Below are 72,089 nucleotides of genomic sequence, written 5' to 3'. Positions count from 1 at the left end.
CCTCTGTATTAACCCTAATACAATGCCTTTACGGCTGTGCATTTGTGTGTAGTAGTGAAGCCGACCTTATTTATTTCAGTATCCTAAGGGCCTGCCACGGGTGGAGGGGTGGTTACACAAAATGTCAGGAAAAAGAAGTACACATAAACGAAAAGGTACAAGTGTGAATATATATATAGAAGCATGCTGAAATAAATGTGCAAAAGCAGCGAACAAAAGCAGCAGTTAACGAAAAAAAAGCAGGTCCGCACATAGTTGGGAATCGATGCAAGATAAAGCTTTCGTTGTGGCACACCAGCAGGTTGAAAGGAACTGGTGTTGCGTGTGGGCTCGCAATATCCGGTGGTGTCCGTCACGCCAGGTGAAGGTGCTGCCCGTCACGCAAGGTGAAGGTACATCGCTGGGTCGACAGATGGCGCCACCGCCTCGACGGCTGACCTATACATAATCTCTGTTCGCGCGCCGGGGGGGGGGGGGACCGTGGGGAAGGGGAGTAGGGAGGAGCCCGTACGCGCTATGGAAACAGCGGACGCAGAAGGACTAGAATGCCAGCGCTCACTCGCCCGTGAACACGAACAGCTCTGCCGTGTCATCAGATTTCACAAGCGTGGAACTGGCTTACATTTTTTGTTCGTTTTTGTGCTTGGCGCGGTTCCCGATTTCTGAGAACGGCGAGCCATGCGTGCGAGTGCATCGATAAATACAAGACGTAAGGAGACAAGTTCAGCGTGGCGAGGATGCCATATCCATGGTGAAGACGCCACGCAGCTCCAAGCGCTGAGTATGTGATACTGGGGTTTCCAATATGCATTTATAGTCACTACATCCAACGAGTCATTACATACGAGTTGGGACATCCACTAGGCCACGTGATGCCCGAGTCAGAAGACCCAACACGTCAAGAGATCCACCCGAGTCACTAGATCCAATTAATCAATAGATCCAACGAGTCAGTACATCCATCCGAGTCGCTACATCCAACGCGTCCCAACATCCAACAGGAAGAACCGCACGTGCTTGTCTTTCTTGGGGTTGGGTGTGCATTGTGTTTTGTTTACAATATAAAAATACTATGGAGGACCAGAGTATTTTTATATTTAACATTGGCTGAAGTGTAATGCAGGAATAGAAAACTCAGTATAGCTATACAGCACTATACAGGTAGGCGGCAGGGTGAAGGAGGTTTCAGCCTCCACTACCCTCCTGTCCCTCCCTCGTCATCGAGTCGCTAAATCCAATGAGTCCGAACATCCAGAGTCGGTACATCTATCCAAGTCATTAGATCCAACGCTTATGGTCACTACATCCAACGAGTCAGGACATCCACTAGGTCGCGTGATGCCCGAGTCCGAAGATTCAACACATCAAGAGATCCACCCGAGTCACTAGATCCAATGCGTCGATAGATCCAACTAGTCAGTACATCCATCCGAGTCGCTACGTCCAACGCGCCACTACATCCAACAGGAAGAACCACTCGTTTGTCTTTCTTGGGGTTGGGTGCGCATTGTTTTTTGTTTCTTTTTGTTTTCGTTTTTGTTTCTTTTTTGCTTTGGTGCATAAGATAAATCTTGGTGATTTGCTAATATTTCAGTTGTTGCTTTATTTTATTCTTGTTTCTTTGTGCTTTTTAAAAATTATAAAGGCCGCTGCACAGGAGGCATGCAGGCTCACCAGGGCTAATGCAGAGATAAGGTTATTATACGTTGTAGCCGTTTGACTAGCGTGAATAATGCAACCTGCTGCCCTCCACCATTTATAGATGCTTTTATTTTACAAGGTTGCATGAATAAACGGTTTATGAACTACTTTCGTTGTTGTTGCTTTTTGCAAACACTTTAAAAGCGAAAATACAAGCTTGGGAGAGTTGGCTTCAAAATTATTGCATTCACTTGAGGGATAAAAAAAGACAAAATTTAACAGATAAAAACTGGATCTGAAACAGTGATGCAAAAAAGCAGAGGTAGCAAATTGTTTCAACTATTTTTAGTCGGTTTTCACAAAAGAGTAAAGTGGTGCATGTGGATGCTTGCCAGGCTTGTTCGTGTGCTTGCGCAATGGATACTTTTAGATTACACAGGAAGGGGTACTCAATCAGTTGCTAGGGCTAGACATGAAAAGGCGACCAGAAGGAATTCCTAGCAAATTTCTACTAAGCTATGCTGAATGAGTGTCATTTTACTTACCACTAATTTTTAAAAAGTCTTTGGAAACAGCCTTTGTACAAGGGCGTCCGCAGAACTTTTTGCAAGGGGGCGCATCTATAGGGGGCATCTAAACAAAAATTATAAACAGCGAATCAGAACCGCACTTGAAGAATATACATTGGATTTTATTACCGAACAAAGAACTAAAGTTAATAACGAAAATGCAAAAAGGTACTGTCACTTCGTAAATAAAAGTGGTAAGTCTTGCTGTGTGAGGGTCCTCGGCTTACGCCAACAGATCACCAGCACACAGCACAATACGTTCACAAATATATAACTGCACTCCTTCAATCTTCCTTGAACAGCAGCTGCAGACGCCCCGGGTTTTCCTGGGCAAATTGCGAGATGACGTGTGATGAAGTCATTCTTATGTTTCATTACACGCTCTCGGTGCACACTCATCATACAAAGACCGTCCAGCCTGTCATTTGTCATTGTAGATCGTAGCCAAGTTTTCACTCTTCTCATTGTGCTGAAGGAGCGCTCGACAGTGCAGGTGGTAACTGGCAAGGCAAGTGCTACCTCAATTGTTTTTGCGACAGCTGGAAAGAATGGCTTGGCCTGAAGCAAAAGTTCGGCGTAAGTTATTTGTGAGGGGTCCCCCGTTTTGTTGCGCCACATTTCGTACCAAGAGATGCCCTCTTCCTTGAAGTTTTCAATGCTGTAAAAGCCTTGGAGTTCTTCAGCAATGGCATGAAACTCAACGCAGCTCAAACACTTCATTTTTGCTGGATGCAGTTGGAGGAGTTTAAAACTCTTTGCATTGCTTTCAGAGAAGCGGCGAGCCAAAGAAGCAGTAAGCGAGTCCAAGTATGGCACATATATTGCCACGCGGTAGTATTCCTCCGGCAAATGAATCCTGTAGTTTTGTCGGTGGGCCTGACGAGAGACTTGTCTTGGCACAGATATCAACACGTTTAAGTGATCGGCTGCCTCACTTGCTGTTTTCATGATGTCGGAAAACTGCTCTTCAGCGTTAGTCCGGTGGCCGCCAAAAATATTCTGCAACTTAGTGATGTGGTCTTGTGCAGAATGGATGTCCATGGATACGCTCTGCAGAACGTTCGTAACCGGTTCCAGCCGTGCGCTATACTTCGCTACAATGTGCAAGCAGACAATACAAGATGAACTTGTTGCTGCACAGTAGAGGATGTGAGCTCGTTGCCTAGTTGCAGCGTTCGATGTTGATTCCATTGACGCGAGCTCTTCGAGTGCTTCGACTATGGCCACGTAATGCTTAGAGAAGATCCTAATTGACTTGTATTTTGCAGACCACCTTGTTTCACAGAGCATCGGAATGTTGGGCACTAATTTCCTTCGAAGCATGCTTTCACGGAAGAAGTTGATGGTTTGTTTCATAACCCCTATTGTGTTACGAATTTCAGACACTTCATTCAAATCGTTGATCACGAGATTCAGCTTGTGACTTGCGCAGTGGAAGAACAGTGCCTTTGGAAGCTCGTTCTGTATTAATCTGCTGACTCCAGCTTCTCTTCCAGCCATTGTAGAGCATCCATCGTACCCTTGTCCAACGAGGTTTGAAAGAATCAGCCCGGCGTCCTTTAAAAACTTCAAGATCGTAGCAGCGATGCAAGCAGAGTTCAGTTGCTCCAGCTCAACAAATCCCATAAACTGCTCTCGAACGTATACGTTGGTTCCCGTATTGTCAATGAAGTGAATTCCTATAGACATCTGCTCTGTTCCTGCAATATCTGCGGTTTCGACCGCGAGGACGAAAAAGCAAACACTATCTTCAGCCACTATCTGCTCTCTCAGCATGTTGCCACAGATTGTGATGTTCTCGTTCTGGACTCGTACGGACGTGTACTTAGCATTGCCAGCACTGGATGCGAAGTGTTCCTGAAGACGAACATCTCCAGCTTCTACCCGAAAGTCAAGGAGATCATTAAAGACCCCACTGCCAGACTGCTTCCCGCGAATTAGCATGTCATGCATTGTGCAAAAGATGATGGTAGAAACAATGGAAATAGTTTCTGGCGGTTCCTTTCAACTTGATCTTGGAGTGCTCGGTTGAGCTGCTGAACAACGGGTAGCTGCTTGCCTGTCATCACATCCATAAAGTTCTGTGAGGCTGCCATTGCCTCCGGGTGCCATAGGGATTTTACGTGATTCCTGCACGCCTCGTGCATTTTTTTGTAGTTGGTTAAAGCGTGCACGATAAAACTACCTTGGGTACCCCGGTGAACATTCAGCGGAAAAATGACGCAGAAACGACAAAGGGCGCCTTTCAATGTCGCTGAATATGCACGCCAAGGGGCGTAATCTGCCAGCCATTGGTAGCGAAATGTCCTCTTGTCAGATGTTACATCTTTCTTAAAGTCGTATATAACATTTGGCGACCATGGGTTAGTCGGAAGGCGTAACTTCAAACAGTCCGAAATGCCCGTGTGTTTAGCTTTGCCCAGAAACTCTCCTAAATCGTGTTCTTGAGACAAGTTAGTTGCTTTCTTGCTACTCTCACCGCAATTCAATCCCAAGGAAGGACAAAGGGAATCATCATGGCTTACTACGTCACGGGAGCTCTCTGATGACGGAGTCCCTTCCATGGAGTCGACAACCTCGGCTACTGTCCGCCGATGAAAGACTGCATCACTCTGGTCAAGTGGTGCAAGTGGTGCAACGCTGTCACATGTCACACTAGATTCTTCAGCTGGGCTGCTGGATGACCCTTCGTCAGACACCCGCTGACGCTTGAAGAAGCGTCGGATATCTGTCATTTGGGCCCGCACGAGGAAAATCTCGCTAGAGAGTTCCTGGTGGTTGATAATATTAGAAAATATACGCTAATTGAATGGGTGGATAAATAATTATACGGGAGTTGAAAACAGAAAAGCGCCTCATTTACAAGGAAAACTTATTTACAGGCTAAAGTACATGCTCACAGCTTCGTACATTTTGCTCGATCTCGCTCGCGCACCCACACAGTTGAGCAACCGCACACACACTGCTGGCCACTGTCGTTCTCTTGTCGGCTGTCCTGGTTGTTCCCAGCTCGATCCGTTGACAGCTGGACACTTAAAAACTCCGAATCCACAAACACACACAGAGACGCATACACGTGCACGGGCTTACTATCGAAGGAACGCCACAATGTGCAGCTCAGAAACACGTTTCCGTGTCGGCTCTTGCAAACGGGTGTTAGAGATGAGGGGCCCTTGGGTTGTCTGACTCGTTCTGGCCTGCAGGTCCCGGTTCGGCGTGGTGTCGGACTAGAGACTCGAGATGACTGCTTAGGAGGAAACTGTACAGTAGGTTTATTCTACATGGTGACAGTCGAGAGTACCAGAATAGCACAAATACAGTCGTTTGCTGCGACAGTTGAACCAAATAAACCAGGGGCTGTGGGCTGGTCAAGCTGCCTGTGAGCAGCTTTTTTTCCCGCCGCCCTCCCATCTACCATGTATGATGGCAAATAAAATGATTTGATTTGATTTGAGTTCGTATTCCCCAGATTATAGAAGCTGGGGTAGAAGCTGGGGAATTTAGCTTCACACAAGTTGTCCAATCAGGTGGGCAGTTGACGACACTTGACGTACCGCCCACGACATGAGGCGGGGTTGATGCACATGGGCCACTTGGTCGATGGAAAGGGTGAATGTCCACGTCACCAATCATGCCTTGTGCCGGAGTTGCACCACTTTGCACAAGTCTTGATTTTGGAGCCCCCGTGAGAACGGAATTTCAACTCGCCTCCCAGCATGTGAAGACGAGTGACCTCTTGCTCTCGCCGACGGTTGGAAATCGAAGAGCTTGGGCACTTGAAACCCCAGCTTCCTTTCGGTGGACGCTTCTATCGTCCGGGTATGAAGGAAAGAAGTGGCCTGCAGCGTCCGGTGAACCGAGGGTAGAAGCCGCCACTTGAAACCGCCGCCGCCGCCGTTGGCGCCAGCGGTTCTTGTTGCCTCGTGCCTCTGGGTGATTCATCCACGTACAGAGAGCTTGCGAGGAATTTTTCCCAGGCCCGCGTTGGCCAATCCTAACACGGGGTATTGCCCGCCGCAAAGTGGGCGGATGGTCGGAACCGTTTACAGCCGCCGCTGCGGCGCGGCTACGGAGAGGCGGCATAAATCTAGAGTTTAGAAAAAGAAAACTTAAAACCTTTCAGAACTGTTCGCTACAATAGCCAGCGCAGGCAGTCTGTTTCACTCCCGTGACATGACCGGCAATGTTAGTCAGTGTTTAATGAGCAATGTTGACTCGCAGTCCTGAATGGCGTTTCATACGGATACGCAGGACCTGAGTGTGCTATCATTTGAATAGCGTGGATTGTTGGGCTGGTTGGTTCGCGTACATACTTTTTAAAAAAATTGCGCTAAAGGACCGGACAAAGGAGAGAACGTCGGTGTTCTTCTCTCCTCTCTTTCGTCCTTCAGGGCAAAGTTATTTTTTACGGGCCAACAAAGATGTGCAGCTTTTTTGTAGTGAGAGAGAGAATGCAACTTTATTGAAACGCCTGCAGTTTCCCTGCCCCAACCTATTCAGGCGGAGGCTTGGATAGACGTGGCGTGGCCTCTTGTCGTCCCGGTGGCGAGGCTAGCATCTTGCGGGCGTCGGCTTCCGGGGACTGGCCCCTTCAGCGCTCGGCCCATCCGGTCGCTGCCTCTCGACCGCCGCTAGGATCTGCTGGACGGCCTTGTGTTGCTCTTCGTAGCCATTGGATCTCTTGGCCGCCTCGAACGGCGGTGGGAGAGCATCACCTCTGGTTGCATATTCTTCGTTCACGCAATCTCTCAGGATGTGAGCCAGTGTGGCCCGTTCACTCCCGCACAGTTTGCACACGTCAGTCACGTACACCTCCGGCCACAGGTGTTTCGCGAGCACTGGGGTAATCACTGAATTGGTTTGCAACTGCCTAAACACAACTGCCTCGGCTCGGGTCAGCCCTGGATGAGGCGGTGCCATCGTTCTCCTGCCTAGTTTGTACCATGAGAGCACCTCGCCGTAGCTGGTCATAGTGTCCTTGTCGGGGCAGTCCACGTCGACGGCGGCCCTTCCCGCGGCGCGGCCGGCTAGTCCTCGCGCCACGGCTCCGTCTCGTGGTTGGCGAGCCCCAGCGGGCTCGCTACCCCTCCCCCCGCGTGTGCGGGAAACCACTTAATCACGACACTGTCATTGTCTCCATCGGTTTCGGCCTTGCGCAGAATACGCGCGGCCACACAGCACACCCTGTTTCTCGCGAAGTTGCGCACTGCCGTCCTGGAGTACGTCGCACAGCACCGTCGTGCATCTTGGGTGCGCGATGGCTAGGGCCACCGCTGCTTCCTCGGCCTGACACGGCATCTTGGCTCTCACGCTGGCCGTCGATCTGGTCGCGCCAGTTCTGGCCTCCATTACGCTGACACTGCAGGCGCCGTCGATGTTCCGGTAACTCGCCGCGTCCACGAACACGGCTCCCTCGTCGTTGGCGTGGGTTGCGATTAGCGCCTTGGCTCTCGCCACCCTCCTGTCCTGGTTGTAGGTGGGATTCACGTTCTGTAGAACCGGGCACACGACAATGCGCCTGCTCGCTCCCTCCGGTACTCGCTCCTCCGTCTCAATTTCCCTTCTTACGCTGACCCCCAGGCGACGCAGTATCGCTGGACCGGTCGTTGTCTCCAAGAGCCTCTCGAACTGCGCCGTCTGCTGGGCTTCCGCAATCTCCTCCAGGTTGTTGTGGACTCCCAGGGCTTCCAGCTTCTCCGTGCTCGTGCTGCCCAAGAGTCCAAGTGCCGCCTTGCAATTGTAAGCCTTGCGAAGCATCGATCTTTCTCCGTTCGCACTGCCTCCAGTTGTGGAAGGCCGCGACGTAGGCAACGTGGCTGACGACGAAAGACTGGACGAGTCTCGTGAGCCTCTCCTCCTTCATTCCGCCTCTTCTGTTGGATACCCTCCTGATGAGTCTCACTGCCGCGCCGGTCTTGGCCGCGAGTTTGGCCACCGTTGTTCCGTTCACCCGGTTTCGCTCAATGAGCATTCCCAGGATCCGGATCTTGTCCACCTCGGGGATGACTCGTCCCTCTTGCGTCCGCACATTGATCTTCTCGCAGTCTCTGGTGCACTGCTTCTTGCGGCTTGTTATCTTGGGCGGAAGCACCAGCAGTTCCGATTTTGACGGGGAGCATACCAGGCCCGAGCCCTTTAGCTGATCTTCTATTGCCAGCTGCTTCCTGCAGCTTGCTTTCAATGTGGCCGTCGCTGCCGCCCGTGACCCACAGCGTGACGTTGTCGGCGTAGATTGTGTGTCGCACGCCTTCGATTTGCTGCAGCCGGTTGGCAACGCCGATCATCACCATGTTGAAGAGGAGCGGCGATATGACCGCCCCTTGTGGCGTCTCCAGCAACTGCAGGTCCCCCACACAAATTCTGGTCGTCCGGTCCGTCAAAAAGTCTCATATACTCGTACGATCTTCTTCCTAGGTTCAGGCGCGACGCTTGGGCCATGATCGCAGAGTGTCGCACTTTGTCGAAGGCACTCTGCAGGTCCAGGCCCAGCACCGCTCTGTTGTCCTTGGTGTTCGTCTCGTCATCCACGATCTCGCGTTTCAACTGGATCATGGCGTCTTGGGTTCCCAGCTTGCCCCTAAACCCGACGAGCGAGTCTGGGTACAGCTCTGCTTCTAGGTACCGCTGCCATCTGTTCATGAGCATGTGCTCTAGGAGCTTGCCCACGCACGACGTCAGGGAAATCGGTCTGAAGTTCTCGATTCCGGGCGGCTTGCCGGGCTTCGGGATCAGGATGGTCTTAGCTTCCTTCCACTGCCGTGGGAGACGTCCGGCCCTCCAGCACTTGTTAAAGTAGTCCGTGAGGGCCGCCGCCGCCGCGTCGTTCAGGTTCCTTAGCGCCTTGTTGCCGATGCGGTCCGGGCCCGCGGCAGATCGTCTGTTTAGGTCTTGCATGGCGTTCCTGACCTCTGTTGGGACCGAGTGGGGGCACCCGATCCGAGCTCCGTGGCCTCCGACATACGAGTGGTAGCGTGTATGATGCGAGCGGCCAGCCGCTGTTGCAGCCGCGAAGAAGTCCAGAAGCCGTAGGCTAACGTAACTGTTTACTTCATAGCGAGAGGTGAGCCGAAGCCAAAGAACAATGCCCCGACGGGCGAGGTTACAATACAGGACTTGAGCAGAGCGACAGCATGGATTCGCTGCTCAGACAGGAATGAATTACAGCGCTTGCGGGGGTTTATTTATACCCAAAAGCGGTAACGGTCAAAACGCCAACAAGCTGGAACACGCCACGAACGTCACCGACACACACAACGCTCTTTCCAGAGTTCGTAGCCTCGGCGCACGTTGAGTCCGAGAGAGGGGAGAGAGGACTCCGCTGAGTTCGCGGGGCCTCTGTGTCCTTGAAGAGCGTGGAGACGAGCCTTGCCGGCAGCCGCCGAAGTTTTGAAATGCGCCGAAAGCGAAGCGTCTGCAGCGTCTGCCTCGGCTTGTCGAAACTTGTCACCGTCATGGTGGCGCCTGTTTTCGAAGGCGCACGCAGTGGCTTCGCCGCACAGCCGAGGAGTGATGCGGGAAAGTACGGCGGCGCTGGCCGATTCGTAACACCTCAGACTTCTCGATGTCTCGGTCCAGCTCCGCGTTTTCTGCCCCCTGGTAGTCCGGGTGTTCTTCCCTCGGGGCGATCGGCAGGTACTTGGCATCGAGTCTTGCCTTCACCTCGGCCTCCTCGTGCTCCGTCGTTGCTCTGTGGATGATCTTGCTCAGTCTGTGCTGTTGCGCACCCTTGGTCTGGGTCTCGTCCAGGAGGTGCCTCAGCAGCCGCCACGTTTTGCCGACGTGGAGCTGCCCGTCCGCGTCCCGGCACGCTTGCTCCCATTGCTGCCTGCCGAGTTCTCTGCAATGGTCCTCGACGTTTCTGTTGATTTCGGCGATCTTCTTTCTGAGCCTTCCGTTCGTGCGTTGACGGCTCCATCTCATTTTCAGGGCCTTCTTGTCCTCAATGAGGTGGGCCAGTCGGCTTTCCATCTTGTGCACGTCAGTCTCGTCAGTCTCGATCTCCGTCGTCGCCCCGTCGGTCGCCCTCGCGATCGCCTCGGACCACGATTCTTTGTCTTCTATGGCTGTCTGTTGGGCCCGTAGTTTCCTTTGCAACTCCTCCCAGTCCGTGTATTTGTGCTTTCTTTTGCCTCGGTCCGCGCTGTGGCCGAGCGGGATCCGCACCTCCACGATCATGTGGTCGCTTACTAGGTCGGTCCCCATGTTCTTCCACGTTTTGTCCCCTTCGTCGCGGATCTTTACGAACGCGAGGTCCGGGGTTGTGTCCCTGGCCACCGACGTCCCCGTTCTCGCGGGAAATGCCGGGTCTGGAATCAGGGTCAGCCCCGCGTCTGTGGCGTCTTGCAGCAGTTCCCTACCCTTCTCGGACGTATAGTGCGGGGCGTTAAACTCCCCGCACAGCACTGTTGTCCCGTTGCCCGCGACACTCACTGCTTTCTGTATGAGCGTGCGGAAGCTTTGCTTTCTGTGCATCGGGCTGCTGTACACGTTTACGACGAGCGTGCTCCCCCTCGCCTTCTTGCCGGTGATCACCTCCACCGCGCAGTTGTCAGTCCACCCACCGGTGGCCAACTCGTGCTCGACAAAGGCAACCTCCGTGCGGACGAAGGTGCACACCCCGCCGACCGCGGTCTACGGCCGCCCTTCTTGCGCTCACTGTTACCGCTCGGGACCTTCGCTGCCGTGGCGTGCGTTCGGTAGCCCGGGAGCTTTGGCGTTCCTGCACCACTGAGAATCTCTTGTAGCATGAAGACGTCTGAATTCCTTTCTGAGTGTTTTAGGTGCTTGATGATCGTTTTCTTCTTCCCCGCGAAGCCGTTGCAGTTCCAGTGCCAGATCAGGAGATCCTTCTCGGGCTTCTGGCGCTTCACTGCTTCTGGGGTTGGCTTGTTGCTTGGTGTTGGGTCCATAGTTGTAGCTTGGCCATTATCTGGACTTCCACGTTCTGCATAACACACTGTATCTGGGCCTGCAGCTGCAATATGCCGTTCTGTATTCCTTGCATCGACTGTTCCACCGAGGTGAGTCTTTCGTATAGCTTGTTGAATTTTTCGTTCATTGTACGCACCAGCTGCTCGCGCTCCTCGTCCATGCGGTCGAGTCTCGCCTGCAGCCTTCTCGCCTTGGTGTTCTCGACGACTCTCTTCTTATGGCTGGGCTCCGTCGGGCGGCCGTCGTCGCCGTCGGTGCTGCTTCTGGCAGCCTCCTCCTCGATGACGACCTCCCTCTACTCTTCTCTTGGTTCGTTCGGTGGCGTCGGCTCCCTTCTCGGTTCTTGGGTCTGGCTTGCTTGGCACTATAGTGCTTCTAGTAGTATGGCGAGCTTTTCGTTTATTCTCTTGATCATCTCATCGTGCTGCTTCAGCTTGGCATGGATCTTTTCGTTGTTGGCCTTGATGATTTCGATGGCTTCGCTCCTCGTCACGGTCTCTTCGTTACCCTGTCGTTGCGTGACGCTCGGCGTCTTCCCGCTACTTGCGACCTTGGCTGCTTCTGCCCACGTAATCTTTTCACCACGCTGCGACGGGGTTCTGCGTCGGCTGGCGTTCTGTCCGCGACTGGCGCTACGTTGCCTGCTGTCGCTTCTCCGTCGCGACTCCCTTTTCGCGTGCCACGGTGGGAAGTCCGACGCATTCGGTAGCCTTTCCTTCTGCTGCTGTTGCTGCTCTTGTTCTGCCTTGCGCTCCCATTGCCTCTTCGTGACAACGAAAGGCACATTGAACTTGTTCTTGCACGCGCGGTGGCCGGTCGGGTGCGCTCCGCCGCACAGCTTGCATCGAGGTTTGCACTTGGCTTCGTGCTCCGTGTTAGGATTACCTGCCCCGCACGCAAAGCACACCTTGGCCTCAGGGTTCGGGCACACGTCGATTCTATGTCCTACTTTACCACAGCACCTGCACACTTCGTGATGTTTCTTGTACAGTCCACACTTTAGTAGCGCAGCTCTGTACTTCACGTACCTCGGCACTTTCGGTCCCTCGAAGAGGACAATGACCGCCGTGGTGTTGCCGATCCTGTGTGCTTCGAGCGCCAACGGGTCGTACTTCGTCACGATCGCGTCGTTGATGTCTGCTGGGGTTTCCTCGATTGCAATTCCTCTGATTACTCCCTTCACCGTTCCCTCGGGCGCGGTGCGGTATGCGCAAACTTCGTACGCCATGCCCCGAGAGTTACAGACTTGATTCTGGCGTATACGTCTGCCCTCTGCTCGCTCGGCGTGCTGACTACTAGAATGTTCTGCGCCGCGTTGACGCATACCATGTCCTCTCTCTCGGACTCCCTCGCCGTTCCTGCGGCCGCCATGACGGCGTCCGTGACGACTGAGGCCTCTATTCTAGCCACGTTTAGGCGGTTTAGGCCTCCCCTAGGCCTCATCACGATCTTGAAGTCTTCTCTAGGTATCGTTGCCGGCATGCGGGCTTCTCCCTTGATATTTGCGGTAACTCTTTTGACGAAGCTAGCCTTTTCCTTCGGTCTAGATTGCCTTTCGCGGCGAGAGGTCGCTCACCTTGCTGCTCCCTGGGCTTTCTTAGTTTTCTGCTCGCCGTGATCCAGCCGCACGACTCGCCGGGCGTCACATCGCGGCCTTCTACTTGAACGAATGTCTTCCCTTCGATGTTGCCGACGGTGGTCGTCGGTCTCGTACTGGGTTCTCGACATCGCACACCTCCATCGCCGGTGCCGACGCCATCTTGTTCCTTCTCGTCGGTTAGGCAGCCTTAGGCTTAACGCCGGGGCCGGGTGCCCCGGGGGCCGAACTCATGGCTAAGCCTAAGGCCTAGCAAAACGTGCTCGGCGTAGAACTTCAAAGCTCGAAAAAAGTCGAATGCTCGTACCTCTTGGTCAATACCGGTATCGGTCGATGACCCGTACCCTTCTCTCTTGATATTTGCGGTAACTCTATTGACGAAGTTAGCCTTTTCCTTCGGTCTAGATTGCCCTTCCGCGGCGAGAGGTCGCTCACCTTGCTGGTCCCTGGGCTTTCGTAGTTTTCTGCTCACCGCGATCCAGCCGCGCGACTCGCCGGGCGTCACATCGCGGCCTTCTACTTGAACGAATGTCTTCTCTTCGATGTTGCCGACGGTCGTCGTCGGTCTCGTACTGGGTTCCTCGACATCGCACACCTCCATCGCCGGTGCCGACGCCATCTTGTGCCTTCTCGTCGGTTAGGCAGCCTTAGGCTTAACGCCGGGGCCGGGTGCCCCGGGGGCCGAACTCACGGCTAAGCCTAAGGCGTAGCAAAACGTGCTCGGCGTAGAACTTCAAAGCTCGAAAAAAAAGTTGAATTCTCGTACCTCTTGGTCAATACCGGTATCGGTCTATGACCCGTACCGTTGCGCACACTTTGGTACCAATTAGACTTCGGTAACTGTTGATTACGCTGCATAAATTTCCAGAATTGCAGGAGCTGTAACGAGGCACGTCCGCTCCCTTCGGCGACCGCAGCGCCCCCCTTTTGTAGTGCATAAAAATATCCGAAACTCCAGGGGGGGGTGCAGTTGCCCCCCCTTGCCCCCCTTCCGGACGCCAATGCCTTCGTACCACAAAACTTGCGCAATATGATTGTGAAACCTGTATTCAGAGCTGGTAGTCCGACACGAGGAAAGAATGCGAGAGCAGAAACTCAAACACGAGGAAAAGATGCGAGAGTACGACCTCGATATCGAGCAAATCCGAAGGGAAAGAAAGAGGCTCGAGCGAGAGGGACTCCAACGGGAGAACAAGCACCTAGAGCATGAAATTCAACTCGAGCAGGAAGAAGTGAAGCCCGAGTTAGAATTGTTGCTCGGAAAAGACCTCGTTCTCGAAGAAAGCAGCGTGCCAGCGCTGCCAGTAGCAGACGCTCGGGAGCGCGAGTCGGAGGCCACGGAGCTCGGATCGGGTGCCCCCGCCCGGTCGCAACAACTGGTGGCAGCGGTGGGATAGCTGTTACGAATCGGCCAGCGCCGCCGTACTGTCCCGCATCACTCCTCGGCTGTGCAGCGAAGCCACTCGTGCGCCTTTGAAAACAGGCGCAACCATGTCAGTAACAAGTTGCGACAAGCCGCGTCAGACGCTTCGCTCTCAGCGCATTTCAAAACTCGAAATGCCAGCCGTGGGTCCGGGTGCTGTGCCCGCACGTGCCGCTGTATAAGCAGGCGGGAGTCGTCCGCCGCTGCCTGGGCATCCGTGGCCGCGGGCGTCAGCTCATGGGCCTCGGCAGCCAGCTCTTCCGCCCGCTCGTTGCCCTCGAGCCCGATGTGGCCGGGCACCCACTGCAGCCGCAGCCGGGCACCCCTGCCTGCCAGCCGCTCCGCCTTCTCGCGCACTCCTCGAACCAGAGGGGAGTGCGGGTCGCCCTAACGGATGCGCAGCAGAGCCACCCGGGAGTCGCACAGCAGGGCGCAGCGCTCGGGTGCGGGCTCCAGCTCCAGCAGCAGGTCCAGGCCCAACTGGACCCCCACAAGCTCTGCCGTGGCCGAGGATGCGGCGTAGTGCAGCCGGGCCTGCCGCGTGGCCTCCCCCAGCACGGCGGCCGCTGTAGCGGAGCCCTGCCGCTGCCGCACAGAGCCATCCGAGTACGCCAGGGTGTGGCCCTCCAGGTCTTTCCAGACGACGGCCCGGGCCAGCTGCAGCAACCCGCAGTGGGGCGTTCGCCGCTTGCTGCGCAGGCCCGGAATCTCCAGGTGCAGCTCGGCCGCCAGGTCCGAAGGGCGGCTGGAGGGCCCCAAGTCTGTGGTGCCCACCACCTGCTCGTACCGGGCCAGCATGCGTCCCATGCGCGAGTGCCGGTGGGTGCGCAGCCGCTGCAGCAGGGGGCCGCCCCCCTCGGCTCGGCGCAGCCGGTCAATGTGGCCCAGGGCCCTCTGCTCGGCCGTCATCTCCAGCGTCCACACCCCTGCCTCAGCCAGCGTCCTGTCGCACTGCGAGTTTCGGGGCAGGCCCAGGCAGGCGCGGACGCCCTTTCGATGGTCGCCCTCCAGCTGCCGCCAGTTGGGTCTCCGCAGGGTGACCAGCGGCAGCGCGTACATCAGTAGCCCCACGGCCGAGGCGCTGTACAGCCGCAGGGCTGTCTGCTGGGAGCAGCCTTTGTCCCGGGCGACCATCTTCCGCACGGTCGAGGTGGCCAGCTGTGCCCTGGCACGTAGCTCCTTGGCGGCCTGGCGGAAGTCCACCCTGTGGTCCAGGGTGAGCCCCAGGTAGCTCACCCTGGTCTTCCACTCGAGCTCCTCGCCGTCTATGCGGAGTTTCCTCGTCCGTCCGCGGGCGGCTGCGCTCGGGTGCACAAGCATGGCCTCTGTCTTTGCAGCCGACAGCTGCAGGCCGACACCTTCAAGCTTGCACCGCACCGCATCCATAGCCGCCTGCAGCTGCTGCACGACCGCCCTGTCGTCTCCTTTCGGTCCAAGCACCCACAGGGCAATGTCGTCGGCGTACACCGCCAGCGTACACCGGCAGCCTGGCAGGGCTGCCATCACCAGGTTGAAGAGGAAGGGGCTGATGACGGAGCCCTGTGGGGTGCCGATATCCACTGGCCGAGGTGCCGACAAGACGTTCCTCACCTGCACCTGCGCCGTCCGGCCCGTTAGGAACGCCTCGACGAAGCCCCGCAGCTTCCCCACAATGCCGGCCTCCTCCATGGCCAAGGAGATGGCGGGGCGCTGCAGGTTGTCGAAAGCGCCCTTCACATCGAGCAGCACCAGGGCAGCCACCTGCCTGGTGGCACGGGCGTGTTCCAGGGCCGCCACCACGTCAGTGATGGAGTCGGTCGCCGCTCGGTGCTTCCGAAACCCCGTGAGCTGCTCCGGGATCGCCTCTTCCTCCACCACGATGGCCTCCATCCTGCGCAGCGCCACCCGCTCCAGCAGCTTGCACCCGCAGGAGGTGAGGGCCACGGGACGATATGCCGTGACCACCCAAAGGCCCTTCCCCGGCTTGAGGATGGGCCTCAGGATGGCGAGCAGCCACTCGGGCAGCAGCTGCCCCGTCTCCCAGATGCGGTTGTAGGCCACCAGGAGCTTGCCGAACCCCACCTCTTCCAGGTTGCGGATCATCTGGTAGGTGAGGCCGTCTGCCCCTGGCGCCGACTTGCGCTTGCAGCTTCGGAGGGTACTGCGGAGTTCGCCCTCCGTGAGGGGGGCGTCGTTGAGCGGGTGACGTCCCTCGGGCTCCTCCAGCGCAGCCGCGGGCCTTGTTTCCGTCCGGTGCTGTGGCAGGAAGTGATCCGCAAAGAGTTCGGCCAGCTCCCCAAAGCTTGCCTGCTTGCGGATGGCCAGGGCGGCCAGAGGGTTGCGGTTTATCCGGGGCTTCAAGATGGAGCGGAAGATGCCCCAGAGTCGACGGCAGCGCGGGTCTGCCTCCGAGCTGACACACAGCTCGGCCCACCGTTGCCGGTTGAGGCGGTGGGCATGTCGTCGGCAGGCAGCATCTACGCGACGGTACTCCGTCCAGTCTGCCCTGTCCCCCGAGCGCTGCGCCCTCCGCTCCGCCCGGTTCCGTACCGCCCGCAGCTGCAGCAGCTTCAGGTCTGGCATGGTGGTGGTCCCCTCGGCGACGGTGCAGCTCCGCGTGGCTCGCCTGGCGCAGCGAACCAAGCCCCAGAACATCTCTGCTCCCTCCCCCAGCTCCTCCTCAGCAAGGCAGCGCCGGAACTGGTCCCAGTGGGTGATGTGGTGCAGTGCGGGCCGTCTGGCCGGCTTCCCGGGTGGTGCAATGTGCAGCGGGTAATGGTCGGAGCCCCATGTGCTGGGCTCCCGCCTCCAGGTGGCCTCAACCCCGGCTGACACCAGGCTGAGGTCGATGGCAGTGGCAGTGTGACTGCCACGCCTAAAGGTGCACTCACCGGTGTTCAGCGCAGTGAGGTTGAGGCGCAGCATGGTGTCCCACAGCTGCTCTGCCCGCGTGTCGATCCTGCCATCTCCCCAAGCAGTGTGGTGGGCGTTGAAATCACCACAGAGGAGATGGCGGTCTGCGCATAGAGACACCAGCTGATCCAGGAGGCCCGAGTCCCAGCTCTGGCATGGACGCACATAGACACTGCACACAGTCATGTCACCACCCGTGCCTAGCCGTAATGTCACTGCCACGCACTCTTGCACAGTTGTTGTCACCCCACTGGTGTCCAGCACCGCGTGCTGCACGCAGTCGCGCACGAACACGGACGCGCGCGAGGGTCCTGGAGGATGGGCTGGCTCGCTGCACGCCACCAACGAGCACTGCGCGTTGTCGCAGGCCGTGGGACTGTGGTAGCCCGTATATCCAGGCAGCCTCAGCTCCGAGCCTTCTCCCGCACGCACGTAGCTCTCCTGCAGTCCTACCACGTCGGGCCCGTGCTGCAGCAGATATGCGCTCAGTTCTGCGTGACGGGGGCGAAGCGCGTTCACGTTCCACTGCAGCACAGTGGGCACTTGAGGCTGCGTGCGGCCGCTCCTAGCCATGGCGGTGCTCGGGGTGCTGATGTCTCTGCGCAGCCTGGGCGCACAGGGGACGCAGGTGAGAGTCCGCAGGCAGCAACTCCCCCAGGGTGCGAAGCACGAGCGTCAGGCCCTCCTGCTGCTGCCGTCGACTCCATCGTCCTCGTTTCGGCCGCGCAGATGTTGCCTGGATGCTGCCGGGAGGCTGCCTGGACTTTGTTCTGCTGCTGGGCCACCACTCCACGTCGGCTGTTGCCGTCGCTGCTGTCCGGGTGCTGCTGCGTCGTAACCGCCGTGGCAGGGGCCAGCCCGGGGTGTGCCGCCGCTCGCAGTGCTGCGCGAACTGCGACGCGAGAGGCAGGCGCCTGCGCCCGCGCTAGCGCTGCACATACGCGGCGCTCCTCCTGCCAGAGCGGGCACGAATGGTCCAGCACCGCGTGAGGACCCCCGCAATTTGAGCAGGAGGGCTTCTCAGCCCTGCAGGCTGCCCTCATATGGGGGCCCCCACATCGCCAGCACCTCCTCTCGCGATTGCAGCTCGCGGTGGCGTGATCGAGCTGCCCACATTTGCCACACTGCAGCGGCCTTGGTTTGCAAGGCCTCACCGGTCGTCGCCGCTTGTACAGCGCGACTTCCGCAGGGGGTATCGGCGCCGCGAAGCGCAGATACACCGCAGTCCCCCTGCGAACAGCCGACTGCACAGCCACAGGCGTCTCGAGGCAGGCGACGATGTCGTCTGAAAAGATTCATTTTTCTAATGCAGTTTTAATTTTTTTAAAGCCTTTCTTAACCATGAGTGTGCCAGGGACCCTTTTCGGGCTTGCAAAAGATATGGGGGACCCCATGGTGGACTATGTTGATCAGCGTCCTAATGGCTAACTACTTGCACTTGTGATCAAAGCCGGCAACATAGTTATTCAATTACCAGCTTTTATGTCTGACCTTTATGGTGATGCGTGTCACATTGCCCAACAATTTGCTTTTGCAGCTAAAACTCCCCTAGCCGTTTGTGTGTCTGGCTTTTCCGCATAGCTTACATTACATATCATGCAAAAAGCCAATGCTAAAACATGGGCTACATGGAGGCATTAGACACAGAAGTCATGTAAGTAACAAAGCAACCTATTTGCATTTCCAAGCAAGGTTTAGTCGAAAGGAGAAATAAATAAAGAAAAGGGTGGGGAGAGCTTCGCGTACCCCTGAAATCCCCTCCTGGACCACCTGGAGTCTGCGGACCCCCATTTGAGAATCACTGCACTAGAGGTGCAGATATGCAGACATTTGAAAGTTTGAATACTTTGTGTATAGTGTTTGCTATTCAAATCGATTCTTAGCGCAAGTTTACCATTTGAAATATTCAAGTTATTCACGTATTGAAATTTACAAATAATAAAAGAATAAAAGTTGGCCCTGCTGTGCGACATGCCCCCTGTCCAAGGTTCCCAGCACAGCATGCGCTCTTGGGTTGGCTCTTTCACACGACACTGTAGTTGTGCAAGAAAGCCCAACACGCATAAACCTTGCATTAGCCAAAGTGAAACCCTATTTTTTATTTTTATTTATTTATCAATACTGTAAGCCTTGGTCAGGCTCATACAGGAAGTGGGCACATAAAGCACATTACACAAATAGGTACAAAAAGCAAACTGGACGTTAAAGAGAACACAACAATCAACCACGCCTTTGCCAAAGCACATAAAAAGAAAAGAAAACGCAAGAGCGCTCTCCGCTGCGTTTTTAGTTTGACAGATAATACTAAGTGAACCGTCAGCAATGACGGTGTAGATAAATAAGTCTCATTTAACACAAAAAATGCAGTAGAACACTTGCAAACAGATGCAATGCGGGATAGGGTAAAATAAGGCACATAATTTAGACATAAAATTAATAAATCACAAAAGGTCTGGTATCAATAGCAGCATGACTGTGGAATAAAAACTTCCTGCCTGTCTACTAGGTTTTCAACAAGACACAGCAGTCACTAGCGAGTCTAGCAAGCACCTCTATTCATTACCTGGAGGGATTGCAACTGGTCATCAAAGGGGCCATGAAAATAAAATACAAGTTGCTTCGTTAGAAAGACTGCTTTGTCCCGATAACAATGATACCAACTTCATCGCGAACTCTGAAAAACTTTGAAAAAATAATGAAGAGATATTAACCCTTTCAGGGTCAATGACGTACATGTACATCCCCTGCAAACACCTTAAAAACGATCAATGATGTATGTACGTCATTGCTTGTATCTTTAAACAGCCCGCCTTTCTCGATCATTTCTCTCGCTTGGCATGTGCTGCCACACTGCGGAAACGCGTGAAATTTCTCTCTTGTGCTGATGCCCCTTGTTTTCTTTCTTTATGCTTTACTATAGCGATGCGCCAGCTATCACTTGCGCATCCGGTCATGCGCTGGCATGCAGCAGCTAGTTTCAGTTTCATACTCCGGGCGCTTCCCACTTCTTGCGCCCGCAAAACTGATGCATTTCTTGCACTTCTACCTCTTCTTGTGCCCACAAAGCTTCTTTAGACTTTTTTGTGTTCCTCATGAATAAACCACGTGTGTGTAACAAAGCAAACAATTTTTAACACGAAAGTGTCTCATACCGGGATTTCACTTGACGTCATATCCATCACGGAAATGATACCGGTACAAAAACGGCAGAAAAAGTTTCATTGACGTGGATGGTGCTGCCGTCTAGGAGAGGTGAAACGACGTAGTGCATCATGACACTAACGAACGCCGATAGTTGGCGCCTCGATCGGGCAGCGTAAGCTAAGGCCGCAAAAAGACAACGACGCCGACGGGCGAGTGCCATGAACGTGACTGATTTGGTGCAAAGAGAAACGCCAGCAGGAATCAGAACGCGTTGACGGGTTCACGGTTCAAGCTGCGAACTCTGCCTCTCACGTTCCACAAGCTGAGCTCGTCGCAATGCAACCGTCCTCTGCACGCACCACTGAGCAGGACCGAATTGGTCGCACCTTTGCCGAAGCGACCCACCAGCAAGACATCGCTCAGCAAGCGCACCCACAAGACAGCCGCCGACTCGCAAATCATGCTCCTTTTACTGCAGATTTTGCTGCAGATTTCAATTTCGTGTTTTACCGATAATCGTCCTATGACAGAAGAATCAACCACCGTTTTTTTGTAACTTTATGGTCACCCTAAAAAAATTACAATTTCGTCTCGAAATAGACTTGCCCGAAGAATTTAAATCAGCAATAAAAAAATCAACCCTGGGTGTCGCATTTGGCAAAAAAATTGACACTCAAAGGGTTAAAGGAAACATGTGAAGCAGTGGCGACTCCCAAGCCATTTTCCAGCAACCTTTCTATGACGTCACACATTCTATGACGTCACACAATCTTCTTTGTGTGATTGGTGGCCGCTGACCTAAACCATCGCTAAGAGACGTGACTGGACAATTGTAGTGGGGCCTCTAGTTCCGTTCCATCAAATTACTTCAATGCTAATGTGAAGTTAACACTATGAAAATTGTTTTAGTGCTGGCTCATATGATGTCACTCTTGCCCATAACACGTCACTGTAGCACGAAATCTGAACATTCTTCAATACGTCTTGCATTTGTTTGGTAAAAAAAAAACTTCTTTCGTGGCTGGAAAGGAGCTGAGTGAGGTATTGAAGCCTGGTTATTCCAAATTAAACAAAGTTGTATTTAGTCTTCATGGCCTCTTTAAGCCTCTCTATGCCTTGGCGACACAGAGAACGGCTGCAGTGTGAAGCCATTTACTATGCAGGAGGAAAAAGCAGCAAACAAAGGGGCAAAGTCTTTATTTAGCTCAGAACAAGTCACCTAAAATGGCTGCCTTATATATCACGAGTGTGGTACCGGCAAGTATTGACAAAGTGTGTAAACTTATCTGATACTACATACTGTGTACTTCAATGTAATGCAATGCATGACACTGTGCTACCAAGCAAAATGTGCATTTAATGTGCTCACATATCAGTTGCCACCCAGCGCAACATTGAACAATGAAAATTTCAGCTGGAACATGGACTGGCGTCTGCCTCATTAAGGGAACGCTAAAGATTAGACAGCTGCCGTGAAGATCAAGCGGAGCGAAAGGCAGATCACAGTATTGACTCCATGCTAGTATTTCAATGAAGGGCACCTTTGGGCACAACTGTACATTTCCCCACACTTCCAAAAAAGAGTGCGAAGCATGCGAAGGAAGGCTGAAAAGATGGCCAGAATAGGCACCAGGCTTGTACGAACAGTGATATTTGGATTCGAAGTAAATAGGAAGCACATAATGACTATATTCGAACAGTTGCCAATCGAAGCAGATATGTGGCAAGTTCCGGTAAGAAAACTGAAATTTCTCACTTATGCTTTAGAAACCCACTTATAGAAAGCTCTTGTAAAACTTTTCTAATAGATGAAACAAACAAAAAAAAAACTATCCTGTCTGTATTGATGATACTAGACTTTACGTGGAGGCAGCATTCATCACCTGAAAGTGCTTTAGTATATGTGTAATCATAGTATAACTATTCTGAAAGTATGACTATCGTAATTCCCTTTCGAAAACACGCACGCACACACCATTGACATTTCGATGAACGTTCATGTAAGTTCCATGACAGAAACTCGGCATGGGGGGCAACGCAAAGCATGATAAATTAGCCTGACTTCTAAAACCTAGCACACGTGCCCTCATGGCGTGGTTGAATCATCCCTGCTTGCAAACCTCTGCACGTGGGTCCCTGTCCCAGTACTACTAACAATAGTGGAATTATATTTTGAACTGCTGCGCTGCAAATGTGCCCACATGCAGAAAAGAGCTCAACTAAAGGCATTTCATGGCCAATGTGAATGTACGAAAAGTGCTGAAACCTTAGCAGGTGCAAGTGCAATAAAAAAAACATGCGTGGCAGTCAAACTAGCTTTGAGAGTGCAACAGTGTAAAGGCCTAATAAGTAAGCAGCAAGTCACTGTAAACTGTAAGTCACTGTAAACAGTAAGCAGCAAGTCACTGAGCAACGTAAACACCAGAAAGTGCTCAATGAAATTGCATTTCTCAGTACTGACTGCAAGCTATGTTAGGCACAAAACGCCAACATCACGTGACACTGAACACCGACTGCAAAATTTCTTGTTCAAAACTTACTGCTGGAACAGTAAAAGCTCGTTAATTCGAACTCGAAGGGGACCATACAATTGTTCGAATTAAGCGGAGTTTGAATTAGCAGGCGGGTGCTAGAATGGAATGAAATCGCGCTACACTGCACGGGTGGAACACAACGAAGCCACCTCTGGGTTCGTTATCACGAATTTGGCGCTACTACACGTTTGTGACAGGTGATTTTGTAAATAATGCTTCGTAAATAATAATAGCAAGAGCCGGAGCACTGGTGCCGGTGGCGTGGCACCCTCTGTAGATATGTCGCAGGAGCGTAGCGTGCGCCACCCTGTTGTTTTTCTGTTTCGCTGTTTTGCATCTCTAGTAAATTGGGTTTGATTTGGATTTGCAACACATTGTAATCACTCTGGGCCGACTTCTGCCAGGAGCGACGGAAACCAGGGGATCACAGTTCGAATTACCGCTCTGGATACCGACACGTTCGAATTATCGGGAGTTTCCCACCATTGAAATATACTGCGACCGGGGTGTGAGTTTGAATTAACCCAGTTCGAACTAACGAGCTTTTACTGTATAACTGTTGCTGAAGTTTAATACCCATCACTATGACAAGGCTAGTTACTTGATGAATTGTGCTAACCTGGCAATTTTAACTGGAAGTACTGACACAAGCTCACAGTGCAAGCCCAAGCGTAACTCACCTGGCATAAAGTAGGTGCATGTGTCACGATGGAAAGCCAAGCACTGCATTAGGGACAGTGAACTTCACACACTGCATGGCTGGTGTGACTGTACAGGGGTCGCAAAAGAACACAAGTTAGAACTAGGCGCTTGAATTTAGCAGTAATCCAGAAATGTGGGTATTTTTCCAAATTAAATTCATTGTTTGCGTTCAGAAATACTAAAAGCTTCGCACTTGCAAGGTTTACAATCAGAAACTTTGCACCAGCCAATGACCTGCTACGTGCAATTATACATGCCCAATCACAGATGCAAATATTTTAAATTTTTGACTTGCTCGAAGAAAAGGAAGTTTTTCCTAAAATATTTGAAGCTCTCGGAACAAAAAAAAGGCATGTTTAACGATTACTCTCAGGCATCCTTTAGAGCAGTGATATGAAAATACAAAGACACCCCCCACCAAAGGTGCAGCGTACTGAGTGCAGTCGACATCAGACCTACTTAACATTACCAAGCACGCATTTAATCACCATACACTCAATCTCGATGGTTACTTGTAGTCAAAGATGATACCTGGCCAACAGCTACTATGCTTTTCGGTCTTGTTAGATTAGAATTAATAACAGTACACTGAGTTAAAGTGCGCTTCATGAGGTTGCATTACGTATTTTTCATACTGAGCTAACAACCTTCACTACTGCTGCCATGTTGGTGCAGTAGTAAGGTCTTCACTTGTCGATGCAAGGGCCTTGAAATAAACTCTGACACATTTATTTTTCTAATTCATTTTTAAATATTCAGCTTTTCGTGGCATTTAACAAATGGCTGCCCAAAGTTTCCTGACCCTCTTAGTAAAATGCATTGAAAAACGGATGCATTGAAACACATATAGCATTCTGTGCTTGAGAGAGCCTACATAAGAGACCTCGTGCTCTGCTTCACTGAGTATTTTTCACTTCATTTTTTTAGTTATTTAACAAGACCGACTATCTTTTTTTTCTGAATGTGATGCCTGAAGGCTTTTTTCTTTCAACAGATTGTGAACTCAGCTTACACGGATGGGGCACTGCATACTCATGATAAGTAATGAAGATGTCATATGCACAATACCAATGGGAAAGAAAACTGGGCCATCAAAGTCCAGGGCACGACTACTTCTTTCCGGTTGGAGAGAAAAAAGCGAAATTTCAAAGTACTTGTTTCATTTTTTGTAGGTCCAAAAAAAAAGAAACACCCTAAGATTTGAAATTTCAAACATGCTCAAACTACTTTTTGTCAGATCATATGCATAAATTCACTCCGTTTATTTATGTTAACGTCATTAGAATTTGAACAAAACATCTCATTCTCAATTTCCTCTCACACGTGGGACTTTCTTGCACGGCCTGTAGGCAATGCAGAAGAGACAACAAAACAGCACATTCAGCGTAGTGAATCTGTAGCAGCGTGTAGCAGCAAGGTCAACTCACCATAATTATGACATAATCGTAATTCATGAAAGTTGAAACAGATGTTTCAGATAGTAAAAATGAGACTCGAATTGAGTCAGAGTGAACACTATTTGCCAGGTATTTTAAGGCTCACAAACACAGAGTAATTCTCACCTCACCTGAGCCACTTCTTTAAGGACATGCCTGGTATTAAGGAGAACTCCCTGTTTTTTCCTGATTTGCAAGTTTTCTCTGACACTTGCCAATTTTTGTGGCCACAAATGACCCTGGCGGTGATAATTTTTATTTATGGTGGTCTTGTTACCCCATTTCTGTTCCCCACATTTTTCTTGCATACAGGTCCTGAGGGCCTACTGTTCACTTCAATCGCGCTACAGGGGTCATGAGATTGTGTGGCCACGGAGGTTCAAAAGTGCGCCAGTGGCGAGTGTCTTGTGGTGTATGCCAGTCCTACGGGGCACTCTCAGGTGTACGTGTGCACGGTCAACGCACATGCTCCCGTATAATACAGTGTAGCCGCAATCGTTTCTTGGGCATTGGAGCGATGTCTGCCTCACAAGAATCATTACAAACACAATTGTAGTGATCTCAGTGACCAAGTAAAAAGCAAGGTGACAGCCATAATAACTTGCCAGGCTAATCGGTTGACAAGGACCTGAGGGTGAACACCAATTCAACGACCTCCTTGTCGAGATGCTGATGCCCAATCCAGCGTATCTGCGAGCAAGGTGCAGTGGTGGGCGCTTTGGAACCTGCGGTGTGGTACTTTCATTTTGTTTTAATCCAAATCAAATTAGTGTTTTGCATATAAAAGCCACACCTAGGTTATGGAGCATGTCACTGAGGAGGGCTGGGTTTACTGTATAAACCAATACATAAGTTATGCCGTTATTATAGAGGTGGTTCCATTACTCTAAGAAAGAAAAGAGTAAAAAAAACATTTGTCTAGAAAAGCGCACCCTGAACACCATTTTATGTATTAGCCAAACTGTGTTCTCACACAAGTTTCATCACTTTGCCGTGGGTGACCACCAATGTAACAGGCAGCGACTGCATGCAAAGCTCTGCCAAGACTGTCAAATGTTGGTTTCCAAATGAGGATGCCCCGTGTTACATCTACAGAATGAGCTGTTCCACAAGGTCAAACGTCCACAATATCCCTGTCTCAACTTCTCCAGCGCAGCCCGCTTTTGTCAGAAACACCAAACCGGTGTCGAATTGCCGTATTCTCTTTTGCTTCAAGGTGAAGAGACATAGAGCCAGACTGAGCAGAGATGAGCTCGTTCTGGGGTTTAAACCTGTGCAGTGGCAGTGGTCTGAGCGCTTATCGTCTCAGGAACTTTGCTCCTTGCCTCACATAGTAGAATACTTTCTTTCGCATTGTCCAGGGTCATTTCCTTGGGAATGGCTGTCTCTGCTTGACAGTACACTACCACTGACGATTCAGAACAGGTCATGTTTCTCCAGCTGTTCATCCCAGCCTGCCTTTGCTGTACGTGCATTTCGAATCACCAGTTTAGCTGAAACAGTTCTGCAAATTGGGCCAGTGGGACCTTGTATCGCACAGCAAGTCATTGTGTATAGCTTTTCCACCCAGTCATGAGGCTTCGAAGCTGGATGCATTTATATGCTTCTGGCGCTCAACGACCCTCAAGCAAGGATCTCACGCAGCATTCAAGCATCAGCCTGGCAGCGGCCTCGTGTGCCTCAAATGACAACCACCCGATGCTTCCTGTATTGCTCAATTTGTTGTGTAGTCCCGCACTTTCAGGACGATGCGCCCACTTCTTGAGGCTGGCTGTTGGGGGTCTGTCTGTCTGTCTGTCTGTCTGTATGATGAGAGGCACAGGAATCCTGCGCCAAACAAAGTGCGGGTATTGCCACGAGCTTACCTCGGTGCTTGAACCATCTCGAAGTAGCTGCCCTCTCCTTGTTGCAAAACTTAAATCCACCCTCTGCCGATGAGCACGATTAAGACAAGGAATTGCTTTTGTACAAGTTTCTTTCCTGAATAAAAAAAGTGTGTGTAGGTGTGTGTGTGGAGGGGGGTTGGAGGGAGGTTGGGAACCGATATGCAGGTTCATGCACTAATCTGCAACACCTGAGAACCCTTAATGTACAACAAAATATCGTATACAATGTTTTTGTTCCTTGTCTACACCAGGAAAGTTGTGGTAGCCAAAAATCAAATCCCATAGCCTCGACAGTGTATATTTTCATTTTGTGTTCTAGTGCCTTGCTTTCGTGAATAAGTGTAGCCTAAAGATTTATTAACCCAGATGTCAATACAATAGTGCCCTTAGAACTAGCGTACATATACGCGGCAAACAGCAGCAAAAATTGGATATTATTAGCAAATATGGTGGGGTGATAAAGCACGTTGTTGACTTGCTGTTCATTAATTTGCATTTTCTCCCTGGTGGCAGCAACTTGCGGCATAATCATGGTGTGGGTGGCGCTTGGTGTTCTCCGTTTGTGATACGCTGTTTTACATCTCCAAAAAATGAACGCGAACCAGAAGAGAGAACGGTTATCTTTAATTATTTATGTCTAAACAAATAGAGCACCGTTTGTCATTAATTAACAGCTGAAAGAGCAAAGAAAGCTGTGATATTTCAGTTTAAACAAGACGTTTTCAGCCTTTAGTGTCATTTTAATGTAAAATACTAGTAAGTACAAAGTGTGTGTCCCATTCTTGATAAATTATACTCTCTGAACACGAAATACTGGGTGTTCCATTCGCTAATCAAATTATTCAGTGAATCAATATTTGGTTAGTATTGATACTTTGAGTACTCGCACGCCCTAACTCATGCTCACTAATGAACAGCTATTGAACCCCCCCCCCTTTTTTTCTTCCGTTATTATGAGCTTTCCTGTTGTGACAAATGTCACAAGCTGAAAACTTTCCCTGAGCAGCAGCTGCCCTTAGTCCCAGTAACGAAGTTTTTGACTACAGGAACAACACAGGGAACACCGAGAAGGTTGCCTCCAGCAATAGCTAAGAACAAATCGACCGCATTGTGGCCAACACCTAAAGTAGAAGACAAAAGAAAAAAAACAGGTGAAATCGCTATAAGCATAGCAAATAATGCAGCCCAAATGTGATGGCAAACAAAGTGACTTCATCAAATGCTCTATAGTTGCATTTCAGTTTAAGTGTCGAGCGTTTTAGCTCGCCACTGAAACTTTGGGCATTGTGCACGCATTTAGCAGCACTTTGTCTTCTGCAATGTCCGTATTCAAATGAGAAAACAGCAAAGAAGACTGGACACGGGACGCAGGCAAATTCCATCGTCTAGCCTTTTGAGCTGTTTCCTTCTTCAAATATGTGTGCACCAACTGCCTTCATAACTGTTCTTCTGTGACATTTCTCCTAAACTGAGCTACGACACAAGGACTGTGTAGTTTAAAACTTGACTGACTGCGCTGCCTTTGAACGCATCGTGCGATGGCTGAAGTGATGCAAAAACAAGCTGTGTCATAATAAAACAACTGCTACTGTGATCAATGGCTTAGGTGAAAAATCCTGATGGGGTTAGAGGAGAGATGACGGGTCCTGAAAGCGATGGACTGCCTCCTCGCTCAAATAGTAGTCTATTCAACCACTCGCGTTGACAGTTTCATACTTGCACTGAGTGTTGGAGGGTTAAAAGTTCTGTAGGCAGAGATGATCTCGCAGGGAAGTGCCGTCACTGCATCAAATGACCTCCACAGCACTGCTGCCAATTGAGGAATGGCATCTTGCCTATTGCTGCAAGTTAAAAAAGCCTGTTGAGCAATGTTAAAGAATGCGCACAGCCTTAACTGCAGCAGGCAGTATAAACTGACGGCATTCATCATGTGTCCTGAGCTGCCAGCAACCCAGCCTGCATCATCCCTTCCTATTAGAGAGGAAAAAAGAAAACACTGCCAGCCACAAATGTTTCTGAGGGCCCCACACAACAAGAAAACATAAAATATTATCAAAAATGTTTCATAAATGCACAAACCACTGCCAGCGAAACAGAGTTGTAAGAAAAAGATGCAGGTGCTGAGCCATGCTTGTATTGGAAACATGTTTGTGGCCAGATATTTCAGCAAATATTCACCTGTTAATAGGGGCACATGAACATTTTCGTGAGTAACCTAGTCCGCTTGCAACTTACGTTCTAACCACCTTCACAGAACAAAAGCCCCGGCTGAAGACACAGGATAACCTGCAGTGAGTGCACGCAGAATAATGCGATGCTTGCGAGTACACATTGCGCCAGTTACATTAGGCAACACCATAAGCAAATGGCAGCTACCTATTGGGTTTTACATGCGGTGGGCAGCTTGTGACTATCCTCGGTATTCAATTGCGTGGTATGCATGCAGGCAACCAAGTGTGCGCCGCTATATCTGTGGCCAAGCGTCTGTTGCTAGGCGACGTTGTGCGCACGGCCCGCAGATCAGGCACCCCTCTTCTCCTCCATGCAACCGTGTGAGTGCGCCGTCACTCGTTACGTCGGGCTCCGCGGGATGGCGGCACTTGTCCAGCTAAGCGCGACTGTGAAACACATGACTGTGGTTCACGTTACGAACTCTTCGCCGAACACAAAGAATTGCGTCGAGTTCGCTGTGAGTGCGATTAATAACATCTCTGTTGGCGCCACAGTTTAGAATCGGATTGGAACGGAGCAGGTGACGCACGCCGGTGTCTTTTTTTTCTTCGACGTGCGGCCGCAGTGGCCCGGGCTGCGCCGTGTCCGTGGCGCATCGGCCATGTCTGTGGCCGTTTCCAGTGTTGCCAAGCGAAGAAATTGACCGCTAAACTTTTCAACGAATACCGTCTATAGCTCCCATACATTTTCCCTTTTCGATTTTTGTGGACAAATTTTTTTTCATTGGTTTCAGCTCGTCATAGCCTAACAGTCTGTCAAAACCTTGACAACTACAAACGTAAAATTTATGGACGCATCCTGCAGTGTCATCGCCCATATTTTTGCCTGCCCCCCGACTGTCTCTGCTTACACCCACATTGCCACACCTTCACAGTATTAGTTTCCTCTTTGCACATGAAGTTTTAGCAATGCAGCCCAGGCTTTGCCCACACAGCGTCACCGCCAAAAATCTTTCAGATCTGGTATGAACCTCTGCACATAGAGTGGGTTCCGAACAGTCTATTTTTCACATTACGACTGTTCCTGAAATTGACATTCAAAGCGAAGAAAACAAGGATAAGAATTGTCGGCATAGACGCACTACTTTAGCCTCAAGGTCTGTGCATCTTCTTACATTATGTCTCAGCGTATACATTTCTATTAGCAATTCATCACTGTATTGTTACCTGCCTGGGCTAATCCAGCCACTAAACAGCCACTTTTACCTGTATGTGTGGAATAATAGCCCTTGACCTATGCCTACATTGAAGCTAGGTATCTGAGATGGTGTGAATGCTTACGAAACATGCTGCCAATTTGACATGGTTTGACTCGGGACACTGTACTGTGCAGAAATACAGCAGTGTGCATTACAGAATTCTTTCTTCTGGGAAGTCACAGCAATCAGTTAGGTGGAAAAGAAAGAATTCTTATTCTGAAGCCAGGCTGCATGTTCTCAACAGCGTTAACATTTACAAGCAGGCTAATACGAAGGCATGCTCAAGACAATGACGGCACAGAAATCAAAAGTATCGCATCCATAGCTTAGCTTGCAGAATTAGAATACATATTACAGATGATGCCAATAGAGTTATTGTAACTAAAACACCTCCGGCAGTGCCTGATAATTTATTGAACTACTTCATCCGAGCTAGGTGACGTAGCCTGTTGCTTTTTAACCACAGATGTGATCAGTCAATTCGAACTGACTATACAAGGGCGAAAAATAAACTGGAGGGACCGGCTGTAGTGCCGTAGATGCATCTTTCGCATCGGATACCACACGCTGCAATGCGTCATGATAGTGAAGTTGTCTTTTTTTGAACCGTGCTAGCTGCCGCACAGTGCAAAACAAGTCAGAACCGCCTACAGGCAAACACTACAAAATTAAGCACAAGGTGAAGTTTGTTTTAAACCCATTGACATGGTGTACCAGGTGTTTTTGTCTTGCGGGTGAACGCAAGTCGGAGTAGTAGATGCATAAACGCTCATTTTAAGGTAGCACAGATCATCACTGTCAATGTCCAGCAGTTTACATTTGGCAGCACACAAGTGGTTGTAATCAAATTTTTAAGGTACCGATAATGGGTAGCATAAGCAGGAGCAGTTGACGCGAGAAATAGTTGAAGCCTTTACGTTTTTAATAGAAGCCAATCATGCATTTGCTTCGTTCGAGAAAGGAAGAACATTTAAACAGCTCAACCTGCAGGCAACACTGGGTTGTGTTCTTTATAGATTATTGCTTTTCTTTTTTTGCCTAGCATGAATGCACATTTGTAAATAGGATTTAACTTCAGCATATATACTTGCAGAAGTACCCGCCGCGGTGGCTCAGTGGCTAAGGTGTTGCGCTTCTGAGCCCACGGACGCGGTTTCGATTCCCGGCCGCGGCGGCCGCTCTTCTGTTGGAGGCGAAAAGTGAAAACGCCTGTGTGTTCGAGATTTCGGCGCACGTTAAAGATCCCCAGGTGGTCAAAATTAATCCAGAGCCCTTTACTACGCCGCGCCTCATCGCCTGTACAGCGTCGGCGCGTTAAACCCTACAATCAATCAAATCAATATATTTACAGTAATATATAAATGATTGTGAATAACATTTTACTTGCAACAAAGTTGGTACGTCTGAATCGTTCTCTTAGTAGTTTTTTTGCGCTTTTACTACATCATAAGTACACATGGCAGGAAATAAACGCCACAGTGAAGCAACAATTGCCCCAGCTGAAAATAACTTGTACAGACACTTGATAAACTTCAGAATTTCGAACGCACGTACTGAGCCATACCAAGTCTGCACGCTTGCGCTGCCCAAACCAACGAGATCACCTTTTATATAACAGTAGTCTTATATATCGAGGAAACTCTTCTTTAGAGAGAGGCTCAATTCCCTTTTTTTGAGCGTAGTGCATTGAGTTTTGCAAATGAAGCAAACTCCCTCATCTGGAGTGGTTCCGTTATCTCGTGAGCGGAATGATGGCTTGGAAATCCGCATCACATATCTAAACGAGCGTTTTCACGCATTTCTGGGCGGATGAGATGGCTGATCCATTGTGGTATCTTTCTAGGAACTAACCTAAGCATCTATGAAAACTACGGCACTGGCAGTATGCGTTGGGCTTACAATCCGCTGATCTTCTTTACGCAGCTACTCGGCTTGTTCGGGCATGCAAATGCCAGTCACCCCGGACCGTTTGTCGGAGGACTATCTGCGCATGACCACCGTTCAAGACAGCACGTGTCTTGCCTGCCGCGACCAACGTCGTTGGATGGACTATCTCACGGATCGTCTACGTCATTGCTTACAACCGAGGATGTCAGCCTGCAGGCGGCGCCATCGTGCAACTGGACTACATATAAGCAGCCTCCGTTCCTCAAGCTCAGTGGGCACGGCGGCACTGGGAGTATGCGTTGGGCTTACAATCCGCTGATCTTCTTTACGCAGCTACTCGGCTTGTTCGGGCATGCAAATGCCAGTCACCCCGGACCGTTTGTCGGAGGACTATCTGCGCATGACCACCGTTCAAGACAGCACGTGTCTTGCCTGCCGCGACCAACGTCGTTGGATGGACTATCTCACGGATCGTCTACGTCATTGCTTACAACCGAGGATGTCAGCCTGCAGGCGGCGCCATCGTGCAACTGGACTACATATAAGCAGCCTCCGTTCCTCAAGCTCAGTGGGCACGGCGGCACGGCGGCACTGGCAGTATGCGTTGGGCTTACAATCCGCTGATCTTCTTTACGCAGGTGAGATTACCAAACGAGAAGTGTATCCGTTCTAGCGACCCTTTTTTGCTTGTGCTGCCGTGCCCACAATTGTGTGTCATGATGCGTACCACCACGTCTGTACTAAAGAAATTGTTATTACTACTCGGTGGAGATATTGAAACAAACCCTGGCCCGGAATTCGCGCAAATCTGCAAGCAGCTAGAAGCAATAGCTTGCGATATTAAGGAAATAAAAGAGACCCGATTGGCCAACATAGAAAGCAAAATGGATACCCTCACGCGACTGGAACGAAAGGTCGAGGCTTATCAGGAACAAGTGGCCTCTATGAGTGCTCAAATCCAGGTTCTAGAGAATAAAATTGATGAATTAGAAAACCACAGCAGGAGATCAAATTTGATTGTTTACGGCATACCTGAGGTTGAAAGGGAGACAAACGAAATGCTAGAGCATGTAGTGAACAATGAAATCATTGAGGGCACTCTGGAACTGACACCGGTTGCAATTGAACGGATTCATCGTTTAGGAAGGCCAGTTCCAAACAAGACACGACCTGTAATCTTCAAACTGCTTGACACGAGAGACAAGAGCAGTACAGTCGAACCTCGTTATATCGAACACGGTTATATCGAATTATTGCTTATATCGAACCATTGTCAGTTTTTTAAAAGAATTACATGCATCTTTATTTTCTGTATCGAACTCGGTCGGTTAAGAAATGGATATATCGAACTCAGCGCCGGCCGAAAGCGCGCGCTCCGGAGACAGGCGGCAGGCTTTCCCGCAACGCAGGGGAGAATCGCGGTGGCGTAGCAGGCATTTACGACTCAAACGCAAGCCTGAGGCGCCGGTAGCTCCATTCAGGCTAGGCGGCATACGCGGTTGGCTGATTCAGGCTCAGCCGGTTCACCAGTTGGTTTAGTCGTTGTTCATTAGCTTCAGTCATCGTCCTGTCTTGTTTCAGTCGATAAGCTCAAGCCTCAACGCCTTAACGAACTCTTCAGCGTCGTGCGTGGTTTAAACTAGCGGACACTGTTCGCGCAGTTACGTGACTGTGTTTGCAAGGCGCTGTGTCAGCCGCGTACGGCGTGGTGATGGCGGCAAACGTTAAGAAACGAACGTCACTGACGTTTGCGACCAAGCTGGAAATCATCCGCCGCGTCGAAAAAGGAGAGCAGAAGTCCAGCGTTGCCGCAGCGTACAATATGCCGCGGAGTACGTTGAGCACGCTGCTCAAGACGAAAGGTGAAATCAATGCGAAAGCGGGACAAAGCCAGCACTGCGGTGCACGCCATCTTCGGAAACCAGCCTTCCAAGACGTCGAAAGATCGCTCCACAGGAGGTTCCTGGACGCCAGAGCCAGAAACATTGCGTTGTCGGGGCCTATGCTCCAACAGAAAGCGAAGGATTTCGCATTCATCCACCAAGCCGAAGGCTTCGCCGCAAGCAGTGGATGGCTGCAACGGTTTAGAGCTCGCTACCAGATCGTTGGCAAGACGGTTTATGGCGAAAGCGAGGACGCCAACGACGATAGCATTAAGAAGTGGCTGGACGAAGAATGGCCGGGCGTTCTTGCAAAATACGACCTAAAGGAAATATTCAACGCAGACGAGACAGGTTTGTTCGGGCAGATGCTCCCACGGCAAACGCTCGACACCCGAGGGGAGAAGTGTCATGCCGGCAAACAGAACAAAGCCCGCATAACAGTCCTCTTGGGCGCCAACATGGACGACAGCACGAAACTGCGGCCCCTTGTCATCGGCAAGTTTAAGACGCCGCACTGCATGCGCAACCGCTGTGACATTCCTGTCACGTACGCGTGGAACAGGAAGTCGTGGATGACGCGCGACGTCTTCGAAGAATGGCTCAAGGATTGGGACACGCAGCTTTAGGAACAGGGGCGCAAGGCGTGCCTCCTCGTCGACAATTACTTGGCACACCACACGGACGTGCCGCTCAGGAACATAGAGCTCAAGTTCTTGCCGCCGAACACTACGTCAAAACTACAGCCAACTGACCAGGGTATAATTCTGGCGTTCAAGGCGATCTACAACCCAAGACTGATCGAAAAGTTGCTCCTCAAGCTGCGAATGGGCCAAGACCTCAAGGTCGACCTCTTAACTGCCATTCAAATGCTCAAAGGTGCTTGGGATGACGTAAAGCAGGATACGATCGCCAACTGCTTTAGGCACGCTCGGTTCGTCGTCGGTGCCGAGGAATCGTCCGAGGAAGATGAAACGTCTGAGGATTTCGAAGAACCTGCGCTCGAAGAGACGTGGAGCGAGTTCTCACGTTTTGTGGGTGTTGTGCCAGAGAGCATGACCATCAATGATTTCGTCGGCGATGACGAAACGGGGACCACGGCTGAACTAACCGACGTGGAAATCGCCGCGGAGGTCACCTGCGAGCTGACTTCATGACGGTAGATGGCGAACCTGGCCCATCGACCACCGAGGACCCCGCTCCGCTCCCAACTGCGGGCGAAGCTGTGGCCGCTGTGGAACTTTTACACCGCTACTTCGGCGGAATGGAAGGTAGTGGTCTCGCGTTCGTGGACTCTTTGGAAACCGTGGAGCAGGCTGTGGTACGACATGCAGTCAACTCGAAGAAACAGTCAACGCTGCTGCAGTTTTTTTCCCCTGGGAATAAATAGTTCAATTTAACGCTTCATGTGAGTAGTCATTCTTGTCGTTGCCTTTTTAGTGATTGAATCGCGCTGCATTTTGACGTGTTTTTGATCAAATTTTATATATCGAATTTCAGTTATATCGAACTATTTCACGGTTCGCACACTGTTCGATATAACGAGGTTTGACTGTATACTAAAGAACGGTCATACACTGAAAAATACCGATTTCTCAATTGGTGAGGATTTTTCCAAAAAAGTTCGAGATGTACGTAAGAAACTGGGAAAGCGCCAAACCGAACCGCGATAAAAAAGAGAAAGTTGCATTAGCATTTACCAAATTGTACATAAACGACAAAGCCTATATCTGGGACAGCGATAAAAATGAACGAGTACCACTACAAAAAAACGACGCCATGAACAGGAGCCGCCCAATGACATGACTCCAGTCATCGGCGCAAAGCACATCACGTTAAGCAAGAGTATACACCAAACGAACCGCTCCGTACCCTTTAACAAACACTGCGCACCAAATAACATAAACATTTGCAAGGAACGACAGCTGCGAATCATCAATTTAAATGCACGAAGTGTCAATAACAAAACAGAACAGTTAGAAATTTTGTTACTGCAGCATGACCCTCATATTTCGGTGGTCACTGAAACCTGGTTGCGCAGTGATGTAAGTGACGACCACGTTTTCCCTCCTGGTTACAATATACAGGGTGTCCCAGCTATCATGCACCAAGATTTTAAAAAAGAGTAAAGGCGTAACTCGAAGGAAACCAGGTGCATATTGTTTGCAGTACTGTGAAGAAGCGGACAGTATTTTTTTCTTTAATGAGACTTAATTAACTAATTGTAATTAATTATCTAACTCGAGAAATACTGTCCTAATCACTAAAGTGTCAATGAGGCACTTGTAGGTAACCCCGAGGGGCATCTAACTGCGGCATTTTCAGCGATGAACTAATTGCGTACACACTTATTCTGACTGATAAAGGAAACCCGCGAAATATGAAAAATACCACGTGACGGCGCCTCCGCGCGCACCGTAAAGCAACGCCCTCAAACAGGCTGCCTCTGAGTTAGCCAGAATGAAATAGACAAAAGAAAGAAAGAAGAAATCACGACCGAGTTTGTTCCTTATCTGCACACGCGTCCCGCGAATCTTGCTGCTGCTGCTCCTTCCATGCATGCGCTGTCTCTTCAGGCGGGTAACACGCGAAGCTGTTGCTTTCAATCAGCTTTGTTTGGGGACGCTACTTTACAATGCGCGCGTAAGCGTCGTCACGTGGTATTTTTCATATTTCGCGGGTTTCCTTTATCAGTCAGAATAAATGAGTACGCAATTAGTTCGTCGCTGAAAATGCCGCAGTTAGATGCCCCTCGTGGTTACCTACAAGTGCCTCATTGACACTTTAGTGATTAGGACAGTATTTCTCGAGTTAGATAATTAATTACAATTAATTAATTAAGTCTCATTAACGAACAAATTACTCTCCGCTTCTTCACAGTACTGCAAACATTATGCACTAGGTTTTCTTCGAGTTACGCAATTTCTCTTTTTTTAAATCTTGGTGCATGATAGCTGGGACACCCTGTATACCGGAAAGATAGGGAATCTAGGGGGGGCGGGGTTGCCGTTCTGATCAAGAAATCGATAGAAGCCGTCTTTATTGATAATCTTTTCGGGCTTGAGTGCACATGTCTTAAATTGTCTTGTTGGGGATACAGTTTCATTCTTTATGCTCTTTATAGACCGCCGGATGCCGGAATTGATTATGTTGCCAAATTGCGTGATCACATGCTTCAGTTCCAAAATAGCAAAATAATACTGATTGGTGACTTCAACTTCCCAGGAGTCAACTGGGAGCGTCTCCAGACAGACTATGAACCCAACAAACAAATACATATTTTGTTCGATATAATGCTTACTCACGACTTGATTCAATTAGTTAAAGAACCCACTCGTGTCAAAGGTACATCCAGTTCTGTATTAGATCTTGTATTCGTTCACCGCGACTTTACAGAGAGTACAGTAATAGTGGAACAGGGCTTGTCAGATCATCATCTTGTTTGTACCTCTCTGCCATTGGGACGGTCTGTCAGTACTGATAAATGTTCGTCACGCTCTTTCAAAGATTATTCACAAGCTAACGATGAATGTATAATTGAGCATTTGGAATCCTGTCTTGATGATTTTGATGGAGACGACGTATGCGCCCTTTGGAAAAAATTTAAAGAAATGCGCCAACATTGCGTACAAAATTTTGTGCCAAATAAGCGAAAAAGAGTCTATAAACACACGCCTTGGCTAACCCGCAAGATAATCCACCTTAAGCGAAGAATTAAACGCTTAAAAAAAAGACATGTACAATCGCCCGATGTAGAAGAGATAAAGAATAGTTTGGCACGTGAGGTTCGTTGCTCCAAAGACTATTATTTTAAAACACTGCTGCCTAATTTTATTAAAAACGACCCAAGTAAATTTTGGAATTACATTTCTGAAAAAAAGAAGCCGGTGAAAGAAATTGTAGTGGATGGTTCTGTTGTTTCAGACCCGCAGGCAATTGCTCAGCATTTTAACCAGTACTTTCAAAGTGTATTCTCTGATTCTTGGCATGTATGCTGGCGCATACCACAGTGTATCGCCCTTCTTATGTTAGCTTTATTTCTTACTCTGGCGTGTTATCTATGCTTTTGAACCTTAATAGCAAAAAATCATGTGGCCCCGACAGCATTGCAAACATATTTCTTCGTCGCTATGCTGAGTCACTGGCTAAATTTCTTGTTGTTTTATTTCGTACTTCTCTAATGTATGGCGTGCTCCCCGAAGACTGGAAGATAGCTCTGGTTGTACCTATCTTTAAAAAGGGTGACCGCCTATGTTTTCGGAATTACCGTCCAATATCTCTAATATCTTCTTGTTGCAAACTAATGGAACACATTATCGCCACTCGCATTCTTGAATACTTAAACGACCATAATATTCTAACAGGTTTCCAACACGGGTTCAGGAAAGGGTACTCTACCGTCACACAGTTAGTTACAGTAGTTCACTCGTTTGCACACACCTTAGACAACACCGGTCAAATAGATGCAATTTTTCTAGACTTCAGTAAAGCATTCGACAAGGTACCACATGACAAATTAATTCTTAAGATGCGAAATATTGGCCTCCCCGAAATTCTCGTCACATGGGTTGGAAATTACTTGACAAACCGCAAACAACTGGTCACAATAGATGGGATAAAGTCCGGCTATCTTGATGTCACTTCGGGAGTTCCGCAGGGAAGTGTGCTGGGTCCATTGCTTTTCATACTGTATATAAATGATATTGTTAATGTAATTACCACTGGTGTGCAAATTCGGTTGTTCGCGGATGATGCAGTCTTGTTTCGGGATGTTTCATGCTGTGCTGATCAGTGCGAACTTAATACCAATCTTACTAATATACTTGAATGGTGCAAGAACTGGGGAATGGTGTTGAATGCCGACAAAACACTGTATCTTCGCATAACACGAAATAAAGTTCCCTACGACTATCAATACACACTAGGAACATCGCCATTGAAACAAGTCACCAGTCATAAGTACCTCGGTGTCACACTAACCAGCAATCTTTCGTGGAATTTACACATTGACAATATTTGCTCATCTGCCTTTCGTAAGCTATGCTTCTTAAAACACAAACTCAGAAATTCCCCTTCTAACGTCAAGCTCCTCAGCTACTTTACTTTTATTAGACCTAAGCTCGAATATGCCTGTATAGTCTGGGACCCCTACACTAATCACAACATCCGTAAAATAGAAAGAATTCAGAGAAAAGCTGTAAGGTTTATTTACTCTTAATACTCCAGCACTGATTCTCCCTCACAAGTAATGCTTACTAACAATATCCCAAGCCTCGAATCCAGGAGAAAGTGCTTCCGCCTTGATTTCCTTTCTTCACTAAGCAAAGGTGCACTGTCAATTGACCCATCACCGTTCTTGTCACCGTTGTCAACAAGACCTACTAGGCATCACAACCCGAACGCTTTCACCCCATATTTTGCTGCTACTGACACCTTTAAATATTCTTTTTTTCCGCGTACGATACAAGAGTGGAATGAATTACCCCCTGTATAAGTGCGTTGTTTGCTTGTATTGTTTGTATTTTTCTGCATTTTATCTTCTTGTGCCCCCCTGCTTGGACCTAGCCATGGTCTGCAGTATGTATTAAATAAATAAATAAATAAATAAATAAATAAAACTGTTCAGGGGAGTAGCTCAGCTCAGGCTGCGGGAAGATACCCGAGAAAAAAAAGGCTGTTACAGTTCAAGCTCAACAAACAGCTACTAAAACAATTGATTGTTGGGTTTAACGCGCCGACGCAACGCAGGCGATGAGGCGCGCCGTAGTGGAGGGCTCCGGATTAATTCGGATTAATTCGAATCTTTATCGTGCGCCGAAATCTCGTACACACGGGCGTTTTTGCTTTTCGCCTCCATCAGAAAAGCGGCCGCCGCGGCCGGGAATCGAACCCGCGACCTTGTGCTCAGCAGCGCAACGCCTTGGCCACTGAGCCACCGCGGCGGGTAGCTACTAAAACAAGAATAGGGAACCAAACTACTTACGTTTGTGCTAACCTCTCCCCGTTTTAACGACGCGCCTCTGTGATTACGAGTCTGGACAATCCGCTGACCGCCCGCGATGCGGTCACGTGCTGGGTTTTTCTCAGTCGCTTTTATTTGCCTGCTAAGAGCAGTTCTGAGCAACTCCAAGCAGCTCCATATTTTATTTTCCCATTGAATTGCTACTGCAGGGGATTAACTCTATGCTTGTGCATAGCTACCTTAGTGCTACCTGAGGTCATTTTGGTGTAGGACATTTCGGTGCAGGACTTTTAGGTGCACGGACATTTCGGTGCACGGACTTTTCGGTGCGGACAAAGTTTGCCTTTCATTTAGAAAAAAAAACTGCATAAAAATGCATTACACCAACGCGTAAACGCTGGCTAATTGTCTGAGCTGATTTGCGTTCCTCAAAACGGATTCTTTTTGCGGCAAGGCGTTAATTTATATTCGTTCGGGCGAATATATTAACACCTTGCCGTAAATAAAAAAAATGTGCAAAATAATTTCATCACTTGGCTGCACATGTTCTCGATCTGAACAAGGTAGCAAACAAAAATATACAAATGTTCAATTTCTGGCAATAACTGGTAAGAATCAAACACGGCATCAATGTAAAGTGGCAATCACTGCGCTAGATTATGGTTCATCACTCACGTTATGCGGAAATTAAATTTTACGGCTGTTTCAACCAAGCAAGCACTCATAATTCGGACGCTGAAAAGTTTGCGCACCGAAATGTCCGTGCACCGATGTGTCCGTGCACCTAAATGTCCGCACCGAAACGAGCTGCACCAAAACTAAACTGCCAGCCTCAGCACACGTCGAAAGTTTGCAAGCCCAGAATTCGCAAAATTACGGTACCGCGCGGTGCAAGCTCTTAATAAACGACAAGAATAAGAAAAAAATAGTTACGACACTCCTTTGTTCTTTGTGCCGAGTCGTTCCTGGATGATTCGATGAACATGTGGCAGTTTCCACGCATACAAAAGCTTGAAGATGCACTAATCAGCCACCGCGTACGACAAACATTACAAGCGGGAGCAGTTTTTCGCACTTGATCGCACTCCCACTGCTCTCTGCGCATGCGCCCCGTCGCTATAGCAACGGAGGCGCGTCGTCTGCTTCCAGGACGGTGGTGCTGCACGTAGCTCGTAGAAACGCGCCGTCGGCAGCGAGAAACGTCGTCGCCACATCTACGATCGCGATAAATAAATGCGAACGTAAAGCGCGAGACATTCGGCGCATTTACCTCATCCTAGCCATCCCAGCCACGAACAGCTGATCCGACAATTCGTGTCTCGATTTGCGCTGGCTGTGGCTAGGCTAATCGGCGCTAGCATATGAGCTTTTTAGTGCTGGACATCAATTTTAAAAATAATACGATTAATCGACAGGCATTAATCGATTCTTTATAGGTTAATCGGTTGGTGCCAAAAATTGTATTTAGAGTTAGATGTCTTTTTTTATTTTGCTATAGGTCTTCCACACGGAAGATTCAAAATCGTATACATTCTTGAATTTTGCGGCAATATACCGTCTGTGTGTGAGATTGTCCAGATAACGCGCTAAACAGTCCTTCGCGTAGTACATGTGGCCGGCATTTGGTGGCTGGAACGCGTGCACAGTGTCGCTGTTTCTCAAAGAAGCAAACCTGGAGCCTCTCCTCGTTGTCACTTCAAACGTGCGGTTTTAATTATGGCATTATACGAGGGGGCTGTTATGATGTAAGGCGACAGCGTTAGATAATCGAACGTAGAGTTTTACGGAGCTTCATTTCTGGTTTATTGCGCTCACGTGAATTGAACCGATTAACTGGTAAAAAATTCCATCGTGATTAATGCATTAATCGATTAATCGGTAGGGTAAGCTATCAATCGCCAACCTGTAGCTTTCATCAGAATGGTCGCTTGATGCCATCAGCGCCCTTGGCTGTGCGTACCCTACGTGTGCTTCGGAAACCGACCCCACGAAGCAAGGACGATATTGTCATTTGCAAGGGAGATAGGTATGCTTTGCTTTGCATGTCCTTTATTTATTTGATCAAGATATTCTGTTACAATTGTATAAGGGAAAGGGAGTTCTGGTAAGTTGTTCAACAAGGAGGTCTTTAGGTGTTGTCAGTGTCATGGAGTTACTACAATCCACATCCCCGTGGCTGTTCTGGTTTAGTAATTAGTGAATCCATAGAAGCAGCTTTTTGTTGCATGTGCTACATTTGCATACACTATGTACCCCACATAGCTATACCCAACAAAAGTGGTCTTATTTATCACATGTTATGAATGTGTGCCGTGCCTCGCTCTTTGCAGTTTTATCTGTCATAAATTTTGGAGCGACGCTCCTGTTTCTGAGAAACTGGCGTCACACTAGAAGGGCTCTTCTGATAGGTTGAACAAGCGGGCTTTCAGTGCAATCGATGTTGTGGTGTCACTAAAGACGGTTTGCGTGCCCTTGAAAACATCGTGGATTGGTGTTTTGGTGAGGGAGTTAGTAGAAGCAGCTGTGTATTGTAATAGTGTAAATAATAGTGTATTGTTACCATCTTCTCTGTGTGTGTTATGTTAGGTTTCATTTGTGGTGTGGGCCTGGACTCACACGAAACTGTCTCAGTGGAGTGAGGTATTTTCCGGGATTTCTTGTTTGCTGTAAACGCCATTATTTAGTTGATTTGATTTTTTATGATGAATATTAACGCGCCGACGCTGTACAGGCGATGAGGCGCGGCGTAGTGGAGGGCTCTGGATTAATTTTGACCACATGGGGATCTTCAACGTGCGCCGAAATCTCAAACACACTGGCGTTTTCGCTTTTCGCTTCCAACAGAAGAGCGACCGCCGCGGCCGGGAATCGAAACCGCGTCCGTGGGCTCAGCAGAACAACGCGCCTTAGCCACTGAGCCACCACGGCGGGTCACCATTTGGATCTTGCCAATATTAGTCGTCCTTCTGCAGAAGTCATATGCGTGTGGGGTGTACCTGCATTGTACTCATGTAAATGTGTGAATCTTTTTGTCAACACGTTGGCCTGCTAGACGCCTCACTGTCTTTTTTTTTTTCAGATTTTCCTGATGAATACAAGGTGCTCAAATGGTTTGGAATATTGTTTCGCAAGGTCTTTTTAGTAAATAAATGTACTGCAAGAAATGCAACATCAAAAGAGAAATTGTCTCTGGTCAAATCGCCCTCTCCTGATATCAATTAAATTTAATGGGAAATTTTATCTTTGCTGGATTTCTTTCTTGTTTGACATTTCAGGAATCATTAAACAGTACATACTATGCATTGTTTGAGTTTTGGATACCGTGCATCCGTGCCCTATACGTAAGAAATGAGGAAAAGTGAAATTAGATAATCATCACTAACATGACATCTAATCTTTGAAATACACTATAGATGCCACATCACAGGCTTGTGCAAATATTTTTTTTCTAATAAACGGATAGTTCATGAATCCTGGTCTACAACCAGCCAGCATTTGTCATTCAAGCATTTGTTATTGATGAGCTCATTCAATGAGTTCCTGAAACAAAAAGAGGTGCTTAAGACCCAAGCACGTACATTATTTTTTACGACTGCGGTCCTTTCGGAAATTTCAATTTGCGACGCCAACGCGCGTTGTGCGGTGTGCGGACGCGTCTGCTTGAGAGCGTTCGCGTTAATTGGTGCCGCATGCTTCTTGGTGAGGTCATGAAAGAGCCGAAAAACAACCGTGTGATGAAGCATATCTTGCGAACAACAACAACATACCGTAATTACCCGATTCTAACGCGCCCCCGATTCTAACGCGCACCCGATTTTCCAGGCAAAAAAACGAAAAAAACTTGCACCTCCGATTGTAACGCGAACGGAACTTCGTGAGCAAGAAAAACGAATGCGAGAGAAACGGGCGATTTATTTCCCGAAGTAATCTCGCGCATCTCACTCCTCGTCGCTGTCCGAGAGCTCCTTGTCGCCTTCCGCTGACCGCGACATCTCGTCCTCGGTGCCATCAAGCGCGTTCGCGATGCCACACTTCTGAACGAATGTTCAACCATGGTCGATGGGATCGTGGCCCACGCCTCGCACGCCCATCCCGCCAGCTTCTCCAAAGGCGCACGCTTTAGCGAACCGCTCGTTGTGAACGCGTGGGAGCCGCTCGTAAGCCGTGGAAGCGGCGCACCTTCGTTGCCGCTGCTCCCATTGCTGCTATCAAGCGCGCAAGTGGAATGATTTGACGATTTGTGTGAACGCTGATAGAAAACCCTAGGCGTGCTAGGCGCCTAGATCCGAAAAATTGTTGCTAAAAGCTTTGATGCCATCTTGACATGGCGATGCCGATGGGTGAAACGAAATTTCAGCTGTTTCGGCAGTTTAGGTTTTGTATCCAATTCTAACGCGCATGCGATTTTTCGACCTATTTTTCCGGAAAAAAAGTGCGCGTTAAAATTGGGTAATTACGGTAATTATTTAGCATCCCAGAAGCATCTTTCCTGGCCAAATGAAAAGAATGCGCGCATGGCGAGAAGCGCGCATAAGGTCTTCAACCCTGCAATAGCGGGTATACGTTTTCCTTTTTCATTCGGGTTTGGTGTTTAACGTATTTATTTATTTATTTATTTATTTATTTATTTATTTATTTATTTATTTATTTATTTGTACAGCAGACCACTATAGCTATTTAGGCCCAGACAAGAGGGGCAGCAAAACAAAACAAAACGACTAGACTGGCATCATTTCAGACAAAGCAGGAAGCACATGAAATACAGTGTGTTGCGACGGTAATTGGAACACTTTAAAAAATTTTCCTGAGCGAACCGCTGCTCTGATCGTGCTCAAACTTGCTACGAAGGTCGCAATTTGTGGTCTATTTTGTTTGATACGGGAACAACGATGGTACTTACCTGTTTATCCTGAAAATAAATAAAAACGATTTTCGCCTATGGGAAAATGGCGGCGATTTGGACGTGAGAGCCCGAAAACCGGGTTTTCTGATCGTCTGCTAGCTCATTTCTAGGTGCATTTTCTGATCGTCTGCTGCACCATTTGGCTCCGTACGTGAATCCCAAACCTGCGTTTCTCTGTGCAGGTGGTTCCGTCGTTCCAACATCAACTTGCGCTGGCTCGCACGTGCAAATCAGCCGCAATTTTCCCGTAGGCGAAAATTGTTTTTATTTATTTTCAGAATACACAGGTAAGTACCATCACTGTTCCCGGTATCAAACAAAATAGACCACAAATTGCGACCTTCGTGGCAGGTTTGAGCGCGAACAGAGCGGCGGCGCGGTCAGGAAAATTTTTTAAAGTGTTCCAATTATCGTCGCAACACCCTGTACATCAGAATAAACCGAAGTACGTCATTTCCATAAACATTATCATGCTTGCATAGTAGCGTCGGTTTCTGAAGCACGCGCTACACGGGCGTCAATTGTAACGGTGTCAATAGTTGCTTCGCGACCACCGCGATGAATACCCATGTATCGAAATTCGACACGAATCGTCAGATTAGGGGCGGTATTGTCGTATTTTGTCCGTCTTGTGTCCGTTCCAAAAGTGTCCGTTTTGAACAAGCTCTGATTGGCTAAAAGGGAACACCCGAATGTGCCGCCATGCAAGCACAGCGGAGCTATGAGCCGCGGCTTCTCGGAGCAGTCGATTTGGCGCAGACGATTTTTTTCCCCCCAGATTTGCTGACGACGTTGCCTTGCTAAGTAACTCGGGGGACGAATTGCAAAGCATGGTTTCTGCACTTGGCGAACGGAGTAGAACCGTGGGCATGAAAATTAATATGCAGAAAACTAAAGTAATGATCAATAACCTCGGGACAGCACAGCAGTTTGAGATAGGTGGCGAGGCAGTGGAAGTGGTAAACGAATATATCTACTTAGGCCAAGTTGTGACCCCAGATCCCAACCATGAGGCAGAGATAATTAAAAGGATCAGAATGGGGTGGGGAGCATATGGCAGACATTCTCAGATAATGAATAGCAGCCTACCATTGTCGCTGAAGAAGAAAGTGTATGACAGCTGCATCTTACCGGTACTCACCTACGGGGCAGAAAATTGGAGGCTGACGAAGCGGGTTCAACTTAAATTGAGAATGACTCAGCGGGCAATGGAGCGGAAAATGATAGGTGTAACATTAAGGGACAAGAAGAGAGGGGAGTGGGTCAGGGAGCAAACTGGTGTTAAAGACATATTAGTAGAAATTAAGAAGAAGAAATGGACGTGGGCAGGGCATGTAATGCGAAGGCAAGATAACCGCTGGTCATTGAGGGTAACAGAGTGGATCCCTAGAGAAGGCAAGCGTTGCAGGGGGCGGCAGAAAGTTGGGCAGATGAGATCAAGAAGTTTGCGGGGATAAATTGGTCACAGTTGGCACAGGACCGAGGTAATTGGAGAATAATGGGAGAGGCCTTTGCCCTGCAGTGGGCGTAGATAGGCTGGTGATGATGATGATGATGATTTTTTTTTCGCGTTGTTGCTGGCTCGCTGGCGGAACAATAAACACATAAAAGATAGTTTAAAGTAGGTTTAGTAGTTTAAAATGTGTTTACAAGAACAGTTGCGCAAAAGTCAACCTAAAGCCTACCTACAACTAATAAAGCAGACGCAAAACGGACGTTTTAAAACGGACAAACACGAAAATACCGCACCAGCTGTTTGTCGCTGAACTGAGAAAATTGAGCCAAATGCCTGGCGCTGCAAGTTTGAATTTGTAAAATCGCGATCGGATATGCGGCGGGATCGCGTCTCGCTGCCGACGGCTCGTTTCGACGAGCGGCGTGCCGCGCCCTCCCGTTTGACTTCGGGGCCGCAGCGCGCGGCAGCCACCGGCGTCCTGGAAGCAGACGACGCGCATCCGTTGCTATTAACAATGGGGCGCATGCGCAGAGAGCAGTGGGGGTGAGATCAAGTGCGAAAAATTGGCCGCGTATCTGCTCCTTTCGTTGCAAATGCCGTCAAAAGACGACAGTCTTTATCGTCTTTTGCGAAGTATATGCCTCCCTTCGCTTTCCCGCTCACCTCTCATGTTGTTCCTCTTGCGTCGCGCTCCTCCCAAGTTAAAGACGCCAAAGGTTCGCTTGAATCATTTTAAACTTCCCGCGTTCCTATGCTCCAAACCGGGTGTCTCGATGCGAACGCTGCCGTACGGCGAAGACGCGCGTTAATCGAGGCGCCCTACTTCAACGTTTTTAGAACCGCGTTTCCCTACTCCACGTGCGTTGCAAGCAGAACGTGGAACCTATCTAGTGGAACCTTGCGTAACTGTTGCCGGTTGATTTCTTAAAATGGCGCCAGAAGCTATAGTGGCGCGGGCGACAGCAGGCGACGGCGGAGTGAATTCTTTTTCTGCAGTTGATGAAGTATTTAATTTCGCGAAAGTCAAGAATGTATGATTTTTTATAAAGGAACACTGCAAATTTCACTCCTGTATTGATTTGTTGTCTCATATTTGCGCAATTTCTTGTTCTTCTTCAACAATGTTGACAAGTATGAACATTACACCGGACATAGACGGGTATATTTAGCTGTGACTATATAAGACTATTGCGCAAGCATTGTTTTGCTTTGGCCGGGTGGCTGAATCGAGTCACAGACAGACAGACGGACAGACAGACATACAGACAGACCAAAATTTCTGGGTTTAAGTAGCCCAGGAAAGACTATCGTCTTTAAAATCGCTCCCATTACAAGCAGTGGCTGCTCGTCCGTTTGAAATTTAAATTGAAGGGACAGGGGCCTCCTGGTGGTTTACAAGCTACATCCACAAACCAGTAAACTAAAAAAAAAAAAGAAAGAATACTGATGATAAGAATGCAAAATTACTGTTTCAAGTGTAAGATAAAATGAAATAAATTGCTTATTTACATACAACTGCCGAGCGTTGCGGGGACGCTCGGTGCTCGCCGCGAGGCATACGCTCACGAGCGCTTGGCCTTTTGTTGGTATTTTTCCCTGCAACGCGAACTTACGGCTTGTAAAACAGCTCCGCTGTGTAAAAAATATTAGCGCAGCTTGCCCTAGTGGCTCTATACTAGTGGTGCAAGGCTGGAAAAACAGCAGAGCTCGCGGCCCCTCTACCTTCGTCGTGGCTGTTGCACTTCACATGAGTTTCCGAACTTGCCGCTCAAAGTTCTCCATGACTGGCAGGCCCGGATCGTTTTGTGACTCTTGTCCGCAGGCTTTCACATCTCTTCCAAAGTGGACTGCGTTAGCACGTGCTAGAACCAGCGGCAAGCGGATTCATGAACTGGGCGTTTGTAGCGCGAATTCGGCGTCTGTGCTCCCCACTTCAGGTGCGAACGCACGTGAACAAGCGAGTAGAAGGGCACGCGAGATCACGCCCCGAACGCTGGGCAAAGTGTTCTCGAAGGTTGAGCTGGCCGACGCCCCGCGCCCCTCACGAGGCACACGCTGACTTGCGCTCGGTATTTTTTCTCTATTTTTTTGCGAGCTCCTCACGAGGCGCAAGTCCACGAGCAAGAATTGACGACGCATGGCGCGCCTCACGAGGCGCACGTTCACGTGCGCTCGGCTGGGCTGACTTTTCTGCTATCGCTCGAAGGCGGAACTAAAAGCTTAAACAGCTCTGCTGTTAAAACGCAACATACCAACAAATGTGCGACAAAAACAGTAAAGCCACAAAAAAAGTCAACAGCGCAAGTGAAAGGAAAAGAAAATAGAAACACATCTCATGAACAAACGTTTAATGGTAATTAAGATTACTAAATACATATAACAACAACAACAAAAAACCTATAGGAAGCCACAAGCTCAATTCCGCAGGGAACAAGAAATGTCTGCCGGAATTAGCTGCAGAGGCAGAGTTTTGCAGTTCTGCAGTGTAGTCGCTCCCACTCACAGCTGCCCGCAGTCTTTGATGACGATCTTCTTGAGCGTCTTGCCGGACAACGAGCCGTAGTCCTCGATCTTCTTCAAGACGTCCATGCCTTCGACGACGTTGCCGAAGACCACGTGCGTGCCGTCCAGCCAGTTGGTCTTGATCAGTGTGATAAAAAACTGCGAGCCGTTGGTGTTGGCTCCGGTGTTCGCCATGGACAGGACTCCAGGGCCCACGTGCTCCAGCTGGAAGTTTTCGTCCTCGAACTTGTCACCGTAGATGGACTTGCCTCCGGTCCCGTTGTGGTCCGTGAAGTCCCCGCCCTGGCACACGAACAGTGGGACGATCCTGTGGAAGCTGGAGCCCTTGTAGCCAAAGCCCTTCTCCCCCGTGCACAGAGCTCGGAAGTTCTCCGCCGTTTTGGGCACCACGTCGGCGCGCAACGTCATCACCATGCGACCCAGCGGCTCGCCGTCGGCCTCGACGTCGAAGAAGACCTTGGGGTTTCCCATCGTTGCCTCCGGTCTGTCAAGCCTACCTCGCTAATTCAGTTGCGCGTTGGGCTGCTAGAGGCGGCGAGATAGGGTGACCTGGAACGCCGCGTTCGATGGCTGCTGCTCGCTCTCTGCGCAATGGCCGAACCCTAGGCGCGAGGGCTCGTGCCACAAGGCAGCGCGAGGTGGGGCGTCGTTGTCTTCGTCGCCTGCTACAAAAGCGCCACAGCGAGAGAAAAAAGAAAACGAAAAATCTTGCACGTTGACTCCTTACTGTTCGCTTCAATGCATGTGAGTTATTGTATAAGCCCTGTGTATCATTTGTTACCGTTTTTCGGCCAATGCTGAACGAAATAAACCTTAGCTGCTGCCGTTGAGCGCGCCTCACGCAGCCGAAACGAGAACTCCGCGACGACGCTTTATCGCCTCCTCCTCTATCCCGTAAATTACAACAACAAGGCGGCAAGAAATTGTTGTCGTCGTTAACTTTCATTTACTTGGATGACGCTGGGCAATGTCGGGGGAGGGTGAGGGTGAGAGGGATAGAACGGTTATGTCTGGGTGGTAACCTTCCAACGTGGAGGACGTTGCCGCAGGTGGCGAGGGTAATACGCAGGTTTATTACAGAGTGGTGCAAAGACGTCAGGTTACGCCTTGGTGAAGTTTGGGTCTACGGTAAAGGGGAGCGGTAATGGGGACTGCGAAGATATACAGTCGAACACGGATATATCGAACACGGGTATATCGAATTATTGTCTATATCGTACTAAAAAATTATCCCTTTGAAAATTCTGTGTAAAAGTATAGGAATTCGTACGTTTATATCGAACCGTATTTTTCCCTACATTGGGTATATCGAACGCCGCGCGAGCTGGAAGGTGCTTTTCGGCGGTCGCTGCACCCCCGATTGAGATTGAGGAGGATGTGGGGGAATGCGCGGGCATGGCGAAGACTGGCTCGCTGAACTAATTCCCCCTACCGGAACGAATTTGCGCTTGCCCAGTCGGGCCCCGCTACCAGCCGCCGTAGCGTTAGCGGACGGAGCCCGGTATGCTAAATCTCTCTAGGCACACTAGTCCGAACGCTCGGAAAATGTGACAGTGCGAGGTAGGGATGCCCCGACTGCGCACGTCTTTTTTTTTTTTTTTTTTTTTTTCGGCTGCGTACGTTCCTCGACTTGCCGAAAAAGAGATTTTTTTTTTCTCTCTCTCTCGGTCTGTCTTCCCCCGATGTCGTTTCGGGAAAGGGAAGAGGGAAAGAAAGCGCTGGCGGCCTCCTCCTTGTTTTGCATTTTGCTGCTGTTGGTGCTGTTTGGCGAGTTGTCCCGCACCTTTCGGAGATCACTGTTTCTCTCGGAGATGACCATCGCGAGCGCTTTGTTGGAGTCCGTTCAGAGAGCCTTGGAATTGGAACTGTTACCTTCAAAGTTATTGTGGTACGTGTTCGCTGTTCTTTTGCGTGCGTCTTGTGCATGGTGTGCGAAGGGGCAACGTACTGCTGGAATTTTCTAGTTGTGCAGCCTCGATAAGATAGAGACCAGCGTCTTTTATGTCATTTCCTGGACGAAGAAGCAGGCCAAGACCAGCGATTTTGTCTCACGGAAATAAAGCGTCCTGTTGCGTCGTGAGTGCGGAATTAGTTGTCATTCTTGAATGCGACGATCGGTAAGTGATCGTCCGCCATAGGTGAGGTCTCTGAGCGCATATTTTTTATATCGAATTTTTCATATATCGAACTAATTCGCGATCCCCTTGGAGTTCGATATATCCGTGTTCGACTGTATAATAATAATAAGGTTAGAGGAAGTGCTGGAGGGCTGAAGTCTCGAGGAAGTTCGTAGGGGGAAAAGCAGACGCCGTTTAAAGCTTTGTTTCGGAGGGCTTGAATGAGGCCTATCGGCTTAGAGTTTCTTTGCTTTTGAAGGCTTTTTTTACACTTGGTAATGTCGTTATTACAGTGTCATTATTGACTGAGCACCGTGAACACTTTGTATCATTTAGAATACTGTATCTTGTGGCGCGGAAATGCAGTGTCCTTGGCGACCCAGTTCGAATCCTATGGATGGTACTGTGCCATTTTCTGGGCCGATGGCGAGGATAATCCGCCAGTTTCATACCCAGAACCGCGCGTAACTGGGACTTCCTTTCTATTTTGAGGCGCATGTAGAATTCGAGGGGTAGATTTGAATCACGTCACCAATCTGCATTTTTGTGGCCCTTAACAGTCGAATCTTCTGAGATTTCGATAACGGCGCAATAGCAGGAGGAACTTCTGGGGGATGTCCATGATCGGATGAGGCTGGAGCCGCCCGCGTGGTTTATTTTGCACAGTTTATGGTTTCCTTGTGGCTTCTTGCGCAAGTGCGTGACCCTCGTCATTACCTGAGGTTTCCGCGCTAGCCTGGATTCAGACAAGGGTCACGAGACGTCTGTGGGACCCCACCCTGCTGACTCGTTGCCGGATGTCCAGGATAACCTCAGAAGTTTCGCCTGGTCGTTCCGGTCCGCGTAGAACGTTGATCGTGTCAGTGATGATCACCGATTCTGTGAACCACGTTTCTCGCCATTAACGGACCGTTAGCTCAGTCATCTTGGGTGTCATGTTATCGTAAATACGTATCTTGCGGTTTTCACCCCATTCAGGACACACGAGGGCGCACCTGCCCGCCCAGTGACTGGGTAAACCGAGCCATCGGTGAAAACCCCAAAGAGCCATGTTGTAATTCTCATCCAGCCTTTTGAGTGCGACGATGCTTGGTGCGGCTTCCGTTGTTCGACCCTCCAGCCGTGAAGGGCGCACGCAGGGAAGTCTGCTGTCCAAGGTGCTTGCGGGTACTGCTTTCTTGGTTCTGTGGCTCTCGTTTGAGGTGTTGGTCGATTATGCAACATCCCGCTGGCGTCATAGATAGGCAATGCTGCTGCGCTAAATGCCCCTCTAAAGTTATGTCGCCAAAAGGTGTTATGCCAGCCTCTGTATCGAGGTTCCGGCCGGGCGTCTATTAGGCAGGCTGTGGAAATAAGGAAAAAGCCTTAAGTTCCCCATTCTGAGAAAAACCATCAGCGTCGTTGTTCTGCTAGTAGTAGTTGCTGTCTGGTCAAAAAAATGGCCACCACTCTAAAGAGTAAATAAAGGGATGTTTGGCCCTTACACCCTGTGGATATGGTTGGCCAGCGAATCTGAAAAGTGGCGGCCACGGTGTTTTTCAGGTTTATCACGCGGGTACTTTGGAGATCCCCAGGTGGTCAAAATTAATCCGGAGCCCTCCACTACGGCGCGCCTTATAGCTTCGGAACGTTGAATCCCACATTCAATCAGTGTATCACTTTACGCGCCCCTTTGGGCCTGAGTATATCACACTGCTTATTTAAATGTATCCCACGCGGCTTCGAATACCACCATCAATGGAGGGGTGCAATGGGATTACCCTTGGCGTCGCGGGTCTGAACTTCCGTATTGTTGGCGGCACGGCGGCTGTGAGAGCGCGCGGCGCCGGCGAATGTTCCCTCTCTCCCTGCTCCCTCACACTGCATGCTGCGATGTAACGCATGCTGCGTTACGTCACTACCCACGATGCTTCCCTTTTCTCTTGCTCTCTTACACTTGGTACGTGTGTACGCCGCGACGCTGCGACTGTGTACGTACGTCACAAACATGCGTTACGCCGATGTGAAAGGCCAGACATTCCTTTTCCTCTTGCTTCTAACTCCTCTCCAAATCGTTGTTTTTTCGTGCATGTTTATTGGTTCCTACCGGGATGGCCATCCTGGCTACGGACAGACGTTTCGCCTAGGTGTATACAGCTCCGCTTTAAAAAAAAACGTGTGTGATCCTATGGGGTTTGAGCCCGAGTCTCCAGACTGCCAGCACAATTCGTTAAAATTACAGAACTGGAGCTGCACCGGCTATCAGGAATTGAGGGCTCCGCGTACGCCGTAAATTGCGGCAGGCGTGGGAGAGAGTTCGTCTCCTGAAGTAAGAAGGCCCAGGCATGGAGCTTGCCCAGACGGAGTCTTTCACGGAGCTCTCCAATTTTCGTAGAGACCCCGACAGTTTCACTGTACAATATACTGTTGCTGTTGTTTAGCGAAGTTGTGCAGTGTTTAGCGAAGTTGTGAGCAAGTAAGTACAGATACCAATGACTGTAGCTGGTGCACCACAAACTGGAGAAGTTCTTGGAGGGTTAATGCAGAGGAGGCGGGCGGTGAGCGAATGGAATTCGTGGACGGGGTGCTTTGATGATGCTTGGAGAAAAGACGAGGCGGACTTGAAGGGTCTTGGGATGATTGAGGTAAGCGTTGCTGGCGGCGAGTTAATTGAGACTTGCGCTTGGTGAGTTTGGTAATTTCACCATGCAGCAAGGCCAGCTTTTGGTCCAGGGCAACAAGCTCGTCTTCCGTAGGGGATGAAGGAACCTCAGAGACAGGTTGCCGAACGGCGAACAACGTCTCGATATGTTGGCTGCGAGGGAGGCTCTGCGGCTTCCTTCTCCATTGCATCCTCATCCTCCTCCGCCAAGCAATCGAATCGGTTGAATGTCGAGGTTGGGTTTGGCTGAGAACGAGCGCGCCATGCACGAGCACGCGTTGCCTTACTCTTGGTGGGGCAGCCTTTATCGGTGATCTCATGATCATCAGAGCGGCAGAGACCGCACTTGCATTCTGGCTGTTGAGGCGATGCCGTTGCGTCCTCACGGGCATCCGGGGCTGGGAACGGGCAAGACTTGCTCATGTGACCTGGTATAAAACAACAGTAGCAGTGCACTACCCCTGCTTTATATGGACGAGGTCGACGTACAGCCATTGTAGAAAAGGCGGTTTGGGGGATCAAGCGGGCCCCGTAGCGTAACGAGACCAGCGCGTCCGGATCCCATTACCGTACAAGAAGCACTTGATGTGTATCACATTTGTTGTTGTCACGAATGTAGTCCGGGTTCTCGCCGAGGTCTACACCCGCGACGACATAGCGGCGGATGTCGGTGCCTGAAACCAGGTACGCTTGCACTTGTAGAATCGTGTCGGCAGTGAGAGCTATGTGCTGCAGTGAGCATAGCTTTGCCACGGCGTCCAGAGTCGGCACCCACACGGATACCGTGTTTGTTGGTCGATGATAACCATATCCGGTGAATTCATTGGTGCCGAGACAGCTATCTAGCAGCGTCTGCAAAGTCTTTGTGGAAAGATCCAGAATGTTGAAATACTGTCGTGGCTTGATGGCAACTTTGTATCAGGATGAGTGCTGGGCTTGGGGCAAGGAGTTCCGTGGGGTAGAAGTCGTTGCACATATTTCTGCGGGAGTTGGTGACGAACCTATCTCCAGTAAGGATACAGGCTGCTGAGTGTCGCCCAGTGCACAAGCCCGCTTCGCAGCAGGTGGTAGGGTAGCTGCCTCTGGCACACCAGTAGTCTTGTCTGCCGTTCGCTTCGGTGACGTGTCGGCGGGTGGTAACGGGAGCAGAGACGTTACCTCCATCAGTGGCGGAAAGTAGTCACTGGCACCAGCAGTAGCGCCAGTGGTTGCAGATGCACCTGGCAGCTGCATGTTTTGTGTCAGTCGTTCCTGTTCCAGGGCGTCAGATTGGCAGGGCTTTGTCTTGCTCGCAGGCAGCTCAGTGGCAGCTGTGCTAGGCCTAGCGGCCGAGGGTAGGGCTCGGAGCTTGGAGACAACCCCGTGGGGTCATCCTTGAGCTTTCCGCTGTGTCGTATCGGTGCCAGGAGGATGGTAGAGTAGTTAGAACGAGCAGGGATGATGCCAATGATCAATACGGCCTGGTGTTTCGTATTTGATGCAAAGGCACACCTATGTATTGAAGCGCGCGATTATCCCAGGTAATGCCAGCAAATCGGGAGGGTTTCGTTCCTCATTCACCAAACCAAAACCCCTTTGTTTTTTCCTTATTTACAGCCGCTCCAGACGGGTCACAAAACTGCCTGGTCAATTGGAGGGCTTCTTGAACACTTATTTTATCAACACAAAAAATACGCAATGTCATCCGCGTAAGCAAGAACCTTAACTTCGCAGGATAACCAGGAAAAACTCGCACTCTTGGAATTTGCTGAATACTAAAGCACAGGGGTTCGAGGTACAAAGAAAACAACAAGAGTGAATCGCAACTGGCTGATATAGAACGCGGTTGACGACAAGTCGTGTGGTGCACTGTTTGTAATATAGCTGAATGCCTTTATACAATATATCAACTAAATCTACCGCCACCAATAGCGCGAATAGAAAATAGTGAGAAACTCGACCAATTGCCTTTGAAAGGTCGATTTTAGTAATGGCCAGCTGCTCTGCCGAATCACACACTCCAATGTTGAACGAGCAATTGGTATATTTGTTTCAATGCCCCTACCCCAAATACCGCAAGTTTGGTGGCAAGGTCCTACTAAACTAGTCATGACAAGTCGAAGGCGCCTAGACAAAATTTTCGCAATTTTTTTTGTAATCTAGACTGCGGAGAGATATTGGCCGATAGCCTTCTACATATTTCAACTTTTGTTCATCTTGCGTTTTCAGAATTAACACTGTGTGTCCTAAATGAAAGGTAGGCGGAAAAACGTTACGATCCTATGCTGTTGTGAATATGCCTAGCAGAACGGGAGCAAGGATATCAGAGATCCTTTGATAAAACTCTCCTCTTAGTTCATCTGGTTCAGGGGTCTTGTTGGTCTTAAGGTGAGAGATAGAAGCCTTAACTTCCAGTGTAATAGGTCCACAAAGCAGAACGCACTTATCGTCTGCCATAGCTTAGGAAGTCAATGAGATAGGGAACTAAATTCGTGCTCCCGATCCAGAGGACTTGACCCCGCAATTAGTGTGCTGTAATAGTCATGGAAAGCACTAGCAATTTCAGCTGCGTCAGTGTACATTTTAATGACTACCTTTGCAAGTGCATATTCTCGCTCATCCCTAAGCGCACTGCGAGTGTGGTGGCTGCCGAAGAACCAGTCAGTTCTCGACTGAATCAGACCGCCATGGTATTTTTCAATAACATAGTGCTATAATTGTCCTTTGGCAATGCCAATTGCCTCGTTCCCGTACATGAAAACGGTTTAATAACGAGAGGCGAGCACACTCATCTATTGCACAATTCCTTACTTCCTGTTTGAATAAATCCAATTTCTGGCATAAACAGAGACTGGGCGCTTCAAGAATACTATTCAAACAATCTGATACACTTTTACAAAATATTTCATTAGTTAATAAATAGGTAATAACCTTTCACAGATCCCATTGAGGTAGCAGACTACGCTGTCTTGATATCCCTAAGTAAACAGACATCATACAATGTTTACTTAGCAAGATCAAGAGATCGGGCGTACATTATAGTCATAAATACTAGAAATATCTTCTGCAGAATTATATATGCGGTAAAGGCGTGCGTTCGAAATGCAGTGAGAGTGAGTAACGTGCATAGTACTCCATTTTTTCCTGACCGACACCGACGAGACCATTATCATGTACTAAATCAGACAGAGGGGCTGCGCTTTGGTCATAGGCTGCACGTGGTCAAAAATCGAGCCTGCTCACTACAGACAAAATTAAAATCCCCCATGAGGATTTTCCATTGTGTCCGAAGGAAATTTCCAAGCGACATAAAACAGGAGTTTCACTACCGGCAATTCACTGGTGAATAAAGACATATGATCCGCCATTCAACTCCTACTATAACAAGGTGACAACAAATGAAGCGCCCATGGAATCATCTATACTGCATGAGAGACAGGAAAACTCAGTTTTCTTGCATATAAGCAGAAAACATCCTCCAGAGAAGCCTGCAGAGGGACTGACTCATGCGTTGTAATGTTCTAAAAAAGGGTTCTTATGCAGCCACCGTGTTCTGATCACTACAAAGCTTTGTCTACGGGATGGCCGCGATTTCCGCGCTCATCCGTTTAAGGAGGCGCAAAGGTTGGTATTGCCTTCTCCTGTTCCTTAGGCCTTTCATATTAAGTGTGGCCGCGCGCAATTCTGGTACACTTGCCATTCTGTCGGAGCATCTTACGTGACCTTTTCTCCTCCATATAAACTACCTTTGCGGGTGGTCTTGGGTGACAGTGTCTTTCCTGGCTTCTTGAAGCCAGCCAGCGGCACAAGACCGTGCACTAGCCGCCGAAGACATGTCTGGATAATCTAGAGCAGTGGAAGCTTGCTTTTTGCCAGCGCATGGATGGCTTTTCCTCGCCGTCGGCAGGAGCTGGCCTCTTCACCGGTCCAGGGATGCCACCCGAAACATGCCAAGGATGATGACGCTGCCGCCATCGGACAGGCAACGGAACTACTATCACCACCCTCTCCACACGAGACGTCGCTGCTATCATCATGGCTGGCAGGTTAGGGCACCGCAGCATGATCCTCCTCTGAAGCGTCATTCGAAGCCGTCGAATGCGTGTCCAGTTGCTCTTCCCGGTTCTGGTCACTTGACACTGTCGTTGATTGGCCTTTCTGGGAATCATACTGCCGCTCGCGATCAGGTGGTAGAGGGTGTGGCTGCATTTGCTTGTGATCTCCTACTGGAAAAACCATAGGACCATCCTCCCGATATTCCGACTGCACCAACTGGCCAACTTCCCCCGATGCGTCAACGACCTCGGTCACATTCATAACATGAGCAGAACGTCGTCCTCAGTAGTTTATTACTGGCCTTGACGGAGCTTGTATGCGTACGTCATGATGCGCCTTTCTGTGGTATGATCATATCGTCGACACTCGTTGCACTGGGGTGTTCCGCACTGTCGTCGCACGTGCCCAATCCTGCTGCACCGCAAACAAAGATGTGGCCTGCCAGGAATCTGCAGAAGACACTGGCTCCCATAAATGTCCATCATATGTGGCACATCATAGACCGATACACCATCCTTTAGTATAAGGGACATCTACCGAGCTCCAGTCTCTATATGGTCCATTCCCGGATACCGCCACATTTCTCGGGTAATGGATTGAGTTGTTCCAAACGATTCGAGTGCTTTTGTTACTTTACGGTCTTCCATGTTGGGCGGCAACACCAAGTAGCTTCATCTTAACGTTATTTTTGCCCGGGTCAAACACCATACACTGCAGTTCTTTGACGGTGAACTACTTGAGCCGGACTAACTTGGGCTTGGCGGTGCTAGAGACACAAGTAACCATCCACACGTGGCTCATTTGGTATTGCCCTATACACGAGACGTCGCGGAGGTTGATCACGCGAGCCAGCCCTGAAGTCGGGAGCGCGGTATGGCCGTCCTTTCAAATCTGCATGCAGGAAGAGCGGTTCTTCACCGCGTGCGGCTAAATGTCGCTTACACAAGTTATTTTCGATTCAAGATGAAACAGGCCGCTTCCCCCTTCTGCACTCTTTGTGACGTGTGCGAGGACTTGAACCACGAGCAGCTAGAACGTCCCTTTTGGTGTCCTTGGGTCTTCCGCTTTCTAGAGGACTAACTCTAAGTGACGTGCTAGGCCCTTGGTCGAACTCTAAACGAGCATCTCGAGTGACAAAAGCTCTATTGTCTTCCCTGCGAAGCACAGGACTTGATCAGACTCTTTAAACAGGACTCTATTAATGAGCGCATCATCTTCTTCACAGTCATTATCATCATATCTTCATCGATTTCATTTTTCATACATCTGGTGTAGCAAGCTAGGCGCCTTGACCAGGCTAACCTCACCAGTATCATTAAGGACCATTCTCTCTCTCTCTCTCTGTTCAAGACAACGTTACCAGCTAGCAGACGGGGAAGAATGATCTAGTACGTATCCATATCAGTTCCTTTGACGAAGCGGCCAGTGGCCGATGCGCTGTTTCCAGCTAGGAGCGTAAAGAGACACAGCCGCTCGTAACGGCATCTTCTTGTCAGCAGCAGAACAAAAGTTAGTACTTTCTTCGCGCCGCATACCCATCTTCATGGATTGGCCAGGCATGGAGAGGTTTGAGAGGCTAATGTGCCTTCTTCGCAAAATTCACAAAACTGATCGATTGATATCAGGTTTAACGCGCCGACGCTACACAGGCGAGGAGGTGCTCCGTAGCGAAGTGCTCCGGATTAATTTTGACCACCTGGGGATCTTTAACGTGCGGCGAAACCTCGAACACATGGGCGTTTTCGCTTTTCGCCTTCATCGGAAAATCAGCCGCCGCGGCCGCGAAATGAAAAAAGAAATTGAAAAACTATGAATTGAAAAAGCAAAAATTGTAGAATAGTGCGTGCCGCGTAACACCTGAACGTGATGATACGTGAGTAGAACAGAATTACGACAGCTGTGCAGGACCCCGATTCTAGGGAGGCTGTGGTGTGGGGCAGTCTGATTACTGACGTAATCCTCGCTTTAAGACGAAGAAGATAAATTCAAGAGCGCCATCGGCCCTATGCGGCTTCTGTCAGGGGGAGGAGACAGTTCACCATTTCCTAATATCTTGCCGGCGGGTGTCTTCCATGGGAAAACGAGACTTTGAGGATCCCCTCCGGCACCTGCCAAAGTCTCTCCTTGTCGGCTACTAATTTATTATCATTTGGGACATTGGGGCTCGGTTTTTGCTACGGAGATGTTTGTCGCGCCATTCAGTCTTTTATTTCCGAATCAGGTCATTGACCTTGCTAGTAAAACGCATCACCTACACGCTCTTTCCCCGGTACGTTAAAGTAACCATACCATTTTTGTTTTGAATATGCTCGTTGTGTACTGTCACATCAATATTTTATTTTCGTTGGTCCTCCAAATTGTTAACATTACTTGCCCCACAATTTCCTTTTATTTTCACTTAGGTTTAATTCTTAATTTTGTTGTACAAGCAGATCCCAGTCCCACTTTGCAAATGCCAAAGAGTGGGTACGCGCCAGTGTTATCTTGGCTCCAATCAACCAATCAACCAAGCAAGCAGACGCAAGCACGGTGTAGCAGAAAGAAGCGGGTAGAAGTAATTCGCGCCAAAAGACAAAGAAACGAAAGCGAAGAGACGCAAATGCGCATTAGCTGTAAGGAAGACGTTAATAAGTATAGATAGGCTTTTGCCTTCGAAGCACGTAAGGAGACTTAAGAGAGGAATTTTCATTGTCAAAACCTGTCTGTGACGTTCTTGCCGCTGTAGCTGCCGTATTTTGAAGGAATCCATAACGAAGACGAATATATGAAGGAAGCTCTTTCTTTTTAGAAGGCCATCTGCGCTGACAACTGCATTTGTATGCCTTCGGAACGGCGGCAGTAAAACAAGGTGAAAATTGAGGGTCACAAAGCTGAGTTTTAGTATTGTTATAGAGTCGTGGCTGTCGTCGACTGCATGACATTTCAATTACCCTATGTTGAGCAAGGCCAGAGTGAGCTCGTCGTTTTGGTCCATATTTTCGTACGCCACTCTCCAAGCGCGACTTATCGTCTCTATAGCGGATGCTTTGCACGCCGAGCCCGTCGAAGCACTGCCTCTTCCTCGGCCGTGCGAACTATTCGCGGCGGGGCCAGGTGGAGTCAATGATCACCTGCAGCAACTTCGACACTCAAGTGGCGGCTCTTCTACGGTACAGGGCGCATGCGCACGGCGACACGAGGACGGACGAACGAGGGGCGTACGCTATGTCGTGTCTTTCTCGTTCCGAGCAAGTGTGGCCATGATACGGCGAACGATGAAGTTCTTTTGTCGCCAATGTTGGTCAATCTCACTAAGTGGGTAGACCCTTAACTTGACGAACGTCAAGCTAAGTATGCTTAGCTTAGTATGCTTAGCTTGACGAACTCGAGGCACGCGTGCATGAGCGCTCAGCCTTTTCTTGACATTTTTAACTGCGGACGCCGTACTCAAACGATTTGCTCAACAGCTTCGCTGTTAAAAAACGAAAAAAAAAAAATGTTGAAATTTGAAAACAGCTTCGGAGTGCCAGGAGTACTCCTCTTAGCTTTCGGACTGTTTTTTTCCTTTTTTTTGTTTCATTCAGGGACCAATTAAATGGCTCCTGGTTATGGTCCAGCCTTAAAAATCAACCCCCTCTCCCAAAAAAATTCTGGTGGGGGGGGGGGGGGGGGGCTTTTGAGCTTTGTTCTAAAGATTAACATGACCTAGCACTCGGCAGGGAAAGTGGCAATCTGACCATGGTAAATTCTACAGTTGCATTTAAACCTGTGGAACTCTGCATGGTCGGGCCTGTTCTGAGCGTTCACCGCGCCCAGTTCCTGCTTCGGCCATGTGGTAGACGCGGAGCGGCAGCGACCTCGTTTAAGAGACATCGCGTCTCGAATCGCTTGCACATGGACAGCAGAAAGACGAGTGGTGCGCCAAGAATGTCGTCGGAGAGAAAGCGGCATGAAAGCGAAGACAAACAAACAAACAAAAAAATGCCGGCGGGTATTCCTGCACTCATCATGTGTCCGCTCTCCAAAGTCGGCGGGGCCAGTGACTGCTCGGCGAGTCTAAATATTGTTAGCCCGTTCATATCACAGCCTATAAAGTTACCGAATGATTTGGTGCTTGTGAATTTGTTAGACGAACCTTACGTTTTTCATCTCGAGGTCTTTGCGAAGCTTGAACGCAAAATAACGAAAAAAAAAAACAGGAACAGGCTGGAAGCGTAGACAATGATGAGGTATTGACGACATACAGTGGCGTCGCACATAATGCATTAGGCACACCCAGCTTCTTATGATATTGCGTGACAGGTGAACGGGACGGGCAGGTGAGTAGAACAGGTGCACCTTAGCCGCGGATAACTCTGATTCTGTGGCAGCTGTGGCGTGAAGTGTCGCCAGTCTGCGTGTCCAAGTGATTCACACTAAAAGACGGAGAAACGAAAGCGAAGAAAGGAACGCCAACACGATGTTTCATTGCTGCCGCGCTAGATGGGCGACTTGCGACGTTCTCGCGCTAAAACTCGGAGAACACCCACATCACCGCATTAGCATCCACGGATATCTAACCCCTTTGCAGGTAATGCATGCAGAAACATTACACAAAAACACTTCCCGCAACACCGCAGTTTCACCCACGGATATCTCCCTTTGCAAGTAATGCAGGCAGAAACATTAAACCAAAACACTTCACCCACTGGACTATAAGGCTTTCGTCTTCCTATACACGTAAGCAGCCTTAAAGGGACCATGAAGACAAAGCACAACTTAGGTTCATTCGAAAGATTGCCTCGTTAGAATTATACTAACACCATTTTTAAAGTAAGCGTCGCTCAAATAAGCTCTAAAACTAGGCAAAAAAGGAATGGTCATGCGACTCACTATAGTTCATTTTCCGCACTATGGAGTATTTTCCTATGATGTAACATGCACAGCTGTGCGATTGGCTGCGGCTGGAAAAAGCAAACGCAAGTTAGGCAGGCCTTATAAGCTTGCAGAACGAGCTTCCCTGAAATGTAATGCATAATCATTTTTATAGCAGTAAGAATGGAGGGGGGGGGGGGGGGGGTAAACACTGGAAGGTGCGAAATTATATGTAAACACAGAAGTACCAGTGCGTATTGCTGTTTGTTCTGCGCGCGCACTATGCTTGTTATAGCTGCACAACCGTCTGGCGCGTTGGGGTCGCCTCACACGATACTGGCCGATTGGCGTAAGCGACATTGTCTTACGTGACCCTGATGGTCGAGCATACCCTAGTTTTACGAAACGATTACTACCCACCGTAACAAAAACAAGCCAGGTGCAAATACGGTCAGAAACTAAGCAAAGACGGATAGCTGTCCTGCTTAGTACACTCTAATCCTGGTAACCCATAATGTAACTTCTAAACGGAAGTAACCTATAAAATAAGGTTACAATGGATTCATTTTGATGTTTTCTTTATCCCAGTCCGTTCTAAGGGTTACAAGCGTGAGGTTAAAAGCGATTTATAGGTTACAATAATGATTTATAGGTTACATCAACAAAATCTGACATGTAACCTCTACGTTGTAACCTATAAAACGCCCTGTAACCTCTAAGAGATGCTCGTCGCGCCTTCTCTCCCGGCGGCCGTTGATTTCTCCGTTGCATGACGGGATATAGAGAAATGGCGGCGCCGGCAGGCCCGGTGGCCGCGTTTTCGCGCCACTCGAGCCTTTTAACCGCTGTGATACCCCTACGATGAAGCGAGGATTGCTGTTACAAGTCTCATTTGTCGGCGTGAGTCGCGGAGGCTGCGGCGAGCCCATTTGTGACTGGCAGCGCTTCACGGCCCGTTCTTCTACGACCAGCATCAAGTTCGCATGTTGGACGAATGCCCCGGCGCCAGTGAAAGCGAACTCGGTGAGTATATTCCCTTAACGGTTTCCGTGCTTTCATTAGATGTATCTTTTCGCTGGGGACTTTTCAATTTGAAATTGCAGCATTCGAGAGGGATTTTCGTTACCTGACTGGTTGCTTCGCTGGACGTTTTCTGTTGTCCGCGACGGCAATTGAATGAACTCACGGGCTTGCGTTCGTTGCGTCAGACTAGAGCGGACGATCGGGAAAGCACAGATAACGGCGCCCGTGACCTGCTTTCTGCTCTGTTTGCGCGCCTTCGTCATGTGTTGAGCGTTTTGTTTACGCTGTTCGCTGCATCGGGCGCACTTGACGAGTTATTGGCCCATGTAATTGTCAGGTAGCTCTGTTTGAATAATTGAATTTTTTCCCATTAAAGTCTTATATTATCGCGCTATTCTCTGGGTATTATCATTTTGTTTCAGCCGTCGGGAAATGTTCATTTTTCTCGCTGCGTATATTCGGAATGGTGTCTAGTTTATTGGTCTTGTAATAATATATCCGGATAAACACAAGGTGTGTGCTACAGAAAAGTAGTCCACTTAATGCTGCCCGAAATTTCTAAACTTACTTTTGTCCAGCACAAGCCTCTTTTTTGTGAAAGTTTGCCTTACGGCACAATAAAACGTTTTCGTATGTACAACACTCCTCATTTTTTTCATTCTTTTCCTTGAGTGGGTAAATTTGGTGTTAGACATTTTGAGACAGCGGGCCATTTCCACCATGTTAAGTGGTTTATTATTCTCATTCGCACAAATCAGTCGTTTATTTATTCGCGTATGTATGAGCCAGCATGCAGGCTGCTTGATTGTTGTTTTTTTATGATACAGAAATTGTGACGAATTACACAGAGACAAGTGCAGGTGTAAAAATGGGTTCTGCACCACCATCGGATCCTGGCTGTTCAAAAAGTGTGGTTGCATCTGGCTACCTATGCTATGACTTATCAGCACTACTGTTTTTTCTTGCAGGCAGTGTTCCTTGAGCTGACAACCAGGACTCCCCTGCGTATGACACAAGTTGAAATGAAGTCTGATTTCAGCGGAAACAACGGTATGAAAATGCAATAACTAAAACACATTCATTCAAATATTCTTTGTAAAGATGGCACCCAGGCCTGCACAGCCAAAAGTATGATTCACTTGTAAAAATGCGAGGCCTTTCTTCAAGTGTTATGATGTTATATTTCGTATCTTATTTTGCCTCATGTTTAGTGACTCTTTCTATCAGTTCGTTACTACATGAACGTTATGAATTCACATAACGATTTCCTCAGCATGGAGCTTTGTAGTTTTTCAGCAACTCTACATATTCTATAAGATGCGTGGTTTTGCAGAGCCAACAAGGAGAACTCTTTTTCTAAAATAGCTCTGTAAGAAATATCCAGTTGTTAGTGAGTGCTTGTGCTGTGTTCTTTTTTTCGTCTTGTCAAGTTTGAAGTGTTCTTTCATTATGAATGTATACCAACTGCTCAGCTGTAAAGCCTATTACATTTTAAACCAAATAACCCTTCGAGTTATTACAGGTACAGACCTCCTGGGAATGCCACTTGAAGATCGGTGCAAGTTCTAGATGTATCCTCTCCCACAACACATCTGGACGAAGAAAAAATGTAAGTTGGCGATTCCTTTTTACTGATAGCCGAGGAAGAAACCACCGATAAGAACACTTTACTTAAATGAAAAACGTTTCGGCTTCCACGTGGGATCCTTGTTCAAAATGAAACTACCAGTACAAGGGGGGGGGGGGGGGGGGGGGCGGGGGAGGAGGATGTTTAAGTACAGCCAAAAATGTGACGCAGGCGGCGTCGGCATCGTGAAAGCACGTTTCCTGGGTTTAGTGCGACGTTCGCTCTGTTGCGTGTACTAGTGATTCCACATGAAGGCGCGGAAACGTTTTTGTTTTCTCTTTTGCAAATGTATGTCAGTTTATCTCGTAGCCCAAAGTTTCTGCCTGTTCTGGGTGAGCATGCAGAAACATTTCGCGAGATAAACTGGAACACGGCACGATTAAAATTCGGGAAGGTTGGCCGGTATGACTATAGTGGCTTCGCGTTGTTCTGAACAATGCGGCCAAATTGCTCTGTGTAACGATTACTGAAATGATGTGAAATTATTAGGAAAGGCCGTAAATCACTCCTCTGGTGTGGCCTTTCATTTTATTCTCTGGTCTCCGTCTTCATTTTCGTGCAATATATTTTTCGTACTTCACATGCCTGTGGTTTGGTGTGAGGGGCTTATGGTTGCACTGGATTTTGTTCTTTTTCTGAAATTTTCTGTAGATGGCTCTTCAAGGTGGGGAAATCCAAGTGACGGCCACTCACATATATACCCCCATCTGCAGCAGCAGGGAACAAGATGACCGCGGGAAATCTTCAACGTGCCCTGATTTTGTGCCTGCTTGTGTACTACGTAAATTGCGAAGCTTATCTCTGAATTTTTCCAAGCGCCTTTTTTCGTGCAGGAAATTATAGATACCATTTAAAGTTTGTCCAAAAGACAGATTGCAATCGGCCTAGAAACTTGTTAGTGCTGCATAAAAAACGATAACTCGGCGTGGGAAACTGTAAAGAGGAACCTAAGAGGGAAGTGTAAAGATGGATTCGTAAAGGCGAGTGAATTCCAAGAGTAATATTAGACTGAGTGAAACGGAGAATGTAGGGAACATAGCCATAAACACTGCTTTGTATGAAAAAGTGAATTTGCAATAAATGTTCTTTCTACTTTCCCACATTCTGCGTTTTTTCTGTGGGGAACCATGACAACAACGCTGTACTGGGAAAGTGCACCCCTGAGAACCATCTTATAAATGTAGCTCAAACTCGAATTCGTCTGAAATTGTTGAATGGCAGTATCCAAACAATTCGGAATGCTTTGCATACATCCGTGCAAATATTGAGGTAAAGAATTTGTATATTTGGCCATGTTTGTGAAGCTGTTCACGCAACATTTATTAAATAGGTTTAATAAGGATATATGAATAAACCGAATTTTACCTGGAAGTCTAAAGCAATATAGGAAACACCAATTCGCCCAGGAATTCGCACTCGTCCAATACTCATTAAGGAACGATAATAACGTTGGGGTGGTTCGCAGCTTTGCCTTTTAATAAATAGCCCACAGGTGTTTCATAATAATAAATGTGAATGTTCAAAACTACCGATGCGAAACTTCTGGAAATGTGCTCCTGTTAAATGCGCAAATATGTGTGCATGTACTGCAATTCTCTTTTAATAATCATGGCCTAGGTTGTCAGACAAGAATTTTTGGCTTAAGGCTATGTTATCATAACTTTGGCGTCCTTTTGAAGTGTGCTATCAAGTGCATCTTTCCACTCAAGCTTGGTTTCACTAAAGCCTAATGTTGTTTAACTAAAGCTCAATTTAGCAAAAGACCTATCATGCATGTTTGATACCGGTTTCTTAAACGGCACAAAGCTGATGCAAACATCAAATTTAGTTATGCCTGTTTATAGGACTTAAGCGTTGCCAATACTCACGAAGATTTTTGTGTGACAACCTGGGTAACGATTATCGAACAGGTAATGCAATGCATATATATTAAGAGAACATTTTCAAGCTTTTTGGCACTGCTGTTTTAGAAATTATAAAAGTAATTTCTCTTTTAGTCCCAGCCGTGTGGCCGGCAGTTTATTCAAGGGACGAAGAAAAGACACCCGAAGCAAAAGTTTAGACGGCGCAATGGACAGCATGGTCGCACGTATCTTCCACTAACGCAATGTTTGTTTACCGCGCGGGAAAGGCGCCTTGGGGGTGTCGCCACAGCGGCGCCGGCGAAAGCGCGCCTGGCGCGCAACATTACACCTTCCAATTTGTGTGGCCTTGGACGGCGGTAGATGTAACTTATATAAAGGTGCACGAGGTCGCGGGTTCGATTCCCGGCCGCGGCGGCCGCTTTTCTGATGGAGGCGAAAAGCAAAAACGCCCGTGTGTACGAGATTTCGGCGCACGATAAAGATCCCCAGGTGGTCAAAATTAATCCGGAGCCCTCCACTACGGCGCGCCTCATCGCCTGCGTTGCGTCGGCGCGTTAAACCCCACAATCAATCAACTTATATAAAGGTATACATGCTGAAAGCTGCAAAGTAACCCATAACTGCGTAACCCTTACGTGTATACGTATATAAAGGTTACGAAGATATAGGTTACATTTGTACCTTATAAATTATAGGTTACAAAAATTCGAAAATGTATACCTCTATTAAGGGTTACCCAGCTTAGAGTGTATGGTGGCGCCATCTAGGAGGACTGACGGTAAACGAGGCGTTCCGCAGTCCACTGCAGTCCGCAGGTTTTCAAGCTCACTAACGTTCGCTTAAAGACGTGACCCGCTTACGTCATTGCAGACGAACCATACAATTTGGCGGGATAATCAGAATTTTAACTTAAATTTATTAATTTCCGAGCGGATAAAGCATCGTTTGCTTCCGTACAAGCGCTGGGGGCACTATGAAAACAGTAAATCTTTCGAATACAACAAACTTGTATTTTGTCTGCAATGCCCATTTAAGTGTATCTGCCGAATTTTATTTGTAGAGCAATCGTGTTTTTAATATTAGAGAAAAAACAAGCGCACATAGCGTTATAAGGTAAGACGGCAGGACTTGCAACACTGACAAGCACGAACAAATTCATTAGATATCATATGGACACCGGGGCTCGAGTCCCCAGGAGGTGACGAGGCGGCAAATGTCGCCGGGCAAGGCTGTTCACACCGGGCTTTAACCCTGATAGGTACTCACCCCGCTGCGGTACTCCCCAGCCGGTCCGGCACATTAGAACATCACAGACACACAAGGAGAACATATCTGCCATCCCACATGGAGCTAACCAAAGAAGAAGCTACACAGTTAGTTATGCACACGCCACAGAGCTGCAGACTCTGCATACCCTGCACTCTTCAGCTACGACCGCAATACTTGCCTCGGGACGTTCAACACCATGCACCACATTACATGGGAATGGGGTGCATGAGAATGTAAGGGCGTCAGGGAACTATCACAGGTCCTGGCACCGACACCGGAGCAATGGGTGTCATAGAGCACTTCACGGGCCTGATTTGTCGGCCCGGGCGCGGCCCGAGCCGGGCCCGGTCATTTATTTCTAAGCCTAGGGAGGTACCGCGCGTGCTTGAACAGGCCCGGGCTTAGACGCTGGAGGAAATTTATTTGCTATATTTGGTTGAGCGCCCTTCATAGCTGGCCATCAGACGGGGCATTTAGTGTGTACAGCAACCATGGATTGAAATGTCATGATTTACAGTAAAGTAGTGCACGCACTCCAGCTTCCACCGTCTTCAGGGGTGCAGAAGGCCCGAGTTTGAGCGAAACTCGGGCAAGGCGGAGCTGTGGGGATGATAATAAGCTCATGATAATATTTCGGGGCAGGATTAAAATGCTTTAAAAATGCGATTCATGCCATTTGCTGATTATTGAGGTGACGTAATCGGACAGGGCAGCGCGCTCCAAGGACGCGCGACTAGGGCGTGGCACATCTTTCAGTGCGTTCTCTCGTTCCCATGCTGCACTGGTGGCTATTGGGGGCCTGGGGGCAACCGAATCCAACTACTTTATTTTATTTTTCTTTTACTTTGTTAATCTGTATTTCACAACAAAGTTCATTTTATTTTTTATTCCAGGTGGTCATACGAGCTTTTTTTTTTGTTGAAATTTTTGGTCCTAAGAAGTAGTTTCTGCCGTCTGTGGCAGACAGTGCAATCACGTGACTATGGCCTGTTGGCAAAAAACAAAGCGGGTGATAGAAGCGCGCCACATTCAAAACAGTTGCTGCTCGTATTACGTTATCGAAACCCTCCGCTTTTCGACACCAAATTTCCTCGGCGCGGTCCAGTCTGCCTACGTGCTTTTAAGGCGAAAACCTGGCGATACGTATTAGCAACTTCTTTTCTAACACAGTGTACTTGCGCCTTTTTCCTCACTTTCGTTTCTTTGTCTTTTGACACGGATTAATTTAAACGGCTTCTTTTCTGATATTACCTGTTTGCGTCAGTTTCTTCTATTTGATTTGTTCGTCTTATTGTGCAAACAGACTCGAACACGGCACAGCCTCCCTAGAATCGGGGTTCTGCAAGGGTGATGTGCATGTGTCCTACTCTCGTGACATCACGTTCAGGCTTCACAGTGTTACGAAATTCACAGTGTTAGGAATTTTGCGAACCGGGCGCTTTAGATCCGCAAAGCTCCCAAATGCGGGCCAATCCCCAAAGTGGCCATGTGTTACGAAGGAAGGAATAGCAACAAGGACAACAACTTTTCAGATTTGTTTTCTTAATTGTATTAGATGCGACGCATCTCTTGCTCGGGGGTATGTCCTTCCTGCGTCGCGGCGTTGTCCGCACGCTCACTGCACATGCGCAACTCTCCTCCGTTCTTCTCTCCGACAGCTGTGCGCAACACTCTCACTCCGTCGCATTATCATAACAACAGCTGCGCGTGTGCGCTTCGATGCTCTGGGTGCGCGCATGTGTGCGCATGCGCGCGACTCTCACCCCCCGGCTCCTCTCCTTTCAAAAGCGGGAATATAAGCGGGGGAGCGCACGGCACCGGATCAGTCCAGCGCTCGCTCTCGCACTTGACTTGACTTTGCTCGACGATACCTCCGTGCAAGATCTTCCGATGAAGACGTGATGGAAGCGACAGTCCCTTCAGCGAGTAGAGTGACGCAATCCAATACCAGCGTCAGTCCAAACTCTCCCCCCTGATGCGTCGCATCACATCAGGGTTCCCTCGCGGGAAGATGGGCCTAATTTTTTTGCTCTTCCACTGCTTTTGTTCGAAGAAGCTCTCCCAGTCGTTTTCTTTTATAGAGTTCAAACCCCTCATAACGCTATCTTCTTTCGCGCCCTTCCCACTCCCGCTTACCCTCCCTCTGGCGTCATGCGGTTACTTTAATTCTTAGCTTTCCCCTTTACTCGCTTTCCATGCTGTGCTTCCTGCCATATGATGGTGACGCGGAACAAAACCCGTTGAAATGTGTAAAGATCACCTCTGACAATAGGCACGCGCCGCTGATTGTATTGTAGCGAGGATAATGAACAGATGCAACCGCCCATCAAGCTATAGGAATATGCGCCGTACCAGCATCAACCATGTGGAAGAGGAGGGTAGGATTATATCCAATGCAGACGCGAGGATATGCGCCAAAGACGAGTCAGGGGAACGAGATGAACCCCATAAGGTACATGCGCGAGAACCGAGCTGGGTTATCGCAACGCTCGGACCTGGGTTCCTATCGGCTTCACCCCTGCGAATAAACCACCTCAGCCACCTATCGGTGCGTCGACTGTCTCCTTGACAGTATATGTAATACGTACAAGCTGTCCTGCCAGTAACGTTTTCACAAGAAATGCGCGTCACGCAACCCCTCGAGGGAGTCTGTGTGCCGCGCTGATGATAAACAAAATGCACAGTCACAGTCATGCAATGCTTCGTTCGAAACTGTTTTGCGAGCAGACGACAACTGAAGTGCGCACACTGCGGCTGCAGACGGATAGACGCGCGGTAGGAACACCTGCGAAAGCCATGTCCGCCAAACCACCTAAAAGAAAGGCGAGGTCTGGGAAACACGTCTCCACTTATCATACGGTGCACACACCGGCTGGCTGTCGACTGGTGTCGGTCGATGGTGCGGTCGCCACCAACTCTTCTGTAGAAGCTGCCCGTCGCGTAAAACCGCAGCGCACGCAACACTTGCCCCTCGACGGTCATGGAGCGAAAGCCACCTCTAAGTCATCACAAGCGGGGTCTGTCGTCAGACGACTGACTGCCCAACCAATGCACAGCACTTTTAGAGAGATAAAAACGAGCTCAAAATTCCTCCTTCGCTCAAAAGACCTTTCAGGGTAGAAATATGCCTGCTACGGCGACCATAAAAATAGACCCCGCCGCAACCGCGGCCACCACGGGCGTCCCCAGTTCAACTCGGCCGTGCAAAACTCGGCCGCGCCCGAGTTTCCTCCGAGTTCTAATGTCAGTCAAACACACCAAGCCCATTCGTAGGCGCGGCGTAACAACCGAAGCCACTCCCACCAATGGCGTCCACTTTGTGTGGGCGTGGCGTCGTAGCCACGAAGTTGTCATTTGATGCCCGCTAGCAGCGACAAGAACTTAGCATAAAACGAAAATGAAGTCCCCAGGCCACCGTCAACCAATGGTGCCACAGTCGCGGGGGTGTTCGGTCCGAACTGGTGTTCAATATTGTACGAGCCGATAGGAGAGGCCAAGACGATGCGATTTTACCACGGGAGCCTTTTTCATACACTGTGAAAACACAGTCGATGACAAATGACACAACTTCAACGTCTAAAACGCACTCGCCAATGCTCAAACACGCTTTGACACGGGGCGATTTCTGATAAGCGCCCACCGTGCACACTCAAACTACAGTGAACTTCTAGTTCACTCTACTCAAGCAAGCCGTAAACAAAAGCCATATTAAGAGCGAATGCTCTTTATAAGCGACCCCAAACCATCCACCGCCGGCGGCGGCGGCGGCGGCGGCGTCGGCGGCGTTGGCGTCCGCAGTGCTCCTCTACATTTAAAAAAGAAACAGCATCCGGCGCCAGGTTTCGATCCGAGGACTTTGCGGCCGCAGCGCGACGCGCTACCG

At 49.1% G+C, this 72,089-nt stretch overlaps 1 long non-coding RNA gene and 2 pseudogenes across 1 annotated transcript; 2 read left to right on the top strand and 1 right to left on the bottom strand.

The window, feature by feature from the left end:
* Positions 1 to 34,779: 34,779 nt before the first annotated feature.
* Positions 34,780 to 35,405, top strand: LOC144169205 (uncharacterized; annotated as a pseudogene).
* A 13,244-nt stretch (positions 35,406 to 48,649) lies between these two features.
* LOC144169198 (peptidyl-prolyl cis-trans isomerase pseudogene) lies at positions 48,650 to 49,411 on the bottom strand (annotated as a pseudogene).
* Positions 49,412 to 63,015: 13,604 nt separating this feature from the next.
* Positions 63,016 to 66,567, top strand: LOC144169190 (uncharacterized). Its single transcript, XR_013322381.1, has 4 exons — positions 63,016 to 63,445; positions 64,414 to 64,495; positions 64,968 to 65,054; positions 65,724 to 66,567. It is a non-coding gene; the product is annotated as an uncharacterized LOC144169190 (long non-coding RNA).
* Positions 66,568 to 72,089: the final 5,522 nt, after the last annotated feature.

Source organism: Haemaphysalis longicornis, unplaced genomic scaffold (genome assembly GCF_048455015.1).
Source record: "Haemaphysalis longicornis isolate Haplotype H1 unplaced genomic scaffold, Haemaphysalis longicornis Haplotype H1 scaffold_1, whole genome shotgun sequence".
Classification (NCBI taxonomy): Eukaryota; Metazoa; Arthropoda; class Arachnida; order Ixodida; family Ixodidae; genus Haemaphysalis; species Haemaphysalis longicornis.
This window is presented reverse-complemented; position numbering and strand designations above follow the sequence as displayed.